This window comes from Bidens hawaiensis, unplaced genomic scaffold (assembly GCF_021521415.1).
Source record: "Bidens hawaiensis isolate Kalapana, Puna unplaced genomic scaffold, B.hawaiensis_p1.1 tig00029145_1, whole genome shotgun sequence".
NCBI lineage: Eukaryota > Viridiplantae > Streptophyta > Magnoliopsida > Asterales > Asteraceae > Bidens > Bidens hawaiensis.
This window is the reverse complement of record NW_027494808.1, coordinates 43,858-115,946: the sequence shown is the minus strand read 5'-3', so window position 1 is coordinate 115,946 and position 72,089 is coordinate 43,858. Positions and strand designations below refer to the sequence as shown.

Here is a 72,089-nt window from a genome sequence, read left to right as displayed (position 1 = left end):
TTTTGGTGATAAGTTATGGTGAATTGAAGAATCAACCATTGATGTTCATCTACTGTTTAATCAAATTGATGATGATTAAGTGGTTGTTAATTTAAACTGATGATTAATTCATGATCGTGTTAAAAATCCGAGTGTTCGTGTTGATTTTCATGGTTAATTATGAAGATTTGATGAATCTGCCATGGATGGAGCTTGGATATGCAGATTCCAGTGATTCAACTGAATTTTTTGGCGATATTCGTTTTTCCGGTGAACAGCAACTGATTTAACTCATTCGTTAAATCATTGTACCCATTCGTTATGGGTTTTTAACAAATGAGGTCATTCATTAGTAAGTTAAACGAATGTGTCTTAAATTATTGGCCCATTCGTACTTATTCACTGATCTTAACGTATGAGCTCATTCGTCATGGTGCATAGCGAATGAGGGTATCTATAGCGAATGGGATCATATTCGTTCCTATATAACGAATGTGGTTAATTATAACGATTGAAGACCACGGTTAACGTATGAGACTACATTCGTGTAACTATTTTAACGAATGCGGGTTGTTAATGTATGTGGACATGTGTAATGAATGAGGACAAAGTTAACGTATGAGGACATTGTTTTAACGAATGGTGATCAGGTTAACGTATGGGGATAAGGAATGAAACCTCATTCTTTAATGGTGTAAGTTAAATAAAAAAAGTATTTTAGAAAAATTTTCTTAAACGAAATTTTTCTTGGATATTCTTAATATACGGGGGACTCTTCTTGAAAATTTTGGCGATAATATTTTCCGCCCGACTTTTACGAGTTTCAACTGATCGAGTGGGAGACCACGAGTAATTTAAAGAGGAGTTTATTAGTGAGTTTTGAATAGTGTTCAAGACCTTGCCAAATTTGTCAAGAAAATGGGAAGAAAAAAATGTCATGAGAATTCATTTGGCTTGAATCTTCCTACATTTGCAAGGGTTTCTTGAAAAATTATTGCAATTCGGGTGGTAATTCATGATTCCAAAGCTACGTTTGACTGAGTACAATTGTTCTTTGATTTCTGATTGATTTCTAAGGGACTTTGATCCTAACTATGTTGGCTACGAGTATTCGGTGGATTACTTCTGTCGAGGGGGACAATGTAACAATCCCAAAAAATAGGGTCAAATTTTTTTTTTAAGAAAACTTATCGCCAGTGTGATGTTAGTCGAATTATCGAATCAAGCCGTACATTAAAGGTCTTGGCCCGAACCGTCAATATAATAACTAATGGGCATGGCCCAATGATTAGGTAGAACCGGATAGAGCTAGAGATAAGCCCAATAGTGATACCATAATATGTAACACGGGCTCGACTCAAATTATTCAAAAGAAACCGAGACTCGTTTAACACAAACGAACCAGAACTCGATAACTCCAAAAGTTAAACAAACCATCTAACAATTATTTAATGCTACGGAGTATCTAAAATGTATATAACCCATACATCAAACGATTTTTTTATATGATCATCCGGTCACATAACCTAATTAAACGAGTAACGATTAGCAAGTCTACTAACATGCTATATATTATTTATTAAAATATCTATACCTATAATTAGACATATATAAAAGACAATCCCTATATATATTGGTGTGATCTGATCTTTTAAATTTTATAAAAATAAATAAAATCTCCCAAAGATCTCAAATCCTTTTTGCCTAATCTCTTTCCCTCTTCCCCTGCGTATTCGGTTCCCATTCTAACTCCTATCAAAACAGCTAGCCAAGGCCACCAGTAACCATCCATCTCCAATATAATTCATGCAATATTGTCTGTCCTGATTTCCAACATTAAACCCTGGAGGAAATCGGGTCAGCCAACAATCACAAGAAACCAACAATCACAAGAAACCAGGTAATCACTTGTTCTATACTAGTTCAATTCTATCTGGAGCCTACGTCCCCAACTGTTTCTAATGTTCTGATAACAAATAGCAGCCCCAATTTCTGCTAGTCTGTGCTCACGGATTTCTCCCGAACCCGAGGAACCAAAACAAGTGGAACTTGTCCAGTTGCTCGAGGTAATCGCGAGTACTTGTTTATCCTTCTTGTCATTTAATTCTAAGTGTTTCTGAAATCCATGTGTTGCCCTATGAATGACCAGCTCTGTACATGATGAATCAAAATCATGTACAGGTCATTAACTCGTTCCAGAACCCGAACTCGTTACTAGCTACAAACTAATTATTTGCAATCATAAAAACCTAAACGAGAAATTCAGTTTTTAAAACCAAACAAACGGGATTCAAAGCTGAACCATTTTAACCTTATAACATTATAGAAATATAGAATCTGGCCTGTTTATAAAACCCAGACCCGACCAGAACCGGTGGTAACCATAACTAGCCCGGAACCATTATAACCACCAGTTTCACATGCAAAACTGAAAGACCTCGAAGTCAACTTATTTTGATCGTTATAAAAAGAGGAACAAAATAAAAACATGATCACGAAATTCTAAAACCTACACAATGTGCAGGCCCCAAAACCGTGGCCAATTTAGGATCATTCGGTGACTCGTTTACATGTAAACTAACTTGAAAGCCAAACCGATTTGTGACTATATTAAATTCTGGGCATCTAGCATGATTTCCAGAAGTTATTTAACTCCCTAAACCTGGGAAGAACCAGCCCCAGCTGATAATAACAAACCGTGTATTTTAAACCATTTAAACTGACACTTTTGTGACCCGTTAAACTAAGAAATGAGCCCTGCAACCTAAATAATACTATAACATCTTTTTGCATCCATAATGATAATGTTTTCATGATATTTAATCTGCTCCAAAACTATTTTAAGTAAAACATTGCTTTTAAAACCGAACTAGAACGTAAACGAGCCAAAACCGGGTATGTTAGTGAAAATGCAGCAATGGACATCTTTTTAAAACCCATGAAATGTCAAAACAACCTAATTTTATTTATTATAACAGGCCATAACTTGTTACTTGACGAAGAGTGAGTTTTTGTTAAAAATATAACGAAAGGGCATTTTTGGAAACTGGTTATTTCTCAAAAACTGATAGTATTAGAATGTGTATTTGAAACAGAGGCTGGTGAGTTTAAATTCCTAGATAAAAGCAATGAAATGTTTAAGGGAAAATGTATTTACAAAATGGGCCCGTTAGCAAGCTTTAACTCATTGTTTCGTTAAAACCGACGAACGGGCTGACTTTTAAAGACTAAAATACTTCAAAAATATAAAATAGATATTTTACCAGAAAGTTATATTTAAAAAAAAACTTTATCATAATGGTATAATATATTTTTGGTAGATACAACATTTCTTTTGTCAAGAATGGTTGTTTAAACGCGAGTTACGGTTGAACCGACATAAACTGAACAAGCACTTTGAAAAATACTAGAATATGAGGTTTCTGATTTTCAACAGCAAGTATAAGTGAATAAAACCTTTACTTGAGTATTTACTTAATTTACAATTACTAACCGAGTCTTTAACTTAATTTTTACTAAAATGAATGGTAAACGAACGTACGGGGACCAAGGCCGTACAAACTCAAACTTTCTGAAACATCGGACCTGCAAATAACTTACTTTTATAACATATATAGTTCTGGAAAACGATAAGTTTTGATTTCCAGAGTATCCGCTTATATAAACTATTCATTCGAGACATATCATAAAAACCGACAACACCGGTGAAAACCGGTATTGTTAACTTTTCTAATCGTAGGACCTTAAATTTCAAACAAAAATCATTAAGCTACTGATATAAATAAATTGTATAGCTTTGATGGTCATACGGTAACCCTAAAGCCAATCGAAGGCCCGGACTTTCCGAAAATGGAAACTTTATCGAAACCCAATAACTGAATTGAGCTAAATAAAACTCTTAGTAGTGAACTATAATACCTAACAAACAACAATAGTATTATAAAATTATTTAAGTGTAACTTTCCATAAAAGGAAACTTTATTCATCGGGAACCCAACACATTGAATAACACTTAGAATTGACTAGTACGCGGTACCTATACATTTTACATTGCTGTCCAATAACTTATTGTTGATCAATATATATATTAGGCGTACTTGGTGGTTCTTTGAGTAGTTGCAAGCTCATAGATTGTCTTCATTTACACATATTGCATACGGACTGAGGTGAGTTTCGTGCTGCCCTTTTTACTTAAAATTTTTGGGCTGGATATATGTTGGTTTTACTTATGGTGTGATATTTATCAAGAGGTGTTTTACTGCTAAATTTTGTCCCAACTTTTACACAATCATTAGCCCAAGGGAATGGGCTGGAGGCTTGTATGGGTAGTACTATTTGGGAGACCCCCACGCATAGTGACCCTATGTTGGGTAAACCATACTGAGATCTGTGGATCGTTGCGGCATATAACCTACGTGTTTGATTATTGCTTTTAGCAGGGTGATAATTCAAGACGATTTAACTTCTAGTATGAGTTGGGGATACTTATGCTAGTTGCAGGTTTGATTGTGGACTTGATTGATGTGCACCATGCTTTATACTTACATACACGCAAACTTACGCGCTTTTATGAATTAACTCTTTTATGTGTATGTGAGCTAAACTCACGAACTCACCAACTTTTTAGTTGACACTTTTTAGCATGTATTTAGGTACCTTGTGGATAGTGATTTGGATTAGCATTGTAATGAGCATGATAAAGATAGAGGCGTAAGTCGAACCAGAACAAAGAAGATTAGACGCCAATGAGATTAGTAGAACCCAACACAGATTGCAGTAGTGTTAGAGAAAAGAAGAGATAGTTGTGTAGTTACACCTTGTCATAAATACTTACTACAAATATTGCAACTTATCTTTATCAATAATATTCCGCTGCTTACACATGGTACCAATTTGTCCATAAAACGACTAGGCCCCCATGGCACGGGTGTGACAGACAATTCTTGAATGGGTTGTTTTGTTGAAGAATATATGAGTCTTGTCATTGGATTGAAAAATTTGATCGTTCAGGGTTGATTAATGGAGGTTGGAACTCTGCATCATATGCCCAAAACATTAGTACATCTAAGCGAATGGGATGCAAATGGAGCTTCAAAGAGTTAATTTGTGATAAACTTTATCAAGAGAGGGAAAATCGAAGTGAAAGATATTGAATGATCGGGTTGTTCATGAAGATGTGTGACGAGGTCAAATATAAAGATATTTTTGATTTATCGGTGCTAATGGATAGCTTATGACTTGTGCTAACTGTCGAATGATTGAGCCATATCATATGCCAGTGGATGATCAAGGATGATCACATGGAGTTGCTTACTTTGAGGGGGAGATCTTATATGAGAAGCTACAAGTTACTGGTTTGCTGAAAAGATTTAAAGATTTTTCTGTCTGCACAAGCCCGAAAATCATCGTTCCAAGGGGAGTTTGGCTGATGATTGTTAAAGTATTAAAAGTTAAGCATTCGATAGTTACAGAAATGGGGGAGTTTGTAAGTGCATGATTTGTTGTCCGTACCTGATCGAAGAGGCTAGGGGTAGTTTAGTTTTTATGTTTACTATAGCATGAAACATTCTCTATAGATTGTATAGCGAATAAGGTCCATTCGTTATAGATTAGGCTATTCGTTAAGTTATGAACCCATTTGTTTTGGGAGATATAACGAATGCGAGCTCATTCGTTAAGTTAATCCCCATTCGTTATGGACATATAACGAATGGGATCTCATTCGTGAACGAGATTTGTGCCTATAAATAGGCAGATCCTATTCATTGATGATTAGAGATCCGAGCTTAATTATTTAAGTGTCGTTACCATGCCGGATTCTCTCTAGACACAATGTACTTATCATTAATGTATTCACCATATCGTATTCAATAAAGTATTCCTTAACGTATTGATGCATCGTGTTTGCGGCTAGATCTTGGCTCGTCGAGTAATAAAGTAATCACATAATTTCGTTTTTCTGCTAAATAAAGATTTCATTAGCAATATTGGTTATCAAAAAAAATATAGGTTTATTGAAAATTGCAGTGCTCAACCGAATGAGTTGTTATTAGTACGAATTCCCAACATATAAAAAGGCGTTTACTTAAAAATAGATATTATTAATTTTAAAATTATAAACACTATATTTTAAAAAATAAATAGGTGTCTGCACGATGAGCGAGAAACACATACCTTGGTAATCATGTAACAAGTTTATGGGTGCTCGTTGTTCAATTTGAACCGTATACCATTCAAACCGGTCATTGGTTTGATTTTATGGTTATTTCCATTAACTTTTGGATGATAGTTTTCAATTTTCAAAGGTTCGATTTTGGTTTTCGACAACAAAAAACCGTAACTAATGATTTGGCTCATGGTTCAATCTAAAAACCATCAAAACCAGACCGCAAACGTCCCTACATAAAATGTTATTTTTTTAACTGAAAAAAACTATAACAATATCATACTCAGATTAAAGAGAAAAATATACTCGTTTATATGGTGCAATTTCTTTAAAAAAGTATGAATGTATAACAAAGTTATTAACGTTTAAGAATCATGGAGGAAGTTGAGTTCAAAGTGAAAATAAAAAATTCACACATGAGTGAAAGATCAAGGATTATAGTTGTAATTATTTTTAAAAGTTACTCTTATTATTTAATAATAAAAGTTAATGATATTTGAAAAGCTCTTAAAAATAGGTGTCTTCATTTGGCTATGTATCATGTATTATATATATACTAGATGGGTGCTCGCGTCATGCAGCGGGAAACGCAGACCTTGGTAATCACGTAATAAGTTTATGGGTGTTTATTGTTCAGTTTGAAACCGTAAAACCGTTTATCGGTTTGATTTGACAGTTTATTTTTCTTTCTTTAACTTTTGACGAGTTGTTTTCAACTTTCAAATGTTCTGTCTTAGTTTTCGACGACAAAAAACTGTTACAAAAGGTTTGGCTCACGATTTAATTTAAAACCAGGCCGCAAACTCACATACATAAAATATATTTTTTTTAACTGAAAAAAACTATGACAATATCATACTCATATGTAAGATAAAAATATGCTCGTTTTTATGGTTTAGTTTTTTAAAAAAAATATTAAAGTATGAATAAGTTATTAATGTTTAAAAATCATAGGGGGAGGGGGGGATTCTGGGTTCAAAGTGAAAATTAAAATAAGATATTAGTAAAAGATTAAGGGTTATTGTTGTAACTATTCTTTAAATTTAATTATAACTGAAGGTTCAATATTGTAACTATATTAAATAAAGTTTTGATGTGAGAATGACTATTTTGCCTCAATACAAGGTTGTACCATATGTAATATTACTTGTAAATTCCTTAATATGTAGCGTCTTAATTTGCCCCTCTTTACTATATTATATATAGTATAGATAGTCAAAGACGGATTTAGGGCTATGCTAGGATGGACTGGTGACCACCGTCCGGCCGCTGTACTACCGTAGTGCCGTGTTTGCATCTACGCGTTAGTGTATAATGAGTCAATAAACAATAAGTGCCCACCGTCGGCTATCGCCAAATACTGAACAAATCGGACAACGGCGGAAGTACGAGAGTGTTTTTCCGGTCGGCGACAGTAGAAGGTTTAGGTAACGAGTGTATAAACAATAGTTGAAATTTGAAGAGGAAGATGACGATAGGGGTAATTATGTAAAAACACATCTCAACGCTAATACTTTGTTGACTGCCTTTTCATTTTTAAATTGTTATTCTTATCTGATTTTTTAAAAAAATGGATTTTAATTCAAAGTTAGTTTTGTTCTATTGTAGTTTATATTAAACAAGGAATTTACCCGGCGCGTTGCGCCGGGCAGGTCGGTAAAATGTGGGTTGTGGTTAAACTCAAACGTTGTCGGTCTCAAGCGTTGAGATAATAAATATACGTGAATTCAATAGGTTTCTTACGATACTAGAACTAAAAAAAATGGCAGTTGGTAGGTTTTCGTTACGGAGGTACCGGAACTAAAACAAATGTAAGGCCCCGTTACCGGTGCCCTACTTTGGACGTTGGATTTACTCATAAACACAGTTCTAAATATCAGAGTTAATTAAAACATTCGCGGAATATTAAAAACTTTCATAACATTACAATCAAATCCATAACTTTGTCTTTAACGAACATATTATCTTTCAAATCAAAATCATTAATTAAAAACGTCTTAGGTCTTCAGATGCCAGACTCTTATTCTTCTTCCATGTGCCCCCGCTCAAGCCAGGTGTCTCATTCTACTCACCAGCGTGCATACTAAAAGTCAGCTACTCTGAGTGAGTTCTAGTTAATCATACCATATACAACACATTCATAACTACATACTTTCGTACATACTTCATACTTTCATACTTGCATAATCATACCTTACGGTTTAAAGAGCATTACGCCCTGTAACCTTTGCATATATTATTAGGGTATGCAACCCTTTAACCTTTGCATATATTATTAGGGTATGCAACCCTTTATCCTTCGCATATATTATGAGGGTGTGCAACCCTTTAACCTTCGCATATATTATTAGGGTATGCAACCCTTTAACCTTCGCATATATTATTAGGGTATGCAACCCTTTAACCTTACCTTACATTTCATTATCACCTCCATTATCACATCCATACATCTAATATCATACATATCATAGTCGTACATCCTTCCTTATTCACATACACATATCATACATACTACACTATACTTGCCTTAACAATACATGCAATACCCGAAGGTCGTTCACGTACTGTCAAGCATACATTCATAACTATCACATTTGTCATCAAGACATAAACTTACCATTTAAGGTAAGTGTATTAACATTCACATCGAGTATACACACAGCCCCGAAAACATAACAAGAAAATGGGGCTAGAAACTCACCTGAACTCGGTTACGTTCACTGTTAATTGTAATTCCTTTCTTGAGCTACGCACGGCTAAGTGTATAATAATTACATGTATTAATTAACTATTACTACTCATATCGCGTTTCTAGTCTAGATATAACCCTCAACGAACGGGGGTCCGGGGAAAGTGCCCCTGGCAGCGGGGTTCTAGGGGCTGCAGCCCCTAGCGTGGTCCAAGGGGCAGAGCCCCTGGCTGGGGTTAACGAATTAAGCTAACTCATTTGCTATAACGAATTAAGCCTAATTCGTTATCATTCATGGTCTGATTAGCTGATTCGTTAGTCTGGTTCGTTATCTGAACATGACTTGATTCGTTACCTAAATCGTAACGAATTGGCGAGTAACGAATCTCCTGATATGTGATCTGGTTCGCTATCCTAGTTCGCTAGCCTAATTCGTTATCCTAACGAATTGGGTAAGTAACGAATCACTTGATTCGTTATCTGATCATAACGAACTGGGGAAACTAATTCGTTATTTGGGCATAACGAATTGGTGAACTAATTCGTTATCTTGCCATAACGAATTGGGTTAATTAATTCGTTACCTTATCCTAACGAATTACACCAATCTTATCCGGACTTTGACTCAGAGGTCAAAGCCAAATCGTCAAGAACACAGATTAGTCAACAAGTATTAGATCTGCAATAATCCTTTGTTTCTTAACCAAATAACACGATTTAGGTACCATTGGATTCGGAATACCAGCACCAACAAACCCTAACTCTTAATTCATCCAAACATTCGTTTTTATGGGGTGCGATTTAGGCATATATATACGGGTTCTTTAGGTTAGAAATTAACCTATCAATCGTTAATGGTTTTCAGCAAGAATCATCACGTTTGGTTCGTTTTTACCATATGTATACACATCTAAGATTATCTAAATGAATCCGGACCTAAATGAACGATTCCTAATTATATACGTACCTTATACGAGTCGGACTACGAACACGGTTAAGCCTTGATGTTATTTTGGTTCTTCACGACGATCTTGCACGGGTTTCCACCTTCGAATCTTGGCTCGGGTTATAGGGTGGTTTTTGTGTGTGTTTTTGATGGTGTAAGCTATGGTGTAGCATATAGATAAAAATGGAAAGGTTTAGGGTTTAAGGGGTATTTTTACTCCCTTAAGCCCATGGACCTAAGGCTCATTCCATTATCTTAAGTCACCTTCTAAAGTCCAAGCACACCTTCTATTAGTTTATTTATTTAAACCGACACACGACACTTTATCGAATTAACAAAATTTCATTTATTTATTATAATCAAAAGTAGGATGTTACAACAAAAGGAAGTGATTTTACGCGAATTTATTCGGATTCTTTCTCGTTTGTTATGGTACCGGGACTAAAATAAAAAATGAAAATGAAAATTGGCATACGGTCGGTTTTCGTTATGGTACCAGAACTAAAACAAAAAAACAAATAGCATCAAAACCCTAGCATTGTTAGTCCCGGACGTTAATGCAGTGAGTTTACACGAATTCAATATGTTTCAGTTACATAAACAAAATTGACATTATGTTGATTCTCGTTAGGTTTGCTATGCTACCAATACTAAAAAAGAAAATCAAAATCGTATGGACAAGTTTGATGCCGCCACTTAGTTAGCGGCACCAAACTTCTCTTTTGTATATATAATTTAAATAATTCACGTGCTAATTACTTTGAAATTGAAACGGGCAAAAAACTTAGCTTAAGAAAAAAAAAAACTTGTACATTGTTAAATGTTGAAAGGAAATAGTGTAACCCTTTCATTAGCTTTGAATAATATTAGTTTTATTTAGTTGGACACTTGGATCCCTCATAATTCAAAAACGCAAATCAAACATATATTTTTGTTCCCCCGATATAAAAATGTTTTGTTCAACCACTGTGCGATATTGGTTGTAATAATGATGATGTGCCCTCAAAGTTCATTCGGCTTTGGGCCTACATAATTTTTGGCCAACCTTGTTCACTTTAACCAGACTCATTTCTTACCTGATCCATTTTGTGCCCAGTAGTAAAAATTTTTGGATCCGTCATTGTATATAGTATAATAAAAAGAAAATAGAGACATGAAATGGATCCATATTTTAGTTTTATCTAACAAGAGTAGGAGTGAAAAAAAAGTTAGTCAGCAGCTCCAATTTAATAAATATTTCTCAATTAACACCATTTTGTAAAATAGTTTTTCATCAATTGGGGAAAAAGTCGTCCCCCATGAGAGCCTTGAGCTAGTTTATAAGCGTGTGTGGATTGTGGACTACTCTTCCGAGTTTTGGTTATGTATATTGTGTTAACTAGGTTAAGATCCCGTGTACAACACGGGTTAGAATAAATAAATTTATAAATAAATTTATTCAACACGACACAATATAAAACACAAATAATGTGTTAAATTGTTTGTATAAATAGATAATTTACAGTGTAATAAATTACATTTAAACGATATGGTATGTGTGTATATATACAAATATATAGTTTTATATTCCTAAATCTCTAAATATTTCTCTGTATACAACATTTATAGTTTTATATGTAACATACGGTATTTGTCTCTGCATGTATTTCATGTCATCCTTTATATCTTTGTGTTCTTAACAATGGATATAGGATATCGGACTTTACAACATATATAGTCTGGATAACATAGTAATCATACACAATAATTCATGAAAGGGCTAATGATAAGTTTGATGACAAATAAAATATATAATAGTTGCCTTCCTTATTAATTTCTTCCTTGAGCTATGAAAAAACAGTTAGTTCGTTATGTATAGGCTAATTCGTTAAACCATTCGTTAAGAATGTTTAACGAATTAGCCCGTTCGTTATATGTAATGTCCATTCGTTTAGGATGTTTAACGAATGGACTATAATTCGCTATGATTGTTTCCCATTCGTCATGGAATGTTGACGAATGGTGGCATAACGAATCACTGATTCATTATGTTTTCCTTACTTATTTTGTAACTTAACGAACTGGAGCCAATTCGTTATGGGATGTGTAACGAATTGGTCTCCATCTTCTATTTAAGGCGTGTTCATGCCTTCATAATTTAGGTTTTGAGATAATTATACAGAAACTCTGTCTGTACTCTCTCGCTCACACTCAATTCTTCGTTAAAAGCTTATTAATATTATTACTATATCAATTACTATTATACTAATATACATAATTAAGAACATATCATAAACAAGATCCTAAGCTAATCAATCTATTACGTATTGGATTGATTAGATCTATAAGAATATAAGTAATTACAATCCCAATGTGTTTAGAAGAATTAATAGATTGGGTCCTACCAGCCATTTTAACCCGAAAGTGGAGTATGATATCCTTCCATGGTTGGTTGGTAAGGAGGTTGAGATCATGAAGGTTCCTGCTTCACCGAGGGTTAGCAGTGATGAGGAGGACAATGATGACGAGGAAGACGATGATAGGGACTCTGATGATGATTACAATGATAGAGGAGATGATATGGTTGAAGGAGAAAACGTTGTTGCTGAAGGAGATGTTGAGAGGGAGGCAGAGTTTGTAGATGAGGAAGTTGTACAAGTTGAGGGGGAGAATGTATAGGCTGAGAATGTTGATAATATTGTTACTACACTACCTGTTTTACCACTAACCAAATCACCACCCCAAAACCAGATCCATGAACCCTATATCCCCTCACCACCTCACCAATCACGAACATTTGAACCTTTTATTCCATCACCACCATCTTCCCCATTAACACATATTCATACTGAAACCCAACCACAAACACAAACCCAAACTGAACATGAACCTTATATTCCATAATTCATCCCATCCCTTCTCATAAACCAACCCAACACATCATACGAATCACCAACAAAATCCTTAAACCTTGACCAACAAGACATATCTTCATTCCCAACTACCCAATCCCATATATCTCTTATCTAAACCAGAAACCCTTTGCCAAGCACAAGTGAAAACATTATCACAAGTCCACCTCATATAACTCAACCAACCCAATTACCTGATCCTATTCAAGTTGAAAGACATTTTGATGTTCTCATTGAATATAATGATATGAGGAGAGAAAATGAAGCTCTAAAAAAAGAACAAAAATCTGGAATCACAACTAGAATGGGCTCTTTTAAAGATTCAAGTCATGAAACCCAACCACAAACACAAACACAAACCCAAACTGAACATGAACCTTATATTCCAGAATTCATCCCATTCCTTCTCATAAACCAACCCAACACACCATACAAACCAACAACACACTCCTTAAACCTTGACCAACAAGACATATCTTCATTCCCAACTACCCAAGCCCATATACCTCTTATCCAAACCAGAAACCCTTTGCCAAGCACAAGTGAAAACATTATCACAAGTCCACCTCATATAACTCAACAAACCCAATTCCTGATCCTATTCAAGTTGGAAAGACATTTTGATGTTCTCATTGAATATAACGATATGAGGAGAGAAAATGAGGCTCTAAAAGAAAAGAACAAAAATATGGAATCACAACTAGAATGGGATCTGTTAAAGATTCAAGTCCTAGTGACTGAAGATGAGAAGACGTCAGATGCACCAAAGCAGGGGGAGAATCTACCTATTTCTGGTGAAAATGTTAATGTTGAAGATGCTCTAAAGCTTCTTGGAGATCTGTATGGTAGTAGTGAGGATGAGGATGATAGGGAGGATGAGTCTGAAATGAATGATGATGCTGATAATGAGGCATATGTGAATAATGTTGGCAATGAGGTTGATGATCTTGGTATGAATGATACTGATGATGATGCTCATGATGATAATGTTGGTGAGAAAGTTGATAATGTTATTGATAGAGCCAAAAATGTAATTGAAAAGACTGATGATATGAATGTTGTTGAGATTGGTGTTGAGAATGTGGTGGATGAGACAATTGATGATGTTATTGAAGGGAATGATGATGAGATGACAGATGCTGAGAGTGGCAAAACTGTTGAAGCTGATGATGTCACTGAAGAAGTGGCAATTTCGGGTGAAACTGTTATTTTATCAGACAAAACAGAAGAACTTAACGATGAATTTGATGAAGTGAGTTCAAAACTAGTGAAGGAGAAAGTAGTAGATGAGGAGTTGGATGAGCTATTTAAAGAAATTGGTGAATTTCCTCCTACAGTAGTAAGGGAAATTGGTCCATCCAGATTAGATCATGAAGATGAGGAAAGAAGAAGGTTGAAAGGAAAAGCTGTAGCTGAGTGTTTTGGATAAAAATCAATTGAGGATAATGTATCCAAATCCGTAAAAGTGAGGTTTAGTGCTATGCTAATAACAATGATTGTATGAATGAAAATGGAGTGAACACCGAGATTTGTTGCGAGGAAAAACCTTTTGATCTTGTTCAGATCAAAAGAAAAAGACCTGGGGTGAGAGAACTCATCGATCACCAATTTATTAATATCAAAAAAGGGTTACAATGGTTGTGGAGATTAGATCGATGTTACAATAATCGCTAACGTGTATAGAGAGAATAGTGAGTTCTGCTCTAAGTGTGTGAGTATATCAGTGATGTCTCTAATCGATCATATCTCGATGTTTATAAAGAAAATAAATACAACAATAAGTCCTATCTATTCGCCACTATCCCACTAGTCTTCCAACGTTCATTGACCACGTGCTGGTAACTTCAAATAGCGAAATTTAAGGTGGACCAAGTCACATAGCCCTTACTTCTGTTGAACAATGACCTACACATATGAAACAATTGTTAAATATATTAACCTCTGAGGATCATTGATATTCGATATGGTTCTGGAGCTCTTCGGAAGGATAACTGATTCAGACATATCTTCAAGGATAATATATCCTCAGCAGAGAAAATATCAGCTGGTGATAGTGGAACACAGCTGTCATTTTGAAATTCAAACTTCTGCGAAAACTGGATGATGGGACGGTTTGCCAGAAATAATTACCATTTGGACCTTGAGTTAATGATAACCGCCTATATATGTTGTCCTATATCTTTCTTATAATCACACATCCAAGCGACGAATCAGGTATCCATCTCTTTCTTCTTTCATTTTCTTTGATAATAATGTCTATCACTTCATCTTCTTTGCCTCCTTCTAAACCTTCCGATCAATCTTCCGATGACTCTGAGTTGTCGGATATGGAGCCAGAATGCCTCATATCCAACCCTTCTATCGAGATTGCAAACTCACGGATCCCGAAGTTGAAGAGTTCCGTTCGTTGTTTCCACCGAAAACCCTATTCCGACCGTACGAATCTAGCATTCGCTGTGATGTATACTCCAAAATCTGGGTGTGTTTTCCTGCTTGTCCATTCCTGATTGGCTACAGCTATCCGTTTCCCCCCTTTACTCAAAGCTTCTTCGATTCCACCGGCATATCCTACATACAGGATATGCCTATGGTTTGGAGGGTTCTCAGTACCATAGAAAGGATTATTGAAGATGAGAAAATCGAATTCGGCCTTCAAGAACTGTCTCATCTTTACACTCTTACTACCCACGGTCCTGCCCGATTCATTTTAAAATCCAAGCCTCGACAACCCCACCTGATCTCGAAAGTCACTTTAAATGATTCCTTCTGGAGGAATCAGTTTTTCTTTGTAAAACGTGACTCCATACCTGGGGGGAATGATCTTCCTTCAAAGTGGGTTAGAAAGAGTAGGATCCTGGATCCTTAAAAATAGTATGATCCTTGATGCTTTAACTTTAACTCTGAGTCTTCTTTTTTGTTTGCAGTGGAGAACTTCGCTTCTTTGGCGAAATTACCTGGAACAAAGAAAAGAACAAAACGGTTCCTAGCACTGGATACCGAAGTTAGAACATTTCAAGCCCAATTTATCGAAGCTTTCTGCGAGATCTCCTCGAATTCGAATATGTCAAGTAAGTTTATTGAAAATAATTTTTAAATAAATAATACTGTATAGAGTACTTATCTGTTAACCGGATTTATCTAGATGCTAAGAAGTCTCAAAAATCAGCTAGCAAGTTTTCCTTAGAAGACATTGATTGTATGGTCAGCTCCCCGGACATCAAGAAAGAGGCTTTGAAGGCAGCAACCAGTTCCGAGCCCAAGACTGCAACGACTAGAGCTAAGTCCGCTGCTTCTAAAAGGAAGAGGTCCTCCGATCCCGAGACCCATTATGACACAGTCCTCTCTGTAAATATCCAGTATCCTGATATTTTGAATTTTTGGGTCCAATATCCTTCTTACCCTGATTATATGGTTGTATACAGGCTATGAATGCTTTCAAAGAGCACTACGAAAAGGTCATCAGCCAGATGAGTGAGAAGCTATCAGAGGTAGGGAAGGCCGTGGTTGCCAAGGACAAAGCCATGATCCAACTCTCCAAGGACAAAAAACAGTTGGAGGATCAGCTATCCTTAGCGGAAAATCAACACCAAGAGACAGTGAAGCAGGCTACAGACGAGGCTAAGATGTGGGCTGCTAGGTCGGTGTTCCAAGCACGGATTATGATGGCGAAGGAGGCCGGTGATCCTGCTTTCGATAAGACGAACTGGGACGTGAAAAAGTGGAGGACTGCCCTGGAGGCTCTTGGTGGAGAAGATGATGAGGAGATGGCTGAGGAAAACGAGGCTGGGACTAGTGGTGTCAAAGAGGTGGCTGAAACCGGTGATGGAGAAGGTGCGGCAGAGGGTGAAAACGCAGCTTAAGTGGGCGATGAAGGATATCAAAGACAAGCCCCGAGCCCACTTTTTCATTTTGTGTTGATGTTTTTAAGGATAATTTGGTTTGTAATAAACAATAGTAAGTAGGGTTTAAGGATCATTGATCCTCAAGACAATTTCCAGGGGTACCGAAAGTGGATGGATCCTCTGTTTGTGGGGATGAAGCCTTAGGTGCCTTTGACTTTTATTTTCTTGCACTTAAGAACAATTAGTAACACCTGTTTAACCCGGGTGGATGGTCCATCTTTTATATGGTGAAATCCGGGTTAAAGATTTTGGTAAGTTCAGGTGAGTTATGCTTAATAATATAAAACTTTCAACTATCTGCTTGTTATTTGTTATTTTGAAAGTTTGTTTGATATAACTTTAGCTTTATTGAAAGTTTTGAGAAATAATCTTGAGTAAACAGTTTTAAGATAAAATATCTTTATGAAAAATATTTAGGATAGAATATTCTCAAAGAACAAACTGCTGGATAGAGTATCCTGAAAAATTGACAAAAGTTTTTATAATAAAATATCCTTAAAGGGATAACCCTTTAAACCAAAACACTTAAAGTTAGTGCAACTAAGATAATGTAAATTCATTAACATAAACCATACCAGAAGGTCTAGGTAGACCTAAGTTACCATAAGTACAGAACCTTCATTGATCCTTGAGGAAGTATCCTTAGGATTTTGAATCCATAGGACTTTGTCTTCATGATGAACTTAGAAAAATCTGTTGCAAGCAATTCATAAGGTTAACTGGGATTAAACCCATTAAGCTAGGGACAAGCCCAAATAATAAACTGGGGACAAGCCCGTGAAACTGGGGACAAGCCCAAAACTGGTTGTTAACTGGGGACTCGCCCAAACTGGGATTTAGCCCACACGTGAGATAACGTGAAAACGTTAAAAATCGGTGGTATGGTACGTCTACCATAAATCGTAGGATCCTCCATATAGCCGAAAACAACGAAATTGTCAGCCACTAAGCGTGTACTGGTCCCGCTGCCCCGGACTATATGTTGGATATCATGCGCTCCAGGCGAGAGTGTAGAAACTCTAATTTATAAGAAAGGTGAAAACCTTTAAACCTTAGGGGATATGACCATCGGGGATCATATCCAATCATGGGCTAGGCCAAGAGAAATAGTACAGTACCTTGAATTTAAAGGAGAGGTGGCCAACCTCTTGATTATTACACATCTTATTAATATCCTGCATTGATACTTAAAATTTGAAAGAAACAAATCGTTAAGAATAAATTATCCATAAATTGAAAATTAAGAAACTGAAAAGAATAAAGGATATGATAGATTTTAACAATTTTTGGGATCCTTGATCCTTAAAGGATAACATATCCTCACAGGATATTAGACTCAGGTAAGAAAAAGTACATCTTGAGGTGGATAGCATTCCATGCTCTTGGTAACCTGTTGCCTTCCATCGTGAGCAAATGATATGCCTCCTTTCCTGCCTCTGACTCGATCTGATAAGGACCTTCCCATTTGGGTGATAACTTCCCATCAGCCGGATTGGTTGTATTTTGGAAGGCTTTCCTCAAAACTAAATCTCCTTGAAATCTTCTGATCATTATATTTTTGTTGTATGCCCCAGCTACCCTTTGTTGATAAGTTGCCATTCTGATCTTGGCCAGGTCCCTAAGTTCTTCGACAGTATCCAAGTCTTCAAGAAGGATTTCTTCATTGGCCTCAGGATCACGGATGCTTGTTCTAGCTGTGGGAACCACCGTTTATGTGGGAATTACTGCTTCTGAGCCAAACACCAATGAGAAGGGTGTCTGGCCTGCTGCATTCTTGGGTGTTGTCCTGTCGGCCCAAAGAACGTAAGGTAGCTCCTTGGCCCACTTTCCCTTCTTGGATCCTAGCTTCTTCTTTAGATTGTTGATGATGATTTTTTGCTAGACTCCGCTTGACCATTAGCTTGAGGATGCACTGGAGTAGAGGTTATCATCTTGATGCCCCAGCTGTCACAAAAGTTAGTGGTTCTTTTCCCGATAAACTGGGAATCATTGTCACAAATAATTTCTGAAGGGATACCAAATCTAGTAATAATATTTCTTTTAATGAAAGATATTACCTCTTTTTCGCGTACTTGAACAAAAGCTTCTGCTTCTATCCATTTTGAAAAGTAATCCGTCATTGCGAGCATGAATACTTTTCCTCCTGGTGCCTTAGGTAGTTTGCCTACAATATACATACCCCATTTCATGAAAGGCCATGAAGAGGAGATAGGATACACAGGTTCTGCTGGCTGGTGAAGAATGTTTGCATGTCTTTGACAAGCATTGTCACACCCCCACTAGGTAGTTGCGGAAGCGTAATACGGGAATGTAACAGATAACACTGGTATCAACCACATTGTTTATAAAGAAATTCAACAAACTAATTTACATCATATTACATGGGTTGGTACTAAGTTTACAAACTAGATGAAAATCACATAACCAGTTCACGGGCTTCTTATTCATTACTATGTATTTGCATTTATTCACAGCTATTCAAATTTGCTTCTAACACCAAGCACGTAAGCAATTCATTCCAACTTCGGCTTACCTAAAAAGCATGTTAAAACGGGTCAACTACGTCTAGTTGGTGAGTTTCAAGTTTCACGAGTACAAACAAAGTCAGTATACGAGTTCGTAAAGTTCATAGTACGTATGTATATAAGTATGTGTATGATGTATTATACTAAGCCACAAATGAAACCGAAACAAGCTAAATCGCATGGCCACCCTTACCCATGTACTCCCGTTGGCATTTAACAGCCACTTTGCCCCAAGTATGTACTATGTCTAACACCACATAGTATAATGTAATAAGTATAAATGACAATGTGCAACTGGGTTAACACGTTCCGGCATACCCCACCGGCTCTGTCAGTTGGGTTTGTCAAACCGATAGTACTATCCACACGTCACCGGCACGAAGTTAATCACTTGTGTTTGTGGGGACTTTCAAGTGTTAGTACTTAGATAATCCACATCATCACACGTTTTCAAGTATATAAGTATATGTAAACATGTTTTCCACCCCAAAAGTGCGTAAAACAGTTTAGAAAGTGAGGTCGTGAAACTCACCTTATCGTAGTTTGAGCAGGTAATACACGTCAGTAGTAATATGCCTCGTTTATAGTTTGAATCCTATAACCGGTATCGTACTGTTAATACTAGTACCGTGTTTAATCCAAATCGGGCTATATAACTAATCTGGTTATAGCTGTGAGGCCCAGAACATGACCATAGCCTTAGATTGTGACGTTGTATACTATGAAATGTTCAAAATCAGACTTGGCTCAGTTTCACCGTTTTCTGAGCCTAGCCAAATTGATCGTTTATGCGTTTCGGGATTAGGTAAGTTCACACAAACTTAAGTAAATATATTGATTGAATAAATGATTTGATTTATGAAAGAATTTTGAAGTCTCGGTATCTGGATTGATCGCAGGGTTCGTTTCCGTTTTCACACGGGTTTGATTATACAAAACGCGTACAATCCACCCGAATTGTCCGGAATTCTCGTAGAAAGTTTTTTTTATCAAATTCATCCAAAAATATGATATTTGACCACTTTTGACATTTTGACATACCAGTCAGTCCGTTAAACACAAAACTGCCGATTTCGTTAAAACAATTATAGTTTAAATCTTTGATTAATCATAACTAATTATGTACTTATATATAAATTATGGAAACTTTTGTAAAAATAAACTAAAATATGGAGAATTTTATAAAAGTATTTTCAGAAATTTTATGATTAATTATTTATTTATAAAAATTCATTTAATGTGTTATAATTAAGTAATAAATAGCCCGTTTATAACAAACGACATCCGAAAAACCCGATAGTTTTCCCAAGTTGTCTTAATATCATCACATAGTCCCTGCAAAATCTCCAGAATCTAACTATTTGGCCAAAATGCATTTTTGCGCGTTTTTCGTCTATTAAAACTCGATTAAAACACAATTGCACAAAAAATACTTATACATATCCAAATGTTCTCAACTTTTTCCAGTGATCTTAACATAATATTTCTGGGTTCCAAACCAAATTTCATAATTTTTCATGAAGTTTACCTATTTTTCCCAAATAAACGCCAATAAACGGTAATAAATTCGCCAAATATTCTTCGTTTATCGAAAACTTACCAAATTTAACAGGGACTCACTTATGTGATCCCTGATGTCCCTGCAAAGTTTCATAACCTAAAAACAATCACGTCACAATCGAAGCACAAACAGCCCCTAAACGAGTTAACCGGTAATACCTAGTCGGTTTTCGGCGATTTTCGATGGCTTAAACGACTCTCCGGGTCTTGGGTTGCAAACTCAGTGTATCTACATATCATGTAACATCAAACCAAGCATAAATCATCCATTGAACAGCCTTGTTAGTTAGGGTTTCGGTTTTTGTTTCAAATCGAACTTTCAAACCGTAAAAACGTTGTATTCATGTTCTAATCCGCGTTTTTGACCAAAAATCTATATGTTTCTGCTTTTTAGACATGTTTAACATCAAAAGATGATTTTACTTGATTTTTATGGTTTTTGAATGGTTAAACATGTTTAAAACTAATCAAGAACTAATTTTTCATGTTTTAACCTTACTAATCAAGCTTGAAATAAATGAGAAATTATGAAGTACCTTTAGGGTTTGGCTGAAAGTTGAAGATGGTCTGCAGAAAATGAAGGTTTTCGACTTGGTTTGTAAATATCTAATTTTAGTTTAGTATATAAAAGGTACTAAAAAAAGGATGGGGTATTTCCCCTTTTTGCGGCCGGAAGAAAGGAGGGGCCCAATGGGCCTCTTTTTGGCCCATTGGTGCCTTGGTTTTCGTTCCATGCTAAATTTTCGGTCCAAAATTTAATTTGGGTCTGGTTTTTCGCAAGAAAACTAGTTCGAGTGTGAAAAACAGCGCGAAAACGAGTGTTTTTCAGCCTATTTTATAAAATAAGAAAAACGTACTGACTCGTTGTAAAAATCCAAAATATTTTCACGGATTGCTTAGAACATGTCATATAAGTGTTTTATAAATCTTTTTCGGCTTAACGGATGCTACAATGCTCGTTTTGATGTTAACGATTGCATTTAAACTCATAGCGTATCAATAAACGAAACCTTTTTCGTTTAAATGGTTTTAAACGTACTGGGGCCTAAATATCATTATGTTAGCAACTATAATATATATATAACTCATATATGACCCCTCAGTATATATACGGGTCATAATCTGTATCAGTCGGTTACTCGTTTAAGCACTATGAATTAACCAATTTATCGTTTACTCGCTACGTAGTGAATAAGGTATACCTCGTTTTGTCACGAATGTCACATTCTCCCCCCGTTAAGAAATTTCGTCCCCGAAATTTAATGTGTCAGCGGTTTTCTTTTTAGGGAACAGGTGTGGGTATTTCTTTCGGAATTCGTCCTTTCGTTCCCAAGTAAATCCGGGTCCTTGTTTTGAGTTCCACCGAACTTTTACCAATGAAATTTTGTTGTGTCGTAACTGTTTAGTTTTCGCATCCACAATCTCTACCGGTTCCTCTACGAAGTTGAGCTTTTCATCAATCTGAACATCTTCCAGTGGTACTATTGTCGTTTCATCAATCAAACACTTTTTCAGATTCGATACATGAAACACATCGTGAATAGTGCTTAGTTCTAAGGGTAATTTTAATCGGTAGGCTACGGGACCAATTTTTGCAACAATCTCAAAAGGTCCAATGTATCTCGGGGCTAATTTACTGGTCTTTCCAAACCTTATAACACCTTTCCACAGCGATACATTCAAAAACACCTTGTCGCCTATTTCAAAAGATAACGGTTTTCTAAGAATATCAGCATAACTCTTCTGTCGGTCCCGGGCGGCTTTCAACTTTCGTTTAATCTTGTGAATCTTATCGGTTGTTTCTTGAATCAAATCAGATCTTGAAATTTGAGTATCACCCACCTCTGTCCAACAAAGTGGTGATCTACATTTTCGCCCGTAAAAGGCTTCATAAGGTGCTGCTTGTATACTGCTATGGTAACTATTATTGTAAGAGAATTCAATGAGCGGGAGGTGTTGATCCCAATTCCCTTTGAAGTCCAGTACACAAGCACGAAGTAAATCTTCTAAGGTTTGGGTAGTTCGTTCGGATTGACCATCAGTTTGGGGATGGTAAGCGGTACTCAGGTCTATTCGGGTTCCCAGAGCTTCTTGAAGTGCTTGCCAAAAATGTGAAGTAAAGTGACTGTCTCGATCTGAAATAATCGAAAGAGGTACCCCGTGTCGAGACACAATTTCATCAATGTAAATCTGGGCAAGTTTCTCGGTAGAGTAAGTGTTACGGATTGGAATAAATTGTGCGGATTTGGTTAATCGATCTACAATTACCCAAATGGCATTGTGCCCTCGAGAGGTTTTGGGCAGATGTGTTACGAAATCCATGGTTATTTGTTCCCATTTCCACTGTGGGATTTCGGGTTGTTGTAACATTCCCGAAGGTTTTGGATATTCCGCCTTAATCCTTGCACACGTTGCACACTTACTTAGATACAAGGCTACATCCTTTAACATCTTTATACATCTTATCTGTACCTGTATGAATAGAATATTTGGACTTGTGTGCTTCATCAAGAATCAATTCACGAAGTTTATGAAGTGTTGGAATCCAGACCCGGTTTTTGTAGTAATATATTTCGTCAATTTTCTTCTCAAAATTTTTTTTCATTCCCATGTAGTTCTTCCTTTTCTAATTGATCTGCTTTTAAGGCTTCGTCTTGTGCAACACGAATTTGTTCGGTTAAGCTACTTTGGATAATCATTCCGAGTGCCCGTGCCCTTAACGATTTAACTCTGTCCTTTCGGCTTAAAGCATCAGCTACTATATTGGCCTTACCCGGATGGTATTTAATTTCACAATCATAATCATTTAATAGTTCTACCCATCTTCTTTAGAATAAGATAGCTATTAGAGAATGGGATGAGAAACTTAGAATTCACAGAGTATGAGATGGGTAAGAAGAAGCCAGCAACATCCCAATCAATTTTCATCATATCCACCGTCTCGATCTCTATCCGCATTATAATCTCTGACTGATGCAACAACTTAGTTGGGCTCTTTAGATGGGCTATTAGGTTGGGCCATGTTGGGCGTATGGTTCATAACATTACCCCACCCTTTCAGAATCACCTTGTCCTCAAGGTGAAAGGAATTTCCTAACGGGTCGGGTTGAAACAAGTATAACCGCATCATGTATATAAACACCAAAACACGGGCAATAAACGCCACACCAATCCTTTAATTTGATCGAGGTTGACTTTGTAGTCAGTGCTGACCAAAACTTCGAACCCATTCCACATATCATTTTAGATCCGTAAAAATCATTTGTGAGAAAAAAATAAGCATAACCCACAGAAACCGCTTTATGCGTGCTTTCATAAATGACCAAAATACCCTTGATGGTATAAAATTGTGTTGGATAATGCTTGAATTTCATTTTGTGTTTCCGGATGAAGACCGATATACCCTTTACAAAAATAAAGTCACTTGGAGCTTCCAAGTTGAATGTATTAATTACTTGGGGGTCCACACTACAAGTTTCACCACAATGAAAATAACAGAAGTTGAACTGCAACTAAGGTCATAAAAGTCAGCCCACAATCCTTAACTACTTCAACAAATGAAATGATTTCATTGAATTGATCTTTAGCAGTAGCACAGTTAATGGACATCGAAAACCTCAAGCAACTTGTAATCTTATAAAACTACTGCGGCCAACCACACACTTGATCTGGACTGATTTTTATGCGCAGGGCGCACCAGAACTTAACGTTGATCAAAAGAGTCAACATATCCCATAATTCATATTTGAGCACCAAAAAGTCAACTTGGATACCAATTTCAAATTTGTCAATATCTTGTCTTCTGGATAACAGGTGCAACTGGACCAAATATATAAACATATTCCAAAATTTACATTTGATCACCAAAAAGTCCATTGTGACCTAAACTTCAGATTTTTCCGCATACTCTCTTGTGTATAAACTTAACAGCTTGACCAAAATGCCCCTACTAGCACCTTTCCTCATATAATAACTCCGAGGCCACCGCCATACCATAGGAATAGTAACAGAAGGCTCAAAAATGGAAAAATAAAAGGTGGGCGCAAAATTATTAACAATTAAGCTTTGTATGTTTGCTGTGAATACTATTCTTATGTTACCATAATCAATCTCAAAATTTCTCATAGCCTCGGCTAAGCTATGTGCAACTAAAGAGTGGTCAGAAATAGTAACCGGAAAAACTTGAAAACAGGAGTCCATCATCTGAGTATACCCAGTACTCGAAAAGCGTGCACAACGACCTAAAATAACAAATAAAATTGGAACCATATACCCATAGATCCAATCTGAGTATGACTATAAGTAGCATGTGCATTATTTGTTGAAGGCCATACCATTCAATTAGGAATGTTGTGACCAAAATAAAAAAAAGAGGGGGCACCAAGGTGGCTTACCTAATGATCAACCGATTCATTTCTTCAAGAATTATTACCGTAGCCGAGTTACGAAGCTGCGGAATAGCGTCACCACCATGCTGAAACCACTTAACATCCCCATTAAGATACGGCGTTGTTATGGGGATTGGGTCAGTTTAAAAACCAAAATTTGTTCCGATCAATTCGTCAAGGTGCATAGGTAACATAGCCCGAATTGACCGGAGTAATTCAGACGTTTCACTTACTTGAATCGACGTTGTAGACCAAGAAAGTACAGGTTGAACCTGCTCATTACCATAATCATTTTTGCAAGTGACTGGTTCTCAACATGTATATGGAGGAAACACTTAGCTAAAGGAATTGTAATAGGAACAAAACTAAAAGGACTCGGCGAAAGTATCTCATGGCCTTCTTGTTGATAAAAATGAATTTGGTATGTTGGAGCATCTAATTCTATAACCATAACCACATCATCAAGTGTATTTAAAACAATAATTATAGGTAATGGTCCCCATTTACACCAATCAAAATGAACACTAACAGGAGACTCATTCTGCAAATAATCAATAGAAGGTTTAATAACAGATACCCCATTCTCTCTGAATGGTATAGACATTCCAACCTCTCGATGACATTGAAGTTTTTCAGTAGAGGTTAAACCATGAACCCCATAATATTTTGTTTCTTCAAAATCAACACCAAAAGGCGAACAAGAACCAACAACCACAAAGCCAGTGAAAATATCTAATACCTCAAAATCAATGGTGTTATGATCGTATTTTGCAATTTCATTGTCAAAACCGCCAGGCATTTCATCAAACACTTGAAGTGCATATTCATTTTCGGTAGATACTAACACAAACACGCTCTGACCATTCTATGAAAAAACAAATCGGTGCACAACCAAGATACAATCTAATTCCTTCAACTGAGAAAATCCAAATCTAACCACCGAGCAATAGAATTCCAAAATTTGATGCTATAACACAACCTCCACAGATATGATCCAACACTTCCACCGAATTCGAACACATCAGGCAATAAATAGAAGGGATATCTAAACCTTTTATGCTTAAATTATACCTCGTTGGCAAACGATCCAATAGCAATCTCCAAACCAAAATATTGACCTTTCTAGGCGTACACTTGTTCCATCTCGTTGGAGAATAACCACTCGGAGCCTCCCACCGATCAAGATACGATCTAATTCCTTTTACCGAGAAAAAGATCATCTGATTCCAGCTTCCACCTTCACTTATCATCATAATTAGACAAGGAAAAAGAAGAGAGAATGGATATCATCTCGATACGTTGAGCATCCTCCACCCCACCCCTCAATTGCCTTCTCCAATTCCACACCCAATCCTTGTCAACCAACTTCTCATTAAGGAAGCAATCTTTGTTTATCTCTAGATTGAATAATCTAGGGAACTGAGAACGCAACGGACTATTTCCAATCCACACATCTTTCCAAAACAAAGTACTATTCCCATTCCCAACTTTTTTTCTAATAACCGAAAGCGGAATTATGTTTTCATCGTTGAGTTTACTGATTGACTTAACTATCATTTCCCAAATCCAATTCCCTTTAATGTTTTGGACCAATCCATGTTGATCAATGTTATTCCGGTAAATGGACTTAATCCATGTTGATCAAGGAGTTCTAAATTACGGTAATTTCATATGGAAATTAGAATAGTTAAAATCGTGTCTGAATCATTCTGACTCATGTTATTGCTGAATGGGATACAAGCTTATTCAGATCTGGCTCATTCAGATCTAAATGAACCAAACCACCCTTTAGTTTTTTAGGATAAAAACTAAATGGATGGTTTGAGAATTCAGGTTGGGCACTTGGATTAGGGCTAATATAAAGTATAATTTATAACAATTGAGTTAGCCCGCTTTGCATAAAGAGTATACTTTAATTTTATTTAAGTATAATATGGATAATATGGATATTTAAATGGTGTTAAAGTTAATTAAAAGTTAATATTTAATTAATACTTTACAGTCATTTTATCCAACCCGTTTTGGGTATAATCGTAAACCAAACCGTTTGCAATGTTTTTGAAACTTTGAAGCCGACCGACCGGAAGTAAAAGCAAAAACTGACTATGAAACCAAACCGGTGACGGGTTTGAACGGTTTCATGGTTTTAAACTGAACATGAACACCCCTGCAAATCGGGCAATATGGGCAGTATACCTGACAGGTGGGCGTGGGAGAAGGGATGGTGTACTAACGTAAGAACCCAATATCTTATCATAATTCTTTTACGTCAATTAATCACGTAAAAGTTTTAAGTGGTCCATCACTCCTGCATTATATATAGTATAGATATGTAAATTTACAAATACTTAAAAAAAAGTTGTCCTATTTGAAAAATCAAAGATCATCGAGAGCAAATATTTCAAATTAAATTAGTCATTCCCACTTTGATTGTGTGGTAAGGTGTTTAATATGTGAAATATAAGGTAAATGATTCAAACCCTGTATAATGCAATATTTTCAAACAAATTAAAAAATCAACTAAAATAAAGATGAAATTGTTGTAGTAATTTTAGTTTTGGTGTTAAAGGAATGACATATTTGTATTGGGATAACACATTTATTAGAAGCATTTTTTGTTATTTAAGTATTGAACAAAATTTTAACTTTTACCTCCATCATTCAATTTTTATCTCTCTTTATTTATACAATAACCTATTAAAATCACAACGGAATCCATAACAGATCATAGATAGTTTGGGCTCATAGTAGTCAATTAAGTTAAAACAAATTTGTAGTTCAAAAAGAAAAATAATTTCAATGAATTTAAAACTTAAAAAAAAATATCTTAGAACTTCAATTTGGCTATGATACAATTCGTGCTAGCTAAAGTGCATTTGATAGGCTACCTTTTTAAACAGATTTAAGTGAGACACTTCACTCTCTTATGTTATATGACTTAGTATAACTAGTAACTCTACATAAATTGCATATTATGTTATGACTACTTCACCAATGTTTCTTCTTTCCCTTGTGACCATTACATATGAGAATAAGATGTAGTTTAACGTAAATTTATGTAACATGTGATTTTATAGTGGTTATATGCGTTAAAAGTTGTTATATGACTTTTACGTGTTACGTTTTCAACAATGTTTTTAGATTTTTTTTTTACTCATTTTGTCAACATAACTTCTCATTTTATGTTGGTTAAAGATCAACATACAAAGTAAATTTAATATAAGTGGCATGCTTTTATAACATAGTTTTAAGTAACCATAATAAAGTGGCATGTTATATATTAGAGCTCGATGTTCTTAATATCTCCAAGTTTGAGCTTATTTTTTTATGTTTGAACTTGAGTTAAGACTCGTCTCAAACAAACTTAAGCCATGTTCGAGTTCAGTTCAGTTCCTTGATAGAAGTTTAACATGTTTACAATAGTTACAAACTTATATAAGATTAATGCTAATATCTGTTTATATAATCTAATGAAAATAAGTTTCACTTGATGTTAAAACATATTATAGGTTCAAAGGATGTAATTACGAAAATAAAAAGATTTTATGTTGATAATTTCGATAATGCAATAATTTGTTTCAAACTTATATTTAAACATATTATAATAAATGCATTAAATGTTATGCTAAAAATGAAAAATAAACAAAACCAATTCACATTTATTATATGGTTTATTTATTATAAGGATTAATGACGTATAATTATTAAGTTAAGGCACTAAATCTTGCAGTTTGAATAGTTATATTATATATATATATAATACTAGTTTTTATCCCCCGTATTACGGGGGTTGTGTTTCTTTTGCGTGTCTAATATTTATATTTTTTGGATTTTATTTTTTATTTTAAGAAAGTTAATAATATACTTAGAGTACAAATAAATGAGATGTTATAACCCGTTTAAAAACTATGGGTTTTTTACTATAAAATTGTTACTTAATGTAAATAATATCTTTCTCTTAGAAAAACTGGATACTAATTTTCAGTATATCCCTATTTTATAAGATTTCATATCAAGGTGAGATTATTTTTTAATATAATGAGATGTTATAACGCGTTTAATGTTATATGGGTTTAGTGAGACTCATACCCGTGAATTGAGGCCAAATGCATGAGAAACCTTCATTTACAAATAAAACAATCTGATGGCTTGAGAGAATGTAAGAAGCAACCATAGAGCTTTTAAGGATTTCGTTTATATATATTTAAGTTTAAGATTCTTTGTTTTATAGTTTTTCTTTCATTTTCCTTTTTTTATTTGCGCGCAACATGTATCGTAATTTATTTTCATGCTCATATGTTGTTTTACATTATTCGTTTATAATATTTATATATATTTTTTAATTTTAATTTTATTTATTGTAAGAAAGTTAATAATATACTTAGGATTTGATGATAAAAGGGTTTCACAAATAAATGAGTTTTATTTATTGTAAGAAAGTTACGATATACTTATGATTTGATGATAAAAGGATTTCATAAATAAATGAGATGTTATACCCGGTTTAAAAGTTGTTCGGGTTTAGTGAGACCCATGACCCACTTATTTTTTTTCACCATAAAATTGTTTCTTAATTATAAATATTTTTTTTTAAATGGATATTGGTTTTTAGTTCCCTGTTTTATAGGATTTTTCATATTAAATATTTGATGAGATTAATTTTTAATATAATGAGATGTTATAACCCGTTTAAGGGCTATATGGATTAGGTGAGACCCATACCCATGAATTCGGGTCGAATGCATGAGAAGCATTCATTTAAAAATAAAGCAATTTGATGGCTTGAGAGAATTTAGAGAGTTTTCATTTATATATATTTAAGATTTAAGATTTAAGATATATGTTAATTTCTAGTATATATATGGAGCTCACTAAAAGGAAACCAGCTTTCTGGGCCATTTCCACATGCGATAACCAGAATGACCAAACTTGAAGAATTGTAAGCGCCATCACCACTTCTTCACTGATTTAAATATAAATAATGAATAATTTAAGAGTATATATAATTACATGTGTACATCTACTTAAATTTGATTGTCATTTGCCTCAACTTTTTTTTTTAGGATTCTGGAAGGAAATCGCTTTTCAGGGCTCATGCCTGAAGAGATTGCAAACTTAAAAAATTTGAATAAGCTGTACTATTTTTTATCTTCTCCAAGTTTTTTTTTCTTTACCTCTTTTAACTTATATAATTTGCTTTCAAAAACCAAGAAGGAAAAGTAATATCATTATTGTAAAACTTTGTATATCCAGTATTATATCTTCAAATAATTTCACTGGGGACTTGCCTACTGCATTTGCCAAACTTTCCAACTTGACTGATTTGTAAGTATAAATCTTGTAACTTGGATGATAATCCATAAAAATGTGATTTTGTACACCATATTTTGTTTTGTTGGATATATATATATATATATATATATATATATATATATATATATATATATATTTTAAATTTATCCCTTACATTGTTTCTAACTTTTTTTTAAGCGGTAAAATTATCCCACTGCCAATATCACTTCCCATCCATAAAGGTCAACGTTTTCTTAACTTTGTGAGCTCTTTACATTTTTAGGAGGATAAGCGACAACAATTTCACCGGAAAGATACCAAACTTCATTAACGCGAGAAAACTTAAGAAATTGTAAGAGTCTTCAGCTTGTAGGGAAATTATATAGAATGTAATGTATTTTGATATACTTCTGTTTTAACCATTGAACTTGCCAAATGTTTTGATCTAAGGTAACGTGGTTTTCAAATTTGTGGGTTTTTTTTTAATATGGCTTGCCCTTCTGAAATTATATATTTTAAAGTTCAATGGTGTCACGGGTTGAAACAAAGTGGTTACCACAAAAGGAAATTCGTTTATAGTACGTTGCTAGTTTTCCAATATGTAGATGGAATTATCATCAATCTCCAAGGTTTTATTAACAACACATATAAATATATCAACAATATATTGGTTTATGATGCAGACATATACAATGTTGTTCTTTTGAAGGGCCGATCCCTTCTAGCATCTCAGGCTTAACAGAACTAGTTGATCTGTATGTCTTTTTCCACTAATTTTTTTATCTGGTATTTGTTTTTATGCAAAGTGTTACGTCTTTTCACTTTTTTGTTTTTTTCACTATATTTATCTTGTTATACAGGAGAATTAGTGATTTGAAAGGTGAAGCTTCTACTTTCCCTATACTAAAGGATATGACATGGCTAAATATATTGTGAGCTTTTTACTTTTTGTGATGATTCTTATAAATGGCTAATTGGTCTTCAATCATTAGCCATAGGGTATATATAGTTACAACTGGGTGACTTTCTTGGCGCGTTGTGCCGGACTAGTGATGTTTGAGTGTTTGTACGCGTGTTGCGGCAACAAGCCAGCACGAATTTAATCGGTATTGGGTTACGTTACCCGAACTAAACAAAAAAAATTAATTTGTCAACACCTAAATACATCAAATAAACATATTTAAAAGAAAAACAAAATAAACATGCGTTGAGGCGGATATCCGACAAGAATATGGTATAATGGTGGCACTCGTATAACTTATGATACGAAAAATAACATATGTAAAATGATGTTTAGTGATCAGTAAAACACGGGCGTTGTGACGACAAATCGACGTGAATTCAATAGGTATTGAATAAGTTCATTGTAATATCGAAAATAAACCTTGATAATAATTTAGATAAATTAACATATTTAAAAAAAATAAAAAAACAAAAAAATATTTAAAGAAAGAAGGTCTCCACATAACCTAAAAACAATTATCAAAAAAATGTTATAGATGTGCCTTGAACTTTTTTCTAATTTTCCAGTCTCTAACAAACTCATCAACACCACCAAGTTATCACAATTGATTAACTGTCAAAATGATTTACATAAAAATTAAACTAAACTAATAAAATATTAAAAAAAATATTTTATGACACCAAACTTCTCAATTGTATTAATTAGACTAGCCTGGTGCCCGCGTGATACAGTGGTGGACCTGCAAACGCAACCGGTGTTAGTACATTTGTAACCTCGCAACGATATGTGTGTAACTCGAAGGTGGTATGCATTTAACATGGCATCGGACGCGTAACCGGTGCCAGTAAGTACACCACACAATGCCTAGATGCGAGCAAATCGATTTGTATAAACATTGTCATATGCGTAACTGATGCTTGAGTAATTTGTGGCGACAATCAAGAAACAAAGATGAAATGTATTATAATTTCAAATAAACTACTTTTTAACCAAATCCGTTTTGACGAACTTGTTCCGACCCAAAAATGTTTTAACCCGAAACCCGTTTTGGCATGGCCCCTTTCAATCTAAACCTATCCTGACAATAACTAAATTAACTTTTTTTTGTATTAAACTTATTCCAACCTTAACCTGTTCCGACACCGTTAGCCGAACTCGCCCAACCTGTTGTCGGTAATTACTAGTAATCACGTAACATGTTAGTTTTTTTAAAATTAATATAACAATATCATACTCAAATTAAAGAGAATAAAATGCTCTTTTTTATGGTGTACGTTTTTAGAAAAAATATTAATGTGTGAAAAAAGTTTTGGCCGTTAAAAAGTCGTGGGGGTAGTTGGTTTATAAAAAGGGGAAAATGTGTAATTATTTATAAATTAACTAAAATTGATTGTAGTTGAAGGACCATTATTGTAAATTATTCTTGAATGAACAAAGACTATATTACCTATCCATTTTTAAAATTTTATGCATTTATTACTTGTAAAATATGCAACAAAAATGATACCTCTTAAATTCACTCCTATATTATAATATTATATATATATTATAGATAATATGAGCCAATGTATTTTGGGATAAGATTTACAAGTTTCAAACTAATTATATTTGATTTACAATATATCTCCTAAATATATTGTATAAAAATCTTTTCGGTGATCCATTGGTTGAAAGGGTATGTTGTAGGATACTTGAGAAGGAGTCTTGGAATATATTTTGTTCCCCTTCTATATATTATCACAGAAAGATATACTTTTACCTTTTGATCAGTTACAATCATATATATGGTATGTGGTAGGATACTTAGGAATTGCTTGATCTATGGAAGACTACCTGACTATTTTGGGAATTTGTATTACCTTTCTACTCTGTAAGTAATTCACATTATGGATTATCGTTGGATAAAATTTTCAAAGGGGTGTACAAAACTACAAATCTTAGTTTTGAAGCTGATTATATGATTATCGGACTTAAATAATTTACAATTATAATTAGTTAGTTTTAAATTTTTGGTTGAAACCAGCTAGCTGCTATAAATTGATTATCTAAACTTCTAGAGGTAAACATGCATAATATGCCTTTTCTTTTTGCCACCTACTTTAATCTAATTTGAAAGTTTCCTTTCTTTTTTTCCACAAAAATTGTCCTTTTAATAGATAGTAATTGGAATTATCAGAATTTGTTAACAACCAACCATGTGATTATCTGGTTAATACATCATACACAACCAAATAGATGTTGGATTTTATGGACGTTTCGGGTCAAGCCAACGTGACCGACCCGAACGTGACCCGGACTGAGTTACACCAGGGGAGAGGAGATAAAGGCCTATTTAAATGTTAATTAGGCCCGACACAATTAATTAGATGGACATGATTATGGACTAGGCTTGGTTTTGTTAATTGGGCTCAAGCCCAATTGGTTAACTTGGTTAAACCCTACTAATAATACTATATATATAATAAGATATTATTTGAAATAAAACTTTAACAAAACTTATAAAACCCTAGCTGCCATAAGAATCCGGCGCCGAATTCCGGTGAACCGGTTTTCCGGCGAACCGGTTTTCCAGCCGCCACACATCATACCCAGCCACCACTATTGCTCTCCGGTCATCGCAAGATCCACCGCAGCTCCATATTAGCTCCGGTGTAACCGAGATCTGAAATCTCGGTTTTCCGGCGACCTAGTTCTTCTTCTCCGGCGAGCCACGTTTTTCCGGCGAACAAGATTTTGGGAGCTTCTGCTGCTATTCACTGTTGTGTTGCTGTCCTATTATTGTCCTGACTCTGTTTAGCTGCTGTCCGCCACAAGACTTGCCGCCGCCATGTGTCTGCCGTCGCCGGATTAAACCCGCCGCCGCCGTGAACCACTGTAGCGCCGAATCTGTTGTCGGATCTTGGATTGTGTCATCCTAGCATCTCTCGTCAACCCTCGGTGTCTTCCCGGTTTGTGTATAACCGAGGTATATCGAAAACACCCTATGGTTGATTATTATTTATGTTACTCGTGCTCGTACACGTTTGTAATCGGATCCGGTTTCGGGTTTCATTTTGGTTCATTTTAACTCGTTATATCCGCTGCGTTTTATGACTCGTTCATATACTCGTTTATTAATAATGATTAATAACTATTGAAACGATTCTTTTAACTAAAACGGGTTCAAATATAATAACCGTTTTCGTTCCGAACCACCGTAGTAATCCCTACAGTGGTATCAGAGCCACGGTTACCACGTACGAGTCGATATCGGTTCGTTTAAAACCGGATCTACATCTTAAACTTTAAATCGTTTAAAGTTTATAGATCTAGAATTATTTTCGGGTGATTTTGAGTTGGTCAAAGTTTTGTTTATTTTATTTGACCAAGTCAAAACGACCTGAAATTTTATTTATTGTAAATATGTAAATCCGGCCCCGACCTATGTGTCTGTTTGGTTGTGTTTGGTGTTTGAGCTTGTTTTGGCCATATGGTTGGTTCAAAAGTTGTAAAAAGGTTATTATTTAATTTTCGGTTTTCTTTTGGCCATTAAGATGGTTCAAATTTGTAATAGGACATATTAATGTTAGTTTATAAATTTGTAATTAAGAAGACGCGAAGATAACCGAGGACGAGCTCGAGGACCATTTTGGAGTTAGTGGGAGTTTGGGCAAGACGACGGGATGCACGGCGTATTCCATCCTTGTGGTTGTTTGTGTTGTGACCCCTTGACCCGATCGGTCTCCCTAATTGGCTCTAGCGAGACCGATCAACTTTTGGCCATAAAGGATTTACATATTTTTGTTATTTGCTATTTGTGGTTGCTTGGTTTGATTATAATAGGATTATAATATCTCCAACCTAATACCAAATAAATTGGAAAATAAACATTTTATTAATCGATTTTGTTTTGCAACTAAAAGGCGTTTTGATTTCCAAAACTAATAAGTTATTTTAACTTAAAATTGGTTAGTCATATCGCGACAAACTTAGTTTTTAATAGGTTATCTAAAACTAAGTGTCCTGAGAGATGAAATGGTTCATCTATTCGTCCCGATAATAAATACAGTAAAATTTGACTTTTACTCTATTTGGTAAATTTTAAAATTAATCCCAATTTAAAACCAATAGTTTATGCCAATCCTACTACAAGTCACACTTGAGGCATACTGCGAAATTTCGAGTGTTTGGAGCTACAGCACCGCACTTGTTTTCTAGCCTATCCCATCAAGGTGAAAGCGCTTCGTTGACACATCCGGCCCTTTCACACGTCACGGTACTAGGACAACTATTATTTTACTCTCCTGTTACGTGCTAAAGCTGTCTGGAGACTTAAAATGGGCAAAGATGAGACTAAACGTATCTATACAAACAATCGTTGTCTCTATAGGCCTCATAACCGAGAGTTGTGCTCTATTCACAATTGGCAATCGTTGTCAGTCTGCCTAACCACTTATTAATGTTGTGTGCTACAGCTGCCTTTAATAACTGGAAGCCAGATTCTCATACTCCTAATTAATTAATGTTATTGGGTCATTAATAATAGGACTACAACGTCGAAAATACTAATTAAATTTACTTTTGCTTAATTAATCAGATGTCGTCAAACGAAATTTCACCCTACGCTTTTAAAACTATCCTTGAAAAGGATAAACTGAATGGTACCAACTTCATCGAATGGCACCGCAACTTAAGACTTGTTCTTACCATGGCAAAACGCCTGTATGTTCTCGATGGACCTGTTCCAATCGAGCCTGAAAACATGTAAGGCCCCGAACCCGGTAGCCCTACTTTAGCGTCGGATTTACTCATAAACACAGTCCTTCAAATCAGAGTTTATTAAAACTTTTCGCGGAATATAAAACATCAATCATTTGTTACAAAACATTAAATCTTTTCTTTGATACCATAACACAAAACTTTATATTCAAAACATCTTTACTTCTTTCTTCAGATGCCAGCCGTTCAATCCATGCCATGCGTCATCCTCTTGCTAGCTATGTAATCGGCTCACCTGCGTGCATACTAAAAGTCAGCTACGCTGAGTGAGTTCTAGTTAATCAGGCAACATACAATCTATTCCCATATATTACTTCCCGTATCCGAAGACACATATTACTACCTTAACCTTGTATAAATATCCATAGGAGGATCGTCACGTAATATCTATTAAAAGAACCATTACCATTACCCTACCATATATAATTTCCATAGGAGGAACACTATACTATCCATAGAAGGAACACTTTACCTTCCATAAAAGGAACACTATACCTTCCATAAAAGGAACACTATACCTTCCATAAAAGGAACACTATACATTCCATAAAAGGAACACTATACCTTCCATAAAAGGAACACTATACTTTATTATTTAATATCCATGTAAGGAGCTAGTCACTTCCCTTGACGATACGTGCAATATCCGAAGATCGTTCACGTACCGTCAGGCAATCATTCATATATTTCACATTATCCATATAAGGCATACACTTATCTCTTAGGATAAGTGTATTAACAAACATATTGAGTATGCACACAGCCCCGAAAACGTAACACATAAATGGGGCTAGAAACTCACCTGAATTCTGCTTCTTTTTCTGATAGCTGTAAATCCCTTCTCTAACTGAGCTCGGCTGACTGTACAAGTTACACGTATCAATACTCGTCTGATCTAATCTGGTGGCCTAGTATTAGCTTACTTTAACTTATCGCTTTTTAATTTAATTTCTAATCAAACTTAGCTCTAGGCGAAGTTAACCTTAGGCGAACTTAGCTGTAGGCGAAGTTACCAGCTAGGCGAACTTAGCTTTACAGCGAAGTTTCCATCAGGCGAACTTGGCTTCAGGCGAAGTTGTCATCAGGCGAACTTGGCCTCGGGCGAAGTTACCAGTTAGGCGAACTTAACTTTACAGCGAAGTTGCCATTAGGCGAACTTAGCTTGCAGGCGAAGTTCATCAGGCGAACTTAGCTTGCAGGCGAAGTTCATCTCGTTGAAGGCGAAGTTGCCCAGATGCAGGCGAAGTTACCCAGACAGCCGCTGTTCGGTTTCTTTCCAGCATTTTGAGCGTTTTTAACACCCTTTCTATGGTTCAATATCACCCACTACGCTTCCCGACCATCTTCGGTCGCTTATACACTAAAAAGCTTTGATCTTTAAACCTTAAAGGTCAAGAATCATACCTTTTTGAGCTTGTTTGGATCTTGTTTAACTTGTTAACACAACTAATCGCTCTCTCTCGGACCTGCCCGATTCTTCCCTTGGCTCAGCCGGTTCCGGCGAAGTTAGTGGGTATGTGTGTGTTAGGGAGTTTGGTGAAATATGAAAGATATTTTGGGGTTTATGGGATATTTATATCCCTGAAATCCCATGGACCTAAGGCCCATTCTTATTTAACCCATCTCTATTAATCCAAATCCATAACCAACGTCCATTACCCGACACTAGCCCGACCCATACCAACTCCTATTCTTTTATTTATTTCCTGATAACCCGAGTAAACTTTCCCTCTATTATTAAGTAATATAATTAATATTATCTTGAAATTTCGGGATGTTACAAGTCTTCCCTCCTTAAAGAGGTTTCGTCCCCGAAACCTAACTTATTCCCTATAAAAGGAAAACTTCTTATATTTACACGCTTTATTGAATCGCCTTCGTTTTCTGAGTTACCCTTCTTACTTCCGACTTTGCAGTTATCGAATGGTGGTCACGTGTATTAGCTATTTAAGGTAGCTTGTCCATGAGGCCCTCAATGTACCAAGTCTCGTTTCGATCTTTAAGAGGCTTTGTCTTATATCATATTAATGCTAAAGCCTAAGTCGACACTCTATCACAACACGTCAATTTATCATGACTAACATGCATTCAGACAATTCGTACCATAATTAATAAACACCAGTCTAAATTTCAACATAAAACAACACGCATCGAGTCATCAATAAGTTACACATAGATTTAATACTTATGGCTAGCATCTAGCCTTCTTGAATGTCTTCTCTAAGCATACGGAGGAATCTGTTAAACCTCAAGCACTCTTCTCTCCTTCATGTCCTCCCTTTGGCTTCTTGCAATCCCTTGCTAGGTGCCCACGTCCTCCACAGTTGTGACACCTATGGTAATCATTACATTCCCAAGAGGAATGTCCTGCTCTTCCACACCTGTAGCAAACACCTAATCCCTTTCTGCACTCTCCGGGGTGTCTCTTCCCACATTTTTCACAAGCAGTGAACCCCTCTTGCCTTGCCTTCTTTTTGCGTGGATCCACCTCATTGGCTTCCTCAGTTTCTGGGGTTGGGTTCTTTTTCTTCGGTTCCATCTTCTCCCCTTCACAGTTGGCAAGGTCCTCATAAATCATCTCGGCCAATTCCACGGCCGAGTCAAATGTTGCGGGCTTACTAGACTTAACCAAAGTGCAAACATTCCGTGGAAGTCCCCTTATGTAACAATTGATCCTTTTAGCTTCGGTGTTCACCATGTCAGGTACCAACCTAGACATGCGGTTGAATTCAGTAGTATACTCCCGTTGTGTCATCTCTCCCGCTTTCAAATTCAGAAACTTCATCTCCACTCTTTCAACTTCTGTATCAGCGCAGAACCTCTTCATCACCATGTCCTTTAGATCATTCCAACTCATCGCCTTGATCTCTTCACGGGTCTTCCTCTACTCCACACTCTCCCACCAATACATAGCCTCATCTTCAAAAGATTGAGTGGCATAACCGACAGCTTGGTCAGGACGGCACTCGCTAATGCGGATAACCTTATCCATGGCGGTTATCCACTGAAGAGTAGCGATTGCGTCTCCTAAACCAGTCAGCTTAGGCGGGTCACAACCTTTGAAGGACTTATAGTTGCAACCGCCTCGGCCCCTCTTCCTATCCTCATCTTTCACAGACTTTACCTCACTCGAGTCACCCCTTTCCCTCTCGTCATCCTTTCTATTATTACCACCTGCCCCTTCAACGGTTCGTTCACGGCTTCCAGCAGATCCTTCGGGATTCAGGTTCTTCACAGCAGCAACTACAGCTTGAACAATGGCTGCTTGAACCGCAGGGCTAAGTTGAACTTCTTCGTTGTTGTTCTGGTCTCCTCCAGCGGCGCTCCCTTCATCTTCGGTGTGGGAAACTTCTTCTACCGAGGGTTGCCGGACAAGACGAGGCCTGCCACGACGTCCAGTGCGACCCCCAGTTCCCACAACTTCTCCAGCTCCAGCCATCAGTATTCTTAAAGGGACAACACAAACATCATCACTCAAGGAACTATTTAGTACAAGGATAGCAAGGCTAACAGGTAATAACAGTGGCCAGCTGTGACTAGCTGATCACGTTGCTTTCCGTGTCCTATTCGCTTCCCTTTATGAGTCAATTTGTGCTGGTTCTACTTAAGCAGTTAGTCAAATCAAACAATCAATTACTTCTATCCTTATCGTTCACGTATCTTTTCTTTCTCATTAACATATATCATTTAATCATACACCTTACCTTTACTGATTTTTGCTTGAGCGACACATGGCATTCTTGAACTGGCATCTTCTTTCTTTTCTTACTTAAATCCCATTCTCTGTTCGAGTCTAAGCATGTAGGATGCTTAAATCTCTCGAACTTATGCTCTGATACCAACTTGTAAGGCCCCGAACCCGGTAGCCCTACTTTAGCGTCGGATTTACTCATAAACACAGTCCTTCAAATCAGAGTTTATTAAAACTTTTCGCGGAATATAAAACATCAATCATTTGTTACAAAACATTAAATCTTTTCTTTGATACCATAACACAAAACTTTATATTCAAAACATCTTTACTTCTTTCTTCAGATGCCAGCCGTTCAATCCATGCCATGCGTCATCCTCTTGCTAGCTATGTAATCGGCTCACCTGCGTGCATACTAAAAGTCAGCTACGCTGAGTGAGTTCTAGTTAATCAGGCAACATACAATCTATTCCCATATATTACTTCCCGTATCCGAAGACACATATTACTACCTTAACCTTGTATAAATATCCATAGGAGGATCGTCACGTAATATCTATTAAAAGAACCATTACCATTACCCTACCATATATAATTTCCATAGGAGGAACACTATACTATCCATAGAAGGAACACTTTACTATCCATATAAGGAACACTATACCTTCCATAAAAGGAACACTATACCTTCCATAAAAGGAACACTATACCTTCCATAAAAGGAACACTATACCTTCCATATAAGGAACACTATACTTTATTATTTAATATCCATGTAAGGAGCTAGTCACTTCCCTTGACGATACGTGCAATATCCGAAGATCGTTCACGTACCGTCAGGCAATCATTCATATATTTCACATTATCCATATAAGGCATACACTTATCTCTTAGGATAAGTGTATTAACAAACATATTGAGTATGCACACAGCCCCGAAAACGTAACACATAAATGGGGCTAGAAACTCACCTGAATTCTGCTTCTTTTTCTGATAGCTGTAAATCCCTTCTCTAACTGAGCTCGGCTGACTGTACAAGTTACACGTATCAATACTCGTCTGATCTAATCTGGTGGCCTAGTATTAGCTTACTTTAACTTATCGCTTTTTAATTTATTTTCTAATCAAACTTAGCTCTAGGCGAAGTTAACCTTAGGCGAACTTAGCTGTAGGCGAAGTTACCAGCTAGGCGAACTTAGCTTTACAGCGAAGTTGCCATCAGGCGAACTTGGCTTCAGGCGAAGTTGTCATCAGGCGAACTTGGCCTCAGGCGAAGTTACCAGTTAGGCGAACTTAACTTTACAGCGAAGTTGCCATTAGGCGAACTTAGCTTTCAGGCGAAATTCATCAGGCGAACTTAGCTTGCAGGCGAAGTTCATCTCGTTGAAGGCGAAGTTGCCCAGATGCAGGCGAAGTTACCCAGACAGCAGCTGTTCGGTTTCTTTCCAGCATTTTGAGCGTTTTTAACACCCTTGCTATGGTTCAATATCACCCACTACGCTTCCCGACCATCTTCGGTCGCTTATACACTAAAAAGCTTGGATCTTTAAACCTTAAAGGTCAAGAATCATACCTTTTTGAGCTTGTTTGGATCTTGTTTAACTTGTTAACACAACTAATCGCTCTCTCTCGGACCTGCCCGATTCTTCCCTTGGCTCAGCCGGTTCCGGCGAAGTTAGTGGGTATGTGTGTGTTAGGGAGTTTGGTGAAATATGAAAGATATTTTGGGGTTTATGGGATATTTATATCCCTGAAATCCCATGGACCTAAGGCCCATTCTTATTTAACCCATCTCTATTAATCCAAATCCATAACCAACGTCCATTACCCGACACTAGCCCGACCCATACCAACTCCTATTCTTTTATTTATTTCCTGATAACCCGAGTAAACTTTCCCTCTATTATTAAGTAATATAATTAATATTATCTTGAAATTTCGGGATGTTACAAAATTACACAGCCGCTGCACGAAATGTTCTTGACAAGCATAAGGATGACTCGGCTGAGGTCTCCTGTGTTATGCTAGCCACCATGACTTCTGAGCTTGCTAAAGGCTTGGAAGACTTTGGTGCCTATGAGATGCTTGAGCAACTCAAGGGCATGTTCCAGAAACAAGCCCGTCAAGAACGTTTCGACACCATGAAACAACTCATCAGTTGCAAAATGGCAGAGGGGTCTCCCGTTAGTGCTCATGTTCTAAAGATGAAGGGGCACATCGATCAGCTCAAGAAACTTGATTATCCCATGCCCGATGAAATGGCATCGGATTTCATTCTCAACTCTCTCCCCAACTCATACGACCAGTTCGTAATGAATTTCAACATGAATGGTTGGGTGAAGACAGTGCCGGAGCTTCATAACATGCTCAAAACGGCTGAGATGAACATTCCTTCTAGGACCAATCAAGTTCTGATGATACGATTTGCTGGTGTCAAGAAGCCAAAACCAAAGAATCGGGGTTTTAAGGGAAAAGGCAAGAAGAAAGTTACTGTTGCTGCCCATGTTGCCACCAACACTAACAAGGTGGTTGCAAAGAAAAAGCCGCCGCCCTTTGAGGAGCGCAAGTGCTTCAAATGCAACCAAATGGGGCACTGGATGAGAAACTGCCCCGAGCACCTTGCTGAGATCAGAAAGAAGAGAGCCAATGGTGAAGGCTCTTCTGGAGGTATTTCCATATACGTTATTGAACTTTTCACTGTCTCTAGCAACACATGGGTATTTGATACCGGATGTGGTTACCACATCGTTAATGTCTTGCAGGAGCCTGAGAAGTGGAGGAAACTGAATAAAGGCAGCATGGAACTCATCGTTGGAGATGGGAAGAGAGTACCAGTTCTGGCAACTGGAGTATTTCATTTTACTTGTCCATCTGGCCTAGTTTTTCCTTTAAATAATTGTTTGTATGCTCCTGGCTTGACCAGAAACATCATTTCAGTTTCGTTGTTATTTGAACAAGGATTTAAGTATGTTCTTAATGGCATGGCTATTTCTGCTTACTTAAATGATATCTTTTATTTTGAGGCTAAACCTCGAAATGGTATTTATGAGATTGATGTTCAACCTGACAATAACGTATATCATCTTTCAAAACGTAACAAGACTAGTGTCAATGATACTTTTCTATGGCATTGCCGACTTGGCCACATAAGCAAGGCAAGAGTTAAAAGGATCCAATCCGAAGGTATTCTTGACTACACAGGACCGGACTCTTTTAACACTTGTGAATCTTGCTTAGCTGGCAAACTCGCCAAAGACTCCTTCACTAATAAAAGTGAACGAGCAAGTGATCTGTTAGGACTCATACATACTGATGTATGTGGACCTTTCAGAACCATGACTAGAAACCATGAAAGATACTTCGTTTCTTTTATCGACGATTATAGTCGATACGCTTATGTGTATCTTATGAAACACAAGCACGAAACTTTTGAAAAGTTCAAAGAGTTTCAAAGCGAAGTGGAAAAACAACTTGATAAAACCATTAAGATACTTCGATCAGATCGAGGTGGAGAGTATCTCAGCACAGAGTTCATCACTCATCTAAAAGAGCATGGAATTGTTTCACAGCTCACTCCACCTGGCACACCCCAACTTAATGGCGTGAGCGAGAGGAGAAATCGAACTTTGCTAAACATGGTTCGATCGATGATGTGTAGAACTAACTTGCCTCACTCCTTTTGGGGTTACGCCCTTATGACCGCCGCCCGCATTATCAATCTAGCTCCAACTAAGAAGATAGACAAAACACCATATGAGATATGACATAAGGGAAAGAAACCCAAATTGTCTTATCTTAGAGTATGGGGATGTGATGCATATATCACAAGTGAGTCTGATGACAAACTTGATCCCCACGGCGAAAAAGTTATTTTCGTCGGATACTACTGCAAGAGCGGTTATTACTTCTTTCATCCTGATACAAATACGATTTCTGTCAGGAGGAAGGGCTACTTCCTTGAAGAAGAATTTCTTAGTCAAGGAACTAGAAGTAACATTGTCGATCTTGAAGAAATTCAAGAACCACAACCAACTGCTGAGGAAGTTGGAGAGTCTGATCAACAAGTTGTTGTTGCTGATACATCAGACGTGAACGCAAGCGTTCGCAGAAGTAGTAGGACTCCCGTACCAAATTCTAGATACTTATGTCATCTAGATGGTGCCGAAGTCTTATTAGTAGCCGAATCTGGGGACGAGCCTACTAACTACAAGTCTGCTATCTTGGATCCGGAATCCAAGAAATGGCAAGATGCCATGAATGCTGAGATGCAGTCCATGCATGATAACCAAGTTTGGAACTTGGTTGAGCTACCCCCCGATTGTCGGGCAGTAGGGAGCAAATGGATTTTCAAGAAGAAAACCGACATGCATGGAAATGTGCAAACCTACAAAGCACGGCTAGTCGCGAAAGGTTTCACTCAAACTCAAGGTGTTGACTATGATGAAACTTTTTCTCCCGTTGCTATGACTAAGTCAATTAGGATATTGCTTGCCATTGCTGCATACTATGATTATGAGATATGGCAAATGGATGTCAAAACCGCTTTCCTTAATGGACATCTTTCTGAAGATGTCTATATGGTTCAGCCCGAAGGTTTTGTCGATCCAAAATATCCTAATAAGGTTTGCAAATTGAACAAGTCCATTTATGGACTTAAGCAGGCATCTCGAAGCTGGAATCTTCACTTTGATGAGAAAATCAAAGAGTTTGGTTTTGTCAAAAACGAAGATGAACCTTGTGTTTACAAAAAGGCCAGTGGGAGCACTATATCATTCCTCATCTTGTATGTGGATGATATACTGATCATTGGAAACGACATTCCTATGCTTAAACAAGTTAAGCTATGGTTGGAATCTTGTTTTGCAATGAAAGATCTTGGAGAAGCCGCTTATATTCTGGGAATAAAGATCTATAGAGATAGATCTAAGCGGATTCTAGGGCTTAGTCAAAGTACTTACATAGACAAAGTGATGGCACACTTCTCAATGGAAAACTCCAAGAAAGGAGCTGTTCCAATGACTAAGGGAACCATGTTGAGCAAATCGCAATCTCCGGCAACGGACATTGAATCTAAACGTATGCAAGCAATTCCATATGCTTCTGCGGTTGGCTCTATCATGTATGCTATGTTATGTACTAGACCTGACGTCTCGTATGCCTTGAGCATGACCAGTCGTTTTCAACAGAGTCCTGGCATTGCCCATTGGACTGCTGTGAAGAACATTCTAAGGTACTTGAATAGGACCAAAGACATGTTCTTGGTGTTTGGAGGAGTGGAAGAGGAGCTCACTGTAAAGTGTTACACTGATGCTAGCTTCCAGACTGACCGAGATGATTCTTGCTCACAGTCGGGTTTCGTTTTCACTCTCAATGGAGGAGCTATTTATTGGAAGAGCTCCAAGCAGAGTGTAGTAGCGGATTCTACCACCGAATCCGAATATATAGCCGCATCTGATGCTGCTAAAGGAGGCTGCTTGGATGAAGAAGTTCATCACCGATCTCGATGTGGTTCCGAGTATTCACAAACCAATCGAGATATTCTGTGATAACACAGGTGCTATTGCTCAAGCCAAAGAGCCAAGGTCTCATCACAGAACCAAGCACATTCTAAGGAAGTTTCATCTTATTCGGGAAATATTGGAACGAGGTGACATCGTGATAAGCAAAGTAGACACAGATCAAAATCTAGCCGACCCGTTCACTAAGCCAATGACTCAAGACAAACATGATCAGCATAGAGATGCTATCGGGCTTAGACTTGCTAGTGATTTATTTTGATTTAATATTTGGATGTATGAACGTTTTATCAGTTGTACTTTTCTGTTCACTTTTGATTTAATGGTTAAATGCAAACGTTGAATGATACAACTGTGTTCATTTTAATACGTTTATTCCGTGAATATTGTATTCTAAATTATCCGTAGTCGGTCAGACTCGTGGGAGCGATTCTGAATTAAGACTATTCTGACTTTGGACTAAAGTAGTTGACTTCCAAACTCACAGACCTCATTATGAATGACGTTGGATGTAACTCGCATCAAATCATCTTCATGGATCTTAATCATAAGATGTTTTGATAATAGTATGCTCATTTAGTATCCTTAGACCTGAGATACATATTTTTAAACTTTCGTTTACCGAGGAATATTCTTTGATCATGTCAACCGCTGTTGCGTAACTGCCAGCCATAAAGGCATTGGTTGGGAATGTTCTGGAGTTCAGTGGGAGTTGTATGTAGTCAAGATGAGATTCTGTACTCTTACATTTAAATGTAACAGTTAGACATATTGGCGCCCTGGTTGATTCAAACTGGTAAAGTGTGAGGCGTCACCCAAACTAACTGTGTGTTTGATTGGACCACTTTGACTCTATATCGAGAATTACAATAATTGAACGCTATATGAGAATGATATGATCCATGTCTCATAGTTCATTTAATGTCTTATACAGAAAGGATAGATGACAACGATTACTATAAATTCATTGTCTTGCAATATGGTATTCCAAGATACTTTGGTTATGGATTTAAAATGTCATATTCGGTTGGGACAGCTATGTGTAGCTAGAACGCCTTTGACTGTCAGCGTTGTGATACTTGACCCAAATACGTCCAAGTGGGAGACTGTTGGATTTTATGGACGTTTCGGGTCAAGCCAACGTGACTGACCCGAACGTGACCCGGACTGAGTTACACCGGGGGAGAGGAGATAAAGGCCTATTTAAATGTTAATTAGGCCGACACAATTAATTAGATTGACAGGATTATGGACTAGGCTTGGTTTTGTTAATTGGGCTCAAGCCCAATTGGTTAACTTGGTTAAACCCTACTAATAATACTATATATATAATAAGATATTATTATTTGAAATAAAACTTTAACAAAACTTATAAAACCCTAGCTGCCATAAGAATCTGGCGCCGAATTCCGGCGAACCGGTTTTCCGGCGAACCGGTTTTCCGGCGAAATCATTCCGGCCGCCACACATCATACCCGGCCACCACTATTGCTCTCTGGTCACCGCAAGATCCACCGCAGCTCCATATTAGCTCCGGTGTAACCGAGATCTGAAATCTCGGTTTTCCGGCGACCTAGTTCTTCTTCTCCAGCGAGCCACGTTTTTCCGGCGAACAAGATTTTGGGAGCTTTTGCTGCTATTCACTGTTGTGTTGCTGTCCTATTATTGTCCTGACTCTGTTTAGCTGCTGTCCGCCACAAGACTTGCCGCCGCCGTGTGTCTGCCGTCGCCGGATTAAACCCGCCGCCGCCGTGAACCACTGTAGCGCCGAATCTGTTGTCGGATCTTGGATTGTGTCATCCTAGCATCTCTCGTCAACCCTCGGTGTCTTCCCGGTTTGTGTATAACCGAGGTATATCGAAAACACCCTATGGTTGATTATTATTTATGTTACTCGTGCTCGTACGCGTTTGTAATCGGATCCGGTTTCAGGTTTCATTTTGGTTCATTTTAACTCGTTATATCCGCTGCGTTTTATGACTCGTTCATATACTCGTTTATTAATAATGTTTAATAACTATTGAAACGATTCTTTTAACTAAAATGGGTTCAAATATAATAACTGTTTTCGTTCCGAACCACCGTAGTAATCCCTACAATAGTAAGATTTTCTACAGCCAGTATGTTACGGGTCGGAGCAGTGAGACGGGTCGAAGCCATTCAAAAGCCAACTTGGAATAAAACATGTGCATGCATGAATGAAATTAGTTGCAACTTATCTTTGATTTAGTATTTGATTTTTGCATAAATAAAGGAGATCATGGGAATGCCCTCATCTCCGGTAACGTTTATTTTCCACATTGTTAGGAATTAGTTTGACTTTTCATTTTTGTTTCCTTTAAAATTGTAATCGTTTGATTGGAAGAATAAACAGAAAATTTGCCTCAAGTATCCTCCCTTTATTCCTTCTAGATTTCCTTCTGTTTTCTTGGCTATTGAATCAATCGTTAGACCCACCTAACACAGTACTTATATAGCAATTTTTTATTATTTGTTTAGAGCATTTTTTTGGTGGTAACAAATTTTTCTTATTTTTTTCCCTTTATTAAGTAACCTGACCTCACTAATTTGGAAACATCTCCTTAAACAAACTGCACTATATTTTATTAACAATTATTTTATTGACATTAAGGATTCATTAAATTTACATCATATATATTTTATTGATGCAGAGACCTCAGTTTCAACAATTTGAGTGGCCAGATTCCATCATATTTTTCCCAACTAGGAAATGTGGATTACATGTACGTGTGTGTGTATATATATATATATATGTGTGTGTGTGAAGTTGTCTTAAACAATACTAATATCTTGTCTTCTAAATTTGCAAATATGATCGATCGGTTGGTGATTACTGTTTTATAGTTATTTCTGTTTTACAGTTATTTGACAGAAAATAATCTTACTGGACCTATGCCAGAATGGGTCACCAAGGAAGTGTAAGGATAATCTTTCTCATGCAGTTATCATTTCACAGCACTACATCATCATTTGTTTAGAAATTAACCATGCATGTGGTTGAATGAAAATAATGTGATACTACTCAACTAATTAAAATAATAAAATTCTGGTAGTAATAGAGGATTGTTCGATCTCCTGTATATGCAGGGATATTTCGTACAACAAGTTTACTTGGGATGCTGCTTCGGGTCCTAGAAGGTGTGAACAAGGGGCAACGTAAGTTTGTTTAATTTCTTCCTCGTTACAAAACACGTCATATGTTTGTTTATGGTTAATGTAAACAAACTTTTCACTATTTGAATCAAAAACATGGTGGAGAGCTATTCTTCGTCTACAAATAAACAGTAAGACACATGACCCTAACCTCATTTAAGGTTGCATTGTCGCAACCAATCACATCAAAATTTTATTATTTTTTTTACCCATTTATAGACACGATCACGTTTAATTTATACAAAGTATTCTGAATTTCAAAATAAAGCTGCAACATGAATGAGTAGTAAAAAAACACATTTAACACCTTAAATTTGTTCTTAGTATAAAAAAATATCAAATTTACGTTTACATTAGACGTTAAAACTATATATTTAACTCAAAAAAGGTTCAGTAGCATACCAATTATACCATGAAATCACTTATGCTTTATATACATGCCATTGTGATTCATATAGAACATATAACAAGATAACTTTTAACGAACCCTGGTTTCTTTTTATGAAGAATAAAAAAATTGAACCAGTTGCCCATTAAAATATTTCTATTTATTTAATTACTTTTATTGAATTCTGCCTAATTAAAAACTTTATTGTTAAAGTTTAACTAATCAAACAATGGGCGGAGTTCGAATAACAAGACCCAAAACCTTAAAAAGTGTAAGAACACATTGTGTTTAAAATTTTAGAAATGGCGTTTTAGATTCTTTTGGCAAGGTATTATATAGAAAAAATCTTATGTAACAATTTAAAGCGCAATGACAAATTTATTCTAGGGAGGAACTTTAAAACATCATAGTATCTTAAATAACTAGTGTATAAAAGATCATGCCTAGAATATATATTTTATTGTGTTACATTGTCACGTATGGGATTTCTCTATATACTGCCGATATGAAAACAAATCCAAAAATCATATCTGAAATTTTAAAACACAATGTCTACATTACATAGACTTCTTACATTTGTTAAGTATTTTAGGTCTTCTTATTTTAACCTATATTTTTTTCAAAAAGCTAGTTTTATCTCCAATTTAAGGAAACTACATTATAAAAGCACATTTTGTTATTTTAACAATAATCCAATTCATTAAATGTTTAACCTAAATACTATACAAAAAATTGTCGATCAAATTATTGAAGCCGACCAATGAGCAACCTTAGACATGCGAGCTTCGTTTATGTCATTTTTGAATGTCAACGTGCTAGTATCAAGACATTGGACAAACCGAAAAATCGGGCCTCAGGCTATTAGAAATAACGAGTGAAAAAAAATGCTGACACCATTGAAAATCCTAGCTCCACCACCGGTAGGAGCTTTATTAAGACAGGACAGTTAGGCCTAATAAGTGTTTTGTAAGCATCACCACTAGACAATGACTTGTCTTCTTGTTTTTCTTATGTAGAAATAATATCAATCCATGTCTAAGGAAAGATTTCCCATGCATCAAGCCGTATGACCAACGTACGTAAAGTTGCTACATCACTACTTACAACTACACATTAACCTCATTTTATAATGTAATTAAAGATGCTATCCTACGTATCAGAAATCTGTTCTCTGCATATCAACTGTGGGGGCGAAGACGTAAATATCAATAACTTAACATACATTCATGACTCAGAGAAAAGAGATACATACAATGAGGAAGAAAATTGGGCGTTTAGTAGGACAGGACATTTTTTAGATGTCAGTACTCCTAAACCCTATATTGTTCGCAACACCACGATGCTCCAAAACGTATCCAGATTTTACACCGAATTATATACAACAGCACGCACGACTCCTGTTTCTCTTACTTATTATGGATTGTGTCTTATGAATGGGAACTATACCATCAAACTTCACTTTGTAGAGATTGATTTGACGAATGATAGCATTGGGAAGCGTATATTCGACGTTTATGTGTAGGTAGCATACTTGGCTCCATTTTTTAAAATAATAATTGGGCAACGGCATAAAAGTGCAACCGACTTCGGTTCGATTTCTTAAACCACCAAAAGAAAACCATGAACTTTTCAACACGTAAAACTTTAAGGTAAGAAAAATAATAGTCCTTGTTACTGATTTCACGACGACATGTTGTTGGTAGAGATTTAAATATATATATATACACACATATGTATATATCTTTAATTTTTTAAAATACCATATTTTTCTAAAAACACAAAGTTTTCAATAGTATTCTGAAAACATGATTTTCGAAAATATGATATTTTAAGAATATTTGAAGCTGTCCTTAAATTAACTACCTAATATATCTTGTGTGGTGGCTTCATTGCAAAAATTAAAAAGTAAAAAAAGTAAACATGTTCAAAAGTTACTGCTACTGCAACATTTTGACTGGCAGCTGGTCAAATTGTCGTAAGAGTTGGTTACCTTAGTTATAACTTGGTAATTTAAATAATGCGCTGTAATAGGAATGTTAACATTTTCAGGGGGAGTTAAAACTGAAGAATTTTGATATATTAAAAGAGGCTGGAGGTATTGGTGTTGCAGTTATAAAGAGTTACCCGGTTATTGTTAATAAAAATACGATAAAGATTAAACTTTATTGGGCTGGTAAAGGCGCCAGAGGTGTTCTTGATGATGCAACCTTTGGTCCTATCATATCAGCTATTGCAATCGAGCCAGGTAAGTAATTCTTCACTTACCACATCTAGTTATCAAGCCCCAACTCGAGCTTTGTATGGGAATTTCATTTAGGATCGTCGTGCCTAAACGAGCCTTGCATCTGTATTTTAAGTTTTTTTCTATTTGTACTTCGATATATTAATTTTACATTGCACAACCGAGCTCGAGCCCAGTTTAGTTAAGCCAAGCGGGCTTGCCCGAGATGTGATATTAATAATCAATTTTAGGATTAGTGTTATTGTACGATCTGATGTTTTGAGTTAAATATTTCTTGATATAACAAGAGTGAGTTATCTAAAATATTGTGTGTTCTTATTTTGATTATTGTATGGTTCCTTTGAGACCAAGAAAGTAGAAGGTTAAATCGAACAAACACATGAAGATGAAGATTTTCTTTGTCAAATTTAGTACATCTTTTTAATCACGCCATTTATTTTTCTCACCTATTATAATCTGTAAATATGTCGATTTAACGTGTAAAAAACGTATAAATATGTTTTTGGTCATTTAGGTTCAGCCAGAATATGAACTAAATATGCTTCGACAAATCTTCTCAATGTTAAGCTAGATCGATTTAGTAAAACTCAAAAGTAAGGTGAAGAGAATATATTTCTAACATTTGCCTTGCCCCAAGCGTTGGTTTTGAGTGTAAATATTGCTTAAATGTGTAACTATTCACTCTCATCCAGCAAAAAGCAAAAGGTCAAAGGACTCCGCTACAAGAAACTTTTTTCGAGGAAACCTATACCGATGACCTGTCGACGGGATAGAAAATTCCAAATTTCTTGACTGGTCAATCACGGCGACATGTTGTTGGTAGAGATTTAAATATTATTCTATTCATTTTACTATGCCGATGACATATTGTCGGGATAAGTATTTAATTTTTTATTTAAAATATTACTTATCTTTTAATTAAAGAATAAAACATTTTCTTAAAAATGTTTTTTGTAATATTTATTCCGACGACATGTAGTGGGGAAAGATTTTAATTTTTCTTCGGGACGAGCTATATCGACAACACGTTTCCCGACTACATTTTGCCGGGACAGAAATTCGTTGTCCGGATAGGACACAATCGTTGCAGTGCTCCTTGACTCAAAAGTCTTAAAAGTCACTTCCTTACCTTGTATTATGCAGATTTCATGCCACCAAATTCTGGAAAAAAGAGTAATGCAAATGTTGGTTTAATAGTTGGAACGGTTTGTGGTGGAACTATTTTTGTAATTATAATCATTGTTATCTTGTGGAGAAAAGGATACATTATGAAGAAAAAAATGACAGATACAGGTAAATCTTTCAATAAACTTTTGTGGTTTTAATTTAAGAGTCATTTATTATACAACATTATTTGTTCAGCAGAGCTTCGAGGCATAGATCTACCAAAAGGTATTTTTACTCTAAAACAGATAAACGCTGCAACAAATAACTTCCATCCGTCTAACAAGCTTGGGGAGGGTGGTTTTGGTGCCGTTTACAAGGTAGTGTTTAATTGTCAATTGATGAAAACACAAGTCCATGAACATAACCTTTTATTATCTTGCGTTATCCATAAAACTTATGTTATGTAGGGTTTATTGGCGGACGGGACGCTTATTGCAGTAAAACAATTATCACCCAAGTCTAAACAAGGAGCCCATGAATTTGTCAATGAGATTGGCATGATTTCCGCACTAGAACACCCTAATCTTGTCAAACTTTATGGATGTTGTGTCGAAAAGAACCAAATGTCTTTGATTTATGAGTACATGTAAAATAATTGCCTATCTCGTGTCCTTTTCGGTGAGACTAATGCATTAATGAGCACAACAAAGATACCCGTGCGATGCGTTGTGCCAAACTAAACTATTGCATAAGGTTTGGTTGGGGGAGTTGGTTTAAAAATAAATTTACAATAAATATTTGGGTATATATAAAGGGGGTACGGTAAGTATAAATAGAGGCTAAGATGAACATGTTAAAACAAATTCAGGTTGATACATGTTTTGAGTTATAAGGAATACATTTTTTTTCCATTTTTTACATATATTATAAAGTATATTTATATGGGTTAGTCGATTTTCATACAAAACAATTTGTTTTTTAATTGTTCTTTTTCTTTTAAGTTTCAACAATTTTGGAGCAAAAAAGAAAATTCTTTTTTATTAAGTTAAACTTGTACCACTTATACTTAATAATTACGTCTTTAAACAATTTAGATTTAGTTCAATTTTATTTCTCGTCAACTTAAAAAATAAATGAATACCCAGTTGCTTTAATTTTATTTTTTTTAAATTTGAGTATAAATTTCATTAAACACAAAGTTGTATTGAAGATAGAGTATTTTATGGTATCGTAAGTTATACGCGTATTAACATCCTTTTGGCCATATCAGGAAATTATTTTGGGATTCTCATTTGGTATAGCAAGTGTCGGTACCGTAAAATATAAAAATGATACCGACCGAATTTTCGCTGCCTCACGCAAGGGATTTCAACTAGTTTGAATTGACATTTTTTTCTGATTAGTTTGAGATAAAACCCAACCCTCGAGTTTAAATTTTCACTTCTATTAATCCTCCAAATTATTGAAAAGAGAAACATCTTTTTCACTTTCATCTAGAAACCAGTACTGATAAACTTGATTAAATTCTACAGGAGCAAACAACAAAGAAAAATTAACGTGGGATGTGAGGGTAAGCATATGCATAGGGATAGCTCGAGGCTTAGTTTATCTCCACGAAGAATTAGATCTTAGCATCATCCATAGAGATATAAAGGCTAGCAATGTTTAGCTTGATAAAAATTTCAATGCAAAAATATCTGACGGATATAAAGGCTAGCAATGTTTAGCTTGATAAAAATTTCAATGCAAAAATATCTGACTTCGGTTTAGCAAAACTTAATGATGACGAGAACGCCCATGTCATTACCCGAGTTGCGGGAACAATGTATGTTTCTCTAATTGTTAATATTCACATAGAAACTGGTTAGAATTGAAATATTTAAATCTTTAGTATGGGACGAGCCAGGTCAAGTTAAGTTTACCATAAAGGATTTATCCATTTTGTTAAAAACTATAATTAGCTAATGTGTACATATTGTTTTTTAAAAACATAAATCATGTATAATTGTATATAACTATCTAATCTTGGAATAAAAACAAGGATCATTTGGATTAAAATAAGTAACATATACAACTATCAAATCTTGGAATAGAACCTATTTATTAGATATAATTATTATTATATATATTAAAAGGTAACTACTAAAGTTTACTTTTAATATTTGGCCAACAAAGTTTTATATTTTAGGTGTTTTTTTTACCTTTTAATAGTTTAACTTAAAACTATGGTCATGACGTTTGATTAATTTAATTTTAATTTGTTTTTCTTTTTTATTTAGAGGTTATATGGCTTCGGAATATGCTATGTGTGGTTGCTTGACTTCCAAAGTAGATGTTTATAGCTTTGGAATATATTACTAGAAATTGTTAGTGGGAAAGGTAACGACTATCAAAAGCTTTGTGGTGAAGAATTTTGCTTCCTTCCTGATTGGGTGAGCAAAACCCACGTAATTTGGATATGATAATTGCAGTTTTGTGTTAAAATTGTCTACTTCTGGTTTCTAGAATTGTAGGGATAAGTTTGGTACTCTGCTGATCCCAGTCTCTTATTTTTAAAAACTCGGTACAAAAATTGCTCGGTTCAGTACCGATACCATAGGAAAAACTTTCGGTAAATATCGGTACCAAACCAATCCCGACACCTCAAATAGTTTGTATATAAATGTTACCTACAGTACCTGTTTCGAATACCGGTACCCGATAACATTTGCTAATCCCTATTCTAGATACCCAAATTTTGCTTATGATTCTAACTATCATATGGTTTAGGTTTAAAGCTTATGATTCAAAATTATAAGTTTTTATATTTTGATTTTTGAGAATGCGGCTTGGTAATGATTAAGATAGTTTTTAACCATGTCTTGTAATTTTTTCTTTGAGTTATAAGAATGAATGAGATAGAGGGGTTAGGATATAATAGAGGGCTGTTTCTTTAATATTTCTTACTACCCGTATGGCATGTTGTTGGTGTTTTTAGAAAATCCCTTTGAAAATCAACATTTTTATCTCGAATTAGTTAAAACTATAACATTTGTTTTGTTAATTTTGTAGGCACTTCTTTCGCGACCATTAGGATGTTTATTAGAATTGGTTGATCCAGACTATTGGGTTTAATACGGGTGTAGCCCCGGCCCGTTTTGGGTTGGGCAGTTGAAGACTAGAAGGGTTGAATGGGCTGGCCACTCACTCAACTTTAGTGGACCGTTTTATATTATTTCTTGTAACTTATGTAGAAAGAAATAAACCCTAGTTAGCCTCCCTATATAAACAATGTTGTATCTTGTAATTTCTTGAGCACCTCAATAAAAGAAGAGACCCTGTTCGTTGCCCGTGGACGTAGGTTACACACCGTGACCGAACCACGTAAATCCCGTGTTCGTATCTCTTTCTCTCTGCTTTACGATTATTATTATTATTGTTTGTTTGAAGTTGTATGTTCGTAACCCACTGCCGCCATAGAATTATTATATATTACAAGATTGTAAGTTGGGATTTGTGCTTGCAAAAGAATTCCACTGCCACCGTTTTTTGTTGAATGTTTTTGCAATATTGTATTGCAAAAGTCAACCCCATTAATTGGTTAATACAGCCTACAACTAAACTGTGAAACATCGATCAGAAGGAAGCAATCGTGTTCAGTTTGGATCAAAAGTAATTGCTTTAAGGTTTTGATTTATAATTCAGCTTAGTTTGGTTGTTTGGGTTATCTAATTTAAGTCTAGTTTTACTTCTCGTTTATCCGCTGCGTTTACGTTACATTCGTTTTAGAAATCAATTAGAAATACCGTTAAGTTCTTAAGGCCCGAGCCGTTGTATTGTATTGATTTCTGTCGCCCTATCCGATTCCTTTCGGGTCAGCCGCGTACACGTAATACCTAACAAGTGGTATCAGAACCAGTGTTGGCTCTCACTCTTTGATCTCCGGTATTATGGCTGATGAGGGTAAAACGAAAATCGAGAAGTTCGATGGACAAAACTTTGGATGGTGGAAGATGCAAATCACGGATTTGCTAATACAGAAAGATCTAGATGTGGCTTTGGAGGAACCGCCAGAAAAGATTACAGATGAGTGGAAAGCTATTGACAAGAAGGCGAAGTCAACAATTAGGCTTGCCTTGTCTATGAACGTGGCGTACAACATCTTAGACGAAACCACAGCGCGTGGAATCATGGAGGCATTGTCAAACATGTATGAGAAGCCATCATCTGCAAATAAGGTGTTCCTAATCCGGGAGTTGGTAAACACACGCATGAAAGAGGGAGGTTCTGTTACCGAACACATATACACCTTCAATTCTCACCTGAGACGTTTATCATCGGTGAAGTTCAAGATTGATGATGAATTGCAAGCTTGCCTACTTTTGTCTTCATTACCTGACAGCTGGTCAGGAACTATCACTGCAGTCACCAGTTCAGTTGGTTCGGATACCTTGACTTTCAACAAAGTTCGTGACCTGATTTTGAATGAAGATTCTAGAAGGAGGAATAATGGAGAATCATCAAGCACTTTGCTAAGTGCTGAAGGTAGAGGGAGAAGCAAGAACAAAGGAGGCAACAGGGGTAGATCAAAATCTAAGAAAAGAAGCAAGTCTAGACCAAGAAAAGATATTACCTGCTGGAATTGCCAGGAGAATGGGCATTTCAGAAGTCAATGTACCAACCCTCCAGCACCTCAACATTAAAAGGAAGTAAAATCTACTTCGGAAGTAAATGCTGCTACAAATGAAGTTTCAGATGATGAAGCCCTAGTCTGTTGTGTTGAGAACACAGTTGAGTCTTGGATCATGGACTCTGGTGCGTCTTTCCATGCCACGTTTAGCACAAAGAGCCTAATGAATGTTAGAACAGGAAACTTTGGTAAAGTCCGTTTGGCGAATAATGAGGCTCTAGATATTACCGGGATGGGGGATATCGACTTGAAGACTTCTTTAGGAACTACATGGACTCTGAAAGATGTCAGAATAATTCCTGGGTTAAGGAAGATGCTGATTTCTATTGGGCAGCTTGATGTTGAAGGTTATAGTGTTACTTTCAGAGGAGGGCAATGGAAGGTCATAAAAGGTAACTTGGTAATTGCTCGCGGGAAGAAAAAGGGTACGTTGTACATGGCAGAAATCTCAGCGGGAGAGGTGAATTCAGTGGCTAGTGGACCGAGTCCATCATGTTTGTGGCATCAACGACTCGGCCACATGAGTGAGAAAGGTTTGAAGATACTGGCAGAGAAAGGAAAATTCCCTGATTTGAAAAAGGTGGAACTTGATACAGGGTTCTGTGAACCTTGTGTGCTTGGCAAGAAGAAACGGGTCACCTTCATAAAATCAGGAAAAACACTTAAAGCAAAGAAACTTGAGCTCGTTCATACTGATGTGTATGGACCAACACCAGTATCATCATTAGGAGGCTCCAACTACTACGTTACTTTCATTCATGACGCTACACGGAAGCTATGGGTCTATTTTCTCAAAAACAAGTTCGAGGTATTTGAGATTTTTAAGAAATGGAGGGCAGCCGTGGAGATGGAAATGAATCTGAAAGTGAAGTGTTTAAAGTCTGACAATGGTGGGGAGTACATCAGCAAGGAATTCGTTAATTACTGTGCTGAGAGGGGTATAAAGATGATTAATACCGTTCCCGGTACGCCACAGCAGAATGGAGTAGCCGAAAGAATTAATAGGACACTTAATGAAAGAGCTAGGGCAATGAGGTTAAATGCAGGGCTTCCAAAGACCTTCTGGGCAGATGCAGTCAACACTGCTACATATCTTATAAATAGAGGACCGTCAGTTCCTCTTGGATTCAGACTTCCAGAGGAAGTATGGAGTGGAAAAGAGGTTAAATTCAAACATCTTAAAGTGTTCGGTTGTGATGCTTACATTGGGATAAAAGATACTGAGAGGGACAAGCTTGACCCTAAGGCGAAGAAGTGTACTTTTATAGGCTATGGAGACGCAAAGATGGGCTATAGGCTTTGGGATCCAGAGGCCAGAAAGGTATGTCGGGCTCGTGATCCGGTTTTTAATGAAGCAAGACTTTACAAAGATAGAAAGTCATTCACACAAGAATTTGATAAAGAACATGTAGAGTTTGAAGATTCAAGTGAGAAGGTTGATAGTCAGAGCTCCGAAACATCAGAAGAGGTTTTGGAAGAAAATGCAGATGAATTTGAGGATTTCTCTGACAGTGGGAGTTCAGAGCCTAATACTGAACAGTCTCCACTAGAACAAGAAATGATTACACCTCAGCTAGAGGTTAGGAGGTCTTCCAGAACCATTAGACCTCCTAAGTGATATTCTTCTTCTGTTAATTACCTTCTACTGACAGAGAATGGTGAACCACAGTGTTACTCTGAAGTAATGAGCTTGAAAGACTCGTCTCAGTGGGAGAAAGCGATGAGAGAAGAGATGGATTCACTTAACAAGAACGAGACTTGGATTCTTACAAAGCTTCCGGCCGGGAAGAAAGCCCTTCAGAACCGATGGGTATTCAGGATCAAGGATGAAAGTGATGATACAAAGAGATACAAAGCACGATTGGTAGTGAAAGGGTTCCAACAAAAGCATGGGGTTGATTATAATGAGATATTTTCCCCTGTGGTAAAAATGACTACAATCAGACTGGTGCTTAGTATTGTGGCTGCAGAAAACTTACATCTGGAGCAGTTGGATGTGAAGACAGCTTTTCTGCATGGTGACCTTGAGGAGGATATCTACATGGCACAGCCAGAGGGGTTTCAAACAGTTGGTAAAGAAAGCATGGTGTGCATGTTAAAGAAGAGTCTTTATGGGTTGAAGCAGGCGCCCAAGCAGTGGTATATCAAGTTTGATGATTTTATGGGCAGGAATGGATATAAAAGATGTGAGATGGACCACTGTTGTTATTTCAAGAAATTCGCCAGTTCTTATATCATTCTACTGTTGTATGTAGATGATATGTTGATTGCCGGTTCAGACATGTCAGAGATTAATAAGTTGAAGCGACAGATGTCTGAAGAATTTGAAAAGAAAGATTTAGGTCCAGCCAAGCAAATTCTTGGCATGAGCATCACCAGAAACAAGAAGGACAGTTCTCTAACTTTATCTCAGGAGAAATACATATGGAAGATTTTAGAGAAGTTTAACATGAGCGATGAGAAAACCGCTACTCGAAGTACACCTATGGGTAGTCATATTAAACTTTCTAAGGATCAGTCTCCTAGTACTGATGGAGAAAAGGCAGAGATGGCAAAGATTCCTTATGCATCTGCAGTGGGTAGTCTTATGTATGCAATGGTATGCACGAGACCTGATATCGCTCACGCAGTGGGATTTATTAGCAGGTTCATGTCAAATCCAGGGAAAGCACATTGGGAAGCAGTGAAGTGGCTGCTTAAGTACCTAAAGGGAACTTCAAAGATGGCGTTATGCTTTAAAGGCAAGAATGCAATTCTTAAAGGGTTTTCAGATGCTGACTTGGGCGGATGTAAGGAGACTTATAAGAGTACTACGGGATATGTGTTCACTATGGGGGATACTGCAATCTGTTGGAAGTCTAAACTGCAAAAGAGTGTGGCACTCTCAACCACAGAAGCTGAGTATATGGCAGCTGCTGAAGCGAGTAAAGAGCATGTTTGGTTGAGGACTTTCTTAGAGGAGTTAGGCAGGGAACAAACAGATTATCCATTGTACTGCGATAATGAAAGTGCTGTGAAATTAGCCAAGAATCCTGTGTATCATGGTAAAACAAAGCACATTCATATGCGTTATCATTACATTCGGGGTTTAGTCAGTGATGGGACTATTCGGTTGGACAACATTAGGGGAGACAGGAATCCGGCGGATATGTTTACCAAGGTTGTGACCTTGGACAAACTGAAGCTATGTGTAGCTTCAGTTGGTCTCCAGGAATAGTGTTGAGGAGGTGGCGACGAACAGGTAGAAGCCATGGTTTACATTGAAGACAAAAGATTACAGGTACGGGTGTGTTTACAGGTGGAGCAAGTGAAGACGTTCCGAGGCTCCAAGTGGGAGATTGTTGGGTTTAATACGGGTGTAGCCCCGGCCCGTCTTGGGTTGGGCAGTTGAAGACTAGAAGGGTTGAATGGGCTGGCCACCCACTCAACTTTAGTGGCCCGTTTTATATTATTTCTTGTAACTTATGTAGAAAGAAATAAACCCTAGTTAGCCTCCCTATATAAACAATGTTGTATCTTGTAATTTCTTGAGCACCTCAATAAAAGAAGAGACCCTGTTCGTTGCCCGTGGACGTAGGTTACACACCGTGACCGAACCACGTAAATCCCGTGTTCGTATCTCTTTCTCTCTGCTTTACGATTATTATTATTATTATTGTTTGTTTGAAGTTGTATGTTCGTAACCCACTGCCGCCATAGAATTATTATATATTACAAGATTGTAAGTTGGGATTTGTGCTTGCAAAAGAATTCCACTGCCACCGTTTTTTGTTGAATGTTTTTGCAATATTGTATTGCAAAAGTCAACCCCATTAATTGGTTAATACAGCCTACAACTAAACTGTGAAACATCGATCAGAAGGAAGCAATCGTGTTCAGTTTGGATCAAAAGTAATTACTTTCAGGTTTTGATTTATAATTCGGCTTAGTTTGGTTGTTTGGGTTATCTAATTTAAGTCTAGTTTTACTTCTCGTTTATCCGCTGCGTTTACGTTATATTCGTTTTAGAAATCAATTAGAAATACCGTTAAGTTCTTAAGGCCCGAGCCGTTGTATTGTATTGATTTCTGTCGCCCTATCCGATTCCTTTCGGGTCAGCCGCGTACACGTAATACCTAACACAGACTTGGGGTCTCAGTATTCATCAGAAGAAGCATAAACATTTTTACATGTGGCCCTTCTCTGTACAAATATAACATCAAAATCTAGACCAACCATGTCTCAAGTCATGAACTTACTAGAGGGCAAAACCCCCATTGAAGATATCCTAAAGGTTCAACCTTCTTCAAATATGACCCAAAGAGTAACGCCTGTAGAAATCAGAACTGGCGAGACCGTAGTGAAACCCGACCAGTGAACAATGAAATTCTCACTGAGTCGTTTTTCACGAGAGCGTCGGTTGATGATAAATCATGTGCGGAGCATGTAGTCAGCAACTTATTAAGAACTCCAACAAATGATGAACGCAATATGGAATTATCAAAGGTACCAACATGTTTTGTACGATTATGTTGAAAATAGAATGATTATAACAATGACTTATTTATAATTCTATTAGTTAATTCCACGCGTGTTAGGTATGTAAGCAAAAATATGTGTTATTTTATTTTATTTTTCGTTAAAAGCCTCGGGTTTTAGTTGGCTTTAGCCCCTAAAATGGTTGACCCGACTCAAACTAACTAAATATATGTATTATGAAATACATGTATTAAAACTAAAATATATTATCAAATCTTATGGTCCGGTCCGGTTTATTTGAACGGTTTTTTGTATAAATTGTAAACCAAACCGTTCATTACGGTTTGAAAATTTTCAAACCGACCAACCAAAAGTTAAAAACAAAAACCAACCGCGAAACCAAACCGACAACCAGTTTGGGCGGTGTAACTGTTTTCAACTGAACCGTGAATACCCCTTGTGTGTGTGTTTGTTTTTCTATATATGGACTAATAATAAAATTATTGGTTAATGAAGCTCTTTGATAAACAGTTTTCTCATAACACAATCGAGCATGTTTCTTTATATAAACCTACCGAGCCCGTTCATGATGGTAATCAACCTGCCAAGATTGTTGCTGTATCTAAACCTTCAAAAGATAAAATCAAAATTGCAAAACTTTTAGAAACAGCGAGGTTGTCAAATCCTCAAAGCATATATGGATTAGCAAAACAAGTGGCTATTCAAGCTGAAAAAACCATGACTTTAGATTGTACCACGCCGCAAGGGATGCATGAAAAACAAATTGGAGAGACTATTGAATTAGAGGCGGTTCTACAATTATGTGTCAATGGCTGGGCAGATATTTGTTTTGTGCATTGGTTTACCATGTAAGTTCAACCAATTTTTGTTTAAATAATTTGCGCCATTATTTTCTACCGTATAACCAAGTGTTACTAACCTTATCACATTTCTTTTCTGCTTTTATTTTAGGTATTTGTATGAAGCTGGAAGACGAGAGGGTTTAAATAATACCGTATACTTTCATCCTCGGTATATTGAAAGTGGTCTTTTCTTGGATGATGAAGATTATGTGATCGGGCACACAAAAGAGGTCATATCTTTTCACAAGGACAAACAATGGTTTATGGCACCGCATAGGATCGGGTATTTTTTTCATATCATGATCAATTTAATTAACACTTCTAACATTCTTTTAGTTATATAAGAGTGTTGTTTAGTTTTTATTTGTCAAGTGTTGTTTAATTCAAATCATTTTCATACTTACGCAAACAACATTGGGTGCTGATTTTACTTCAACACAATCCGATATTAAAAACTTGGAATGGTCACATATTTGATTCACTTAAAGGTATAAAGGATCCTTCAGATTACGAGATTACAAAATTATTTGAAAAAGCCATAAAACAGAAAATGACGTGGGTTATGGTTGATGTAAGTTCTCTTTCATTTATTCCAAATTGTTTATGTTTATATTTTAATTAACTAATTGTTAATTCAATTATTTTTTTAGTGTCGTCAACAACCTAACGGATGTGAGTGTGGTTATTGTGTTATGATGGCTATGTATGATTTTGTGATAAGTAACAAAGAACATATGGTAAGCATATTTTATGCATTCCAATTTATATATGTTTAACAACAATGTATATTAAAATGTAATATAACTTGTATTTATCTTTATGTTGTAGCTGGTAAATAAAATAAGAATGGTTCGTCGAGATGAAATTACGAATTTGTTGAGCGTACTTTAAAGGTGTTTATATTATTACTCGGTGACCGTGAGGACGTGGAAGATTAATGAAGGTATGCTCTCTCTTTTATAATTTTATTATCTTTTTCATTTTCTTCAATTTTTTAGAGTTAATTACATAGATGGCTGATTAACTTTGACCCGTTTGTCCACTATGACTCGGCATCTATTCTTTGACCCCAACGCCTATGCTTGCTAACGGGTTTGTGATAACATAGATCACATACAATGTTAGGCCCAAAGGGCTTTGTATTAACTTATGCATTTATATTTCCTTCTTGATTTTGTTCTAGGTAGCTAATAGACAAATTTTTGTGTGTGTATTGGTTGGTGACAATTTGTGTAGCTTGTGGTGGATAAAGGAGGCTTCATTGGAAGGAACTTTTTAACTAATTGAAGGAACTTTTTAATTGGTTGTTTATATAAGGTTGTAGTGAATCTTTGGATATTTTTGTATGTTTTTAATGCTTTTGGACTTGCTGTAGCTGTTTTATATATTTATAAAATGACTCACTAGTATATTAATTTTATTTATGTTTATATGATTTTGAATTAGTTTTAATGTGAATGGTTATGTAAAATTGTAATATTATTTAATATAATGAAAATGACTTAAAATGGTTCAAATAAGACGATGGTAAATGAGTGTTAATAAGGCGGTTTTGTTTTGTCCATATATGGTGCTTTTATTTTTGTTCAAATAAAGCGCTTTTGCATTGTTCAAATAAAACGGTTTTGTTTGTTCAAATATCGCGGTGCATCTGTTCGAATAAGGCAGTGCTTATCAAATATAATGATATCTTTTATAGCGGTCACTAAACCGCCTTATTTAGTTAAAAACGTTGTATTTGCTCACCATTTTTGTACTAGTGAGTTATTGGTGGAGTTTCCTTTAATTGGAACTTTGAGAATCCACCATCTCCAATAACATCGTTGACTGAAAAAGGAGAGGTACCACCAACTGAATCAGAAAATATAGAATATGAACCATTTAACTCTGCTGCAGCGGGAACAAGCCATAGTGTTGTTCCTTATTTGGTGAACAAGATTGTAGATTTTGATGTTAATCAAGGAAAAACAAGTAGAAAAAGGAAGAAATCGGATAGGATGATTAGTCATGAGGAAATAAGCAAACATTTTACAAAGACAATGGATGAGTTCATAGCTCGCATATGATTTCAATATTCGTATTCTTAATTTCCTTTTCATATTCTCATTTTCACTTGGTGTGTAAATTGCATTTATGTAGTAATTAGCAGATCTACTTTGAAGCGCATTTGCAGGAATCTTGGTATACCAAGGTGGCCATACAGGAATGGTCCCGATAAGAGTGACGTTGATGCCTTTATGAAGTCAGATCAAACAAACGTAGGTGTCTTTACATCTGAAGGAGCATTTAGCTCACTTAAACGTTAACTGGGCCGACACAATCAATTAGGAAGATATGATGGTAGATTAGGCTTTATTTTGGTGATTGAGCTTCGAGCCCGTTGGGTTTAAAGATGGTTTAAACCCTAAGTCTTATATATATATATATATAGATTGATAATATTATAATATAATGGGGCTTATCACCTACACAAAACCCTAATCACCATATTATCAAGCAACTGCCGTCATTACTACCGGCGCCGCCATCTCCGGCAGCCGCCACCAGTTCCGGCGCCACCACCCAAGCCACCGCACCACTATTGGAGATCGAACCACTGCCGGAAAATACCTACAACTCCGTTTTCTGCGCTGCTGCCCCCTTTTCCGGTGAACCCGTTTTTCCGGTGACCCAGATTCCGGCGACCTGCTGCTATAGTTAGCTGCTGCCGCTGCTCTCTGCCTTCCTCCGCTGTCCGCCGCCGCCGTCTGCTGCACAGCCGTCGTCTTCAGCCGCCACCCGCCGCCACTAAGTTGCCGGAGTAGTTGGGATCTTTGTTGTGTCGATTACTAGCACCGTTCGTTATCTCTCGGTGTTGTTCCCGGTTTCGATAACCGAGGTATAAAAACCTTAATCTTAATCTATGGTTGGTTTATATTAATCGTACTCGTATATTGTTGTAACCAGATCCGGGTTCGGGTTTCGGTATATGGTTCGTTTACTCGTTTATTTATCCGCTGCGTTTTCGGTTCGTTTTTATATGTTAATATGATTAATAATTATTTAAACGGATCTTAATATAGTAAAATGGGTTAAAATAGTTTGACCGTTTTCGTTCCGAACCACCGTTTTAACCCAACAGTGGTATCAGAGCCGCGGTTACAACGTACGAGTCGATCCTGATTCGTTTAAACCGGATCTACATCTCAAACTTTAAATCGTTTAAAGTTTATTGATCTAGATTTGTTTTCGGGTGATTTGTTTAAAGTTTAAAACGTAACAGACAATTAACGTATTATAAACCCAAGTATAACATATCAGAAAAACTGAGCGTAACATGAAGCCTGTACATCTTGGTTAACAGTACTTTGATAATATAGCCGAGTATTTATAGATATGAAATACCGCATCGTATCCACTATACCCAGATATGTGATCAAAGTTTGGTTTCCCATGATGTTCGAAATTCATATTACTTCCCTGGAACATACAAGTTTCAAATGTCTTGTTGCAATGAAATAATATAATCATAAGAAACATGAAACGAACGGAAAGCCAAAGACTTCAAGAGTTCCAGGTCTTAGCCATAGAGGTTATCACAATCGAACCAGATAACAAAGAAGGGGGTAAGGATCCGTACCTTGAACGTTTAGTTCACAATAACGTTAGACTTGTTTCTTTTAGGGGGAAATCATGGTAACCTACAAGTGATTTATGTCAGGTGAGGTTTATGATTCTAACTATACACGTCGTATTATACCACAAAGTATGTTCGTAGATTATTGTTATTAATAATTGTTGTATAGTTTAGTTCACTTCATTAGTTATTATAATTTATTTTGTTAAAGTGTTAACACCAATTTATATAATATAATATTTGTATGTGTTAAGATTAAAATTTGGATTTGTTTCCAAATTTTATTACATTTTTTTTAAATATATAAGTATTAATTATGGATTAACACATTTATTAATAAAGTTATTGTTATTATCACAAATGAAACGTAGTGGTCAAATATGGACATACTCTCAGACTTTGTAATAGTTTACAAAATGCACTTTTATAATAAAGCTACTTGATATATGTCATTTTCTCTTTGAATAGTTCAAATGCATTATAAATATTAGTTTTGGAAAGGAATTCTGAGTGGTCCAAAACTCATCAAGTAAAATAACCGAGTTAAGTAGAAAGAGGTTGTGCACTGATTAACTGACATTTCAACAAGTGACCTCCGAGTAAGGTTCATAGTTGTTCATCAATGAACCATCAACTATGCTTTATACATTTACTACACATTATTCGTTCCATTTCCTTAAAATTTAGTTAACTTTTACCAAAACCCAATAAAACAATCTTGTTTAAAACAGAGACAAGTCGATATCCAATTTTTTTTTTACTCTATAGAGATATTAGAAAGGGTTGACGGCTACCTGCGGAACTCGTCGGCGCTCGGTGGCCTTGAAACAGTGACAGCTCCGGTAGCAGTGGTGCATGGCATAGGTGATTTCGGAGTCTGCAACGTCGGGTGGTGGCTATACGATGCTTCTCGTGTTCGAAGAAACAATGGCACGGAGTGCAGATGAACGGACGTGTCTTTGGTTTAATTTGTTTTTATTTTAGTGTACATTATGGGTTGGTAGGAGATGGTTAATAGGTTGCCGGAGATGATTAAGTGGAGAAGATTTCTCATATGTGCGTGGAGTCGGGTAAGACCCGTTTATATACCCGATGCTCTATGATTAGAATATGGAGAGTTCAAAAGAAAAATATCTTACGAAGAGTAACCAAGTGGATAATGGTGAAGAAGCTATGATGGAACCTCCAGTCGTTTTCTTATGACACATTTTGAATATTCCACGTTTTCTTATGTACACGTTTTGAATATTCCATTATTATTATTATTATTATTATTATTATTATTAATCATCTACGTAAATCATTTTTTTTATATATATCAACTATTATTAGTTATGTGTTTATTAATATATATATATATATATATATATATTTATTTATTTACTATTAACAAATTTTACGGTCATTTCAATTCGTTTTTCTGGTGAACAGCAACTGATTTAACTCATTCGTTAAATCACTGTACCCATTCGTTATGAGTTTTTAACAAATGAGGTCATTCATTTATAAGTTTAACGAATGTGTCTTAAATTATTGGCCCATTCGTACTTATTCACTGATCTTAACGTATGAGCTCATTCGTCATGGTGCATAGTGAATGAGGGTATCTATAGCGAATGGGATCATATTCGTTCTTGTTTAACGAATGTGGTTAATTATAACGATTGAAGACCACGGTTAACATATGTGACCACATTCGTCTAACTATTTTAATGAATGCGGGTTGTTAAAGTATGTGGACATGTGTAACGAATGAGGACAAAGTTAACATATGAGGACATTGTTTTAACGAATGCTGATCAGGTTAACGTATGGGGATAAGGAATGAAACCTCATTCGTTAATGGTGTAAGTTAAATAAAAAAAGTATTTTAGAAAAATTTTCTTAAACGAAATTTTTCTTGGATATTCTTAATATATGGGGGACTCTTCTTGAAAATTTTGGCGACAATATTTTCCGCCCGACTTTTACGAGTTTCAACTGATCGAGTGGTAGACCACGAGTAATTTAAAGAGGAGTTTATTAGTGAGTTTTGAATAGTGTTCAAGACCTTGCCAAATTTGTCAAGAATATGGGAAGAAAAAAATGTCATGAGAATTTATTTGGCTTGAATCTTCCTACGTTTGCAAGGGTTTCTTGAAAAATTATTGCAATTCGGGTGGTAATTCATGATTCCAAAGCTACGTTTGATTGAGTTCAAACTGTAATTGTTTTTCGATTGCTGATTGATTTCTAAGGGAGTTTGATTCTAACTATGTTGGCTACGAGTATTCGGTGGATTACTTCTGTCGAGGGGGACAATTCTTGAATGGGTTGTTTTGTTGAAGAATATATGAGTCTTGTCATTGTATTGAAAAATTTGATCGTTCAGGGTTGATTAATGGAGGTTGGAACTCTGCATCATATGCCCAAAACATTAGTACATCTAAGCGAATGGGATGCAAATGGAGCTTCAAAGAGTTAATTTGTGATAAACTTTATCAAGAGAGGGAAAATCGAAGTGAAAGATATTGAATGATCGGGTTGTTCATGAAGATGTGTGACGAGGTCAAATATAAAGATATTTTTGATTTATCGGTGCTAATGGATAGCTTATGACTTGTGCTAACTGTCGAATGATTGAGCCATATCATATGCCAGTGGATGATCAAGGATGATCACATGGAGTTGCTTACTTTGAGGGGGAGATCTTATATGAGAAGCTACAAGTTACTGGTTTGCTGAAAAGATTTAAAGATTTGTTTGTTTGCACAAGCCCGAAAATCATCGTTCCAAGGGGAGTTTGGCTGATGATTGTTAAAGTATTAAAAGTTAAGCATTCGATAGTTACAGAAATGGGGGAGTTTGTAAGTGCATGATTTGTTGTCCGTACCTGATCGAAGAGGCTAGGGGTAGTTTAGTTTTTATGTTTATTATAGCATGAAACATTCTCTATGGATTGTATAGCGAATAAGGTCCATTCGTTATAGATTAGGCTATTCGTTAAGTTATGAGCCCATTTGTTTTGGGAGATATAACGAATGCGAGCTCATTCGTTAAGTTAATCCCCATTCGTTATGGACATATATCGAATGGGAGCTCATTAGTGAATGAGATTTGTGCCTATAAATAGGCAGATCCTATTCATTGATGGTTAGAGATCCGAGCTTAATTATTTAAGTGTTGTTACCATGCCGGATTCTCTCTAGACACAATGTATTTATCATTGATGTATTCACCATATCGTATTCAATAAAGTATTCCTTAACGTATTGATGCATCGTGTTAGATTTCATTAGCTTTTTTTTGCTAAATAAAGATTTCATTAGTAATATTGGTTATCAAAAAAAAATATAGGTTTATTGAAAATTGCAGTTTCAACCGAATGAGTTGTTATTAGTACGAATTCCCAACATAAAAAAAGGCGTTTACTTAAAAATAGATATTATTAATTTTAAAATTATAAACACTATATTTTAAAAAATAGATAGGTGCCCGCACGATCAGCGAGAAACACATACCTTGGTAATCATGTAACAAGTTTATGGGCGCTCGTTGTTCAATTTGAACCGTAAAACCGTTCAAACCGGTCATTGGTTTGATTTTATGGTCATTTCCATTAACTTTTGGATGATAGTTTTCAATTTTCAAAGGTTCGATTTCGGTTTTCGACAACAAAAAACCATTACTAATGATTTGGCTCATGATTCAATTTAAAAACCATCAAAACCAGACCGCAAACGTCCCTACATAAAATGTTATTTTTTTAATTGAAAAAAACTATAACAATATCATACTCAAATTAAAGAGAAAAATATACTCGTTTATATGGTGCACTTTCTTTAAAAAAGTATGAATGTATAACAAAGTTATTAACGTTTAAGAATCATGAAGGAAGTTGAGTTAAAAGTGAAAATAAAAAATTCACATATGAGTGAAAGATCAAGGATTATAGTTGTAATTATTTTTAAAAGTTACGAATGTTCTTATTATTTAATAATAAAAGTTAACGATATTTGAAAAGCTCTTAAAAAGGTGTCTTCATTTGGCTATGTATCATGTATTATATATATATATATATACTAGACGTGTGCTCGCGCCATGTAGCGGGAAACGCAGACCTTGGTAATCACGTAATAAGTTTATGGGTGTTTATTGTTCAGTTTGAAACCGTTTATCGGTTTGATTTGACGGTTGATTTTTCTTTTTTTAATTTTTGACCAGTTGTTTTCAACTTTCAAATGTTATGTCTTGGTTTTCGACGACAAAAAAACTGTTACAAAAGGTTTGGCTCACGATTTAATTTAAAACCAGGCCGCTCACTCACATACATAAAATAAATATTTTTTAACTGAAAAAAACTATGACAATATCACACTCAAATGTAAGATAAAAATATGCTCGTTCTTATGGTATAATGTTTTAAAAAAAAATATTAAAGTATGAACAAGTTATTAACGTTTAAAAATCATGTAGGTATTTGGGTTAAAGGTGAAAATTAAAATAAGATATTAGTAAAAGATTAAGGGTTATTGCTGTAACTATTCTTTAAATTTAATTATAATTGAAGGTTCAATATTGTAACTATATTAAATAAAGTTTTAACGTGAGAATGACTATTTTGCCTCAATACAAGGTTGTACCATGTGTAATGTTACTTGTAAATCCCATAATATGTAGCATCTTAATTTGCCCCCCTTTGCTATAATATATATAGTATAGATAGTCAAAGACGGATTTAAGGCTATGTTAGGATGGACTGGTGACCACCGTCCAGCCACCGTACTGCCGTGTTTGCATCTACGCGTTAGTGTATGATGAGTCAATAAACAATAAGTGCCCACAGTCGGCTATCGCCAAATACTGAACAAATCGGACAAGGCCCATTCCATTTTCTTATTTCACCTTCAAAAGTCCAAGCCTACCTTCTATTAGTTTATTTATTTAAACCGACACACGACACTTTATCGAATAAACAAAATTTCATTTATTTATTATAATCAAAAGTAGGATGTTACAACAAAAGGCAGTGATTTTACGCGAATTTAGTCGGTTTCTTTCTCGTTTGTTATGGTACCCGGGGCTAAAATAAAAAATGAAAAAGAAAATTGGCATATGGTCGGTTTTCGTTATGGTACCGGAACTAAAACAAAAAAACCAAATAGCATCAAAACCCTAGCATTGTTAGTCCCGGACGTTGATGCAATGAGTTTACACGAATTCAATCTGTTTCCGTTACGTAAACAAAATTCACATTATGTTGATTCTCGTTAGGTTTGCTATGCTACCTATGCTAAAAAAGAAAATCAAAATAGTATGGACAAATTTGATGCCGCCACTTAGTTAGCGGCACCAAACTTCTCTTATATATATATATAAATTAAATAATTCACGTGCTAATTACTTTGAAATTGAAACTGGCAAAAAACTTAGCTTAAGAAAAAAAAACTTGTACATTGTTAAATGTTGAAAGGAAATAGTGCAACCCTTTCATTAGCTTTGAATAATATTAGTTTTATTTGGTTGGACACTTGGATCCCTCATAATTCAAAAACGCAAATCAAGCATATATTTTCGTTCCCCCGATATAAAAATGTTTTGTTCAGCCATTGTGCGATATTGGTTGTAATAATGATGATGTGCCCTCAAAGTTCGTTCGGCTTTGGGCCTCCATAATTGTTGGCCAACCTTGTTCACTTTAACCAGACTCATTTTTTACCTGATCCATTTTGTGCCCCGTAGCAAAAATTTTTGGATCCGTCATTATATGTAGTATAATAAAAAGAAAATAGAGAAATGAAATGGATCAATCTTTTAGTTTTATCTAACGAGAGTAGGAGTGAAAAAAAAATTAGTCAGTAGCTCCAATTTAATAATATTTCTCAATTAACACCATTTTGTAAAATAGTTTTTCATCAATTGAGGAAAAAGTCGTCCCCCATGAGAAGCCTTGAGCTAGTTTATAAGCGTGTGTGGATTATGGACTACTCTTTCGAGTTCTGATTATGTATATTGTGTTAACTAGGTTAAGATTCCGTGTACAACACGGGTTAGAATAAATAAATTTATTCAACACGACACAATATAAAACACAAATAATGTGTTAAATTGTTTGTATAAATAGATAATTTACAGTGTAATAAATTACATTTAAACGATATGGTGTGTGTGTGTATATATACATATATATAGTTTTATATTCCTAAATCTGTAAATATTTCTCTGTATACAACATTTATAGTTTATATGTAACATACGGTATTTGTCTCTGCATGTATTTCATGTCATCCTTTATATCTTTGTGTTCTTAACAATGGATATAGGAT

General features: G+C 36.0%; 1 pseudogene; it reads left to right on the top strand.

The window, feature by feature from the left end:
* The first annotated feature begins 26,667 nt into the window (after window positions 1–26,667).
* On the top strand, window positions 26,668–54,950 carry LOC143578327 (putative LRR receptor-like serine/threonine-protein kinase At1g07650; annotated as a pseudogene).
* The last annotated feature ends 17,139 nt before the right edge of the window (window positions 54,951–72,089 follow it).